The sequence below is a fragment of the Euphorbia lathyris genome, chromosome 1, assembly GCF_963576675.1.
Source record: "Euphorbia lathyris chromosome 1, ddEupLath1.1, whole genome shotgun sequence".
In the NCBI taxonomy this organism is placed as follows: domain Eukaryota; kingdom Viridiplantae; phylum Streptophyta; class Magnoliopsida; order Malpighiales; family Euphorbiaceae; genus Euphorbia; species Euphorbia lathyris.
Genome location: NC_088910.1, coordinates 134,671,791 through 134,743,879, shown reverse-complemented (window position 1 = coordinate 134,743,879; position 72,089 = coordinate 134,671,791). Strand labels below are relative to the sequence as shown.

Genomic DNA, 72,089 nt, shown 5'->3' with positions numbered 1-72,089 from the left:
TTACAATGAAACTTTGTTGAACACTTAGGCAAATTCATTTTTAAGGATGATATGATCGTTAAGTCGGCTTATCGGAAATAAGTATTAATTTGGTTAAGGTAGCAATCTAACCCGACCGTAGGAGGATTGTCTGCGGTTCAAAGCCTTTTAATTGAAGGAGTTTGCGTTATTACACTTTTATAATTTATACAAAGTTTGTTTTCTTTGCTTAATGCAAACGAATACAATTAATCTCTTATTTTAAACACTAAACGTTTCTGCTTTGTAATTAATATTCAAAACAGAATTGATTTCTAACATTCTACATATATTCTAACCTAATTCTTATTTAATCAATCTCAAAACCAATTTCAAATAACGATTATCTATTTTATAAACCTTAAGTCGTATTTAAACTACATTTAAATAAGTTTTTGTGAAAAAAACGTTACCTGTGGGATCGATATCTTTTTATTACTACAAGTGAAACCGTGCACTTGCGGAAATCGCTCAACATATCACTTATTGAAATACTTCAACAGTAAATTTTATCAAATGATATGATAATATTTTGGATACCACAAAAGCCAAATGAGTGTAATTTTTAAATTCACCCTCAATCTATATAAAAAAAATCAATTTGATCTTTTTTTTAATTTAAAATATTAATTATTGGGACCATTTAGAACCTAAATAATAATATATTAAAAAATTGTTTTTATTTATTTGATATAATTTAGATATAATTATAAATAAATTTTGGTAAATTCTATGGTTACTATGTTGAAAAAAAAGTAATAATACTTTGTTTTAGTATCCGATAGTAATTAGACATGTGTCAATGAAAATAAAGTTAATTAAAATTAATAAAAAAGGTAACCTGCTATAGCAGGTAATATTTAATTATGGAATTTTAAAAATTATTAATTACATGGTAAATAATATATGAGTCCCTATATTTTAATCTAATCACTATTTAGTCATTATATGTTAATAATACACTATTCAGTCCTTAATTTTAGCTCAATTCAAGAGTTTATTCCTTTTTAGAGGGATTGATCTGTTGAATAATTTAACAATTTAAGTGACAAAACAGTTGATCAAAATAAAAAATAAGAAGTAAACAACATATTATTAAAATATGAGAACTAAACAATATGTTAGATATTTAACATATAGACTGATAAAATAAAAAATTTACGTAAAACTCTATTTTCACAAGGTTTGTGAATTTGTTTCTCCTAAAATAAAAAGGTTACCTAAATTTAGCAAAACTATACGTAAATTAAATCTAAAAATAAAATATTTACGCAAAGGTTTTATATAAAACTCTAATTTTCACAAGGTTTGTGGATTTTTTTTTCTCCTAAAATAAAAAGGTTACCTAAATTTAACAAAACTATACGTAAATTAAATCTAAAAATAAAATATTTACGCAAAGGTTTTATATAAAACTCTAATTTTCACAAGGTTTATGGATTTTTTTCTCCTAAAATAACAAGGTTACGTAAATTTAGTCAAACCTTACGTATATTATGTCTAAAAATAAAAGATTTACGTAAAATTCTATTTTCACAAGGTTTGTGAATTTCTTTCTCCTAAAATAAAAAGGTTATGTAAATTTAGTCAAACTATACGTAAATTATATCTAAAAATAAAATATTTACGTAAGTTCAAAGGTTTTACGTAAAATTCTATTTTTCATAAGGTTTGTGGATTTTTCTCCTAAAGTAAAAGAGTTACGTAAATTTAGTTAAATCTTACGTAAATTATGTCTAAAAATAAGAGATTTACGTAAAATTCATAGGTTTTACGTAAAACTCTATTTTTACAAGCTTTGTGAATTTTTTTCTCCTAAAATAAAAAGATTACCTAAATTTAGTCAAACTATACGTAAATTATGTCTAAAAATGAAATATTTACGTAAAATTCAAAGGTTTTACGTAAAACTCTAATTTTCACAAGGTTTTTGGATTTTTTCTCCTAAAATGACAATGACGTAAATTTAGTCAAACCTTACGTAAATTATGTCTAAAAATAAAAGATTTACGTAAAATTATCTCTAAAAATATAAGATTTACGTAAAGTTCAAAGGTTTTACTTAAAACTCTATTTTTCACTAAGTTTGTGGATTGTTTCTTATAAAAGAATAAAGTTACGTCAATTTAGTCAAATTTTACGTAAATAAGGTCTAAAAATAAAAGTTTTACGTAAAGTTTAAAGGTTTTACGTAAAACTCTATTTTTTACAAGCTTTGTAGATTTTTTCCCCTAAAATAACACGGTTACGTAAATATAGTCTAACTTTATGTAAATTATGTCTAAAAATAAAATAGTTATGTAAAGTTCAAATGTTTTACATAAAACTCTAATTTTCACAAGGTTTGTGGATTTTTTTCTCCTAAAATAACAAGGTTACGTAAATTTAGTCAAACCTTACGTAAATTATGTCTAAAAATAAAAGATTTACGTAAAATTCATAGGTTTTACGTAAAACTCTATTTTCACAAGGTTTGTGAATTTTTTTCTCCTAAAATAAAAAGGTTACGTAAAATAAAAAGGTTACGTAAATTTAATCAAACTATACGTAAATTTACCTAAAAATAAGATTTACGTAAAGTTCAAAGGTTTTGCTTAAAACTCTATTTTTCACTAAGTTTGTGGATTGTTTCTTATAAAAGAATAAAGTTACGTCAATTTAGTCAAATTTTACGTAAATAAGGTCTAAAAATAAAAGTTTTACGTAAAGTTTAAAGGTTTTACGTAAAACTCTATTTTTTACAAGCTTTGTAGATTTTTTCCCCTAAAATAACACGGTTACGTAAATATAGTCTAACTTTATGTAAATTATGTCTAAAAATAAAATAGTTATGTAAAGTTCAAATGTTTTACATAAAACTCTAATTTTCACAAGGTTTGTGGATTTTTTTCTCCTAAAATAACAAGGCTACGTAAATTTAGTCAAATCTTACATAATTATGTCTAAAAATAAAAGATTTACGTAAAATTCATAGGTTTTACGTAAAATTCTATTTTCACAAGGTTTGTGAATTTCTTTCTCCTAAAATAAAAAGGTTATGTAAATTTAGTCAAACTATACGTAAATTATATCTAAAAATAAAATATTTACGTAAAGTTCAAAGGTTTTACGTAAAATTTTATTTTTCATAAGGTTTGTGGATTTTTCACCTAAAGTAAAAGAGTTACGTAAATTTAGTCAAATCTTACGTAAATTATGTCTAAAAATAAGAGATTTACGTAAAATTCATAGGTTTTACGTAAAACTCAATTTTTATAAGCTTTGTGAATTTTTTTCTCCTAAAATAAAAAGATTACCTAAATTTAGTCAAACTATACGTAAATTATGTCTAAAAATAAAATATTTACGTAAAATTCAAAGGTTTTACGTAAAACTCTAATTTTCACAAGGTTTTTGGATTTTTTCTCCTAAAATGACAAGGACGTAAATTTAGTCAAACCTTACGTAAATTATGTCTAAAAATAAAGATTTACGTAAAATTATCTCTAAAAATAAAAGATTTACGTAAAGTTCAAAGGTTTTACTTAAAACTCTATTTTTCACTAAGTTTGTGGATTGTTTCTTATAAAAGAATAAAGTTACGTCAATTTAGTCAAATTTTACGTAAATTAGGTCTAAAAATAAAAGTTTTACGTAAAGTTTAAAGGTTTTACGTAAAACTCTATTTTTTACAAGCTTTGTAGATTTTTTGTTCTAAAATAACACGGTTACGTAAATATAGTCTAACTTTATGTAAATTATATCTAAAAATAAAATATTTATGTAAAGTTCAAATGTTTTACGTAAAACTCTAATTTTCACAAGGTTTGTGGATTTTTTCTCCTAAAATAACAAGGTTACGTAAATTTAGTCAAATCTTACGTAAATTATGTCTAAAAATAAAAGATTTACGTAAAATTCATAGGTTTTACGTAAAATTCTATTTTCACAAGGTTTGTGAATTTTTTTCTCCTAAAATAAAAAGGTTACGTAAATTTAGTCAAACTATACGTAAATTATATCTAAAAATAAAATATTTACGTAAAGTTTCAAGGTTTTACGTAAAACTCTAATTTTCACAATGTTTGTGATTTTTCTCCTAAAGTAAAAGGGTTACGTAAATTTAGTCAAATCTTACGTAAATTATATTTAAAAATAAGAGATTTACATAAAATTCATAGGTTTTACGTAAAACTCTATTTTTACAAGCTTTGTGAATTTTTTTCTCCTAAAATAAAAAGATTACCTAAATTTACTCAAACTATACGTAAATTATGTCTAAAAATAAAATATTTACGTAAAATTCAAAGGTTTTACGTAAAACTCTAATTTTCACAAGGTTTTTGGATTTTTTTCTCCTAAAATGACAAGGTTACGTAAATTTAGTCAAACCTTACGTAAATTATGTTTAAAGTTAAGAGATTTACATAAAATTCATAGGTTTTACGTAAAACTCTATTTTTACAAGCTTTGTGAATTTTTTTCTCCTAAAATAAAAAGATTACCTAAATTTAGTCAAACTATACGTAAATTATGTCTAAAAATAAAATATTTACGTAAAATTCAAAGGTTTTACGTAAAACTCTAATTTTCACAAGGTTTTTGGATTTTTTTCTCCTAAAATGACAAGGTTACGTAAATTTAGTCAAACCTTACGTAAATTATGTCTAAAATTAAAAGATTTACGTAAAATTATGTCTAAATATAAAAGATTTACATAAAGTTCAAAGGTTTTACGTAAAACTCTATTTTTCACTAAGTTTGTGGATTGTTTCTTATAAAAGAATAAGGTTACGTCAATTTAGTCAAATTTTACGTAAATTATGTCTAAAAATAAAAGTTTTACGTAAAGTTTAAAGGTTTTACGTAAAACTCTATTTTTTTCAAGCTTTGTAGATTTTTTCTCCTAAAATAACACGGTTACGTAAATATAGTCTAACTTTATGTAAATTATGTCTAAAAATTAAAGATTTGCGTAAAGTTTAAAGGTTTTACGTAAAACTCTATTTTTCACTAAGTTTGTGGATTTTTTCTTATAAAAAAATGATGTTACGTAAATTTAGTCAAATTTTACGTATATTATTTTTAAAAATAAAACTTTTACGTAAAGTTTAAAGGTTTTACATAAAACTCTATTTTTCACAAGCTTTTTAGATTTTTTCTTCTAAAAGAATAAGGTTACGTAAATTTAGCCAAATTTTATGTAAATTATGTCTAAAAATAAAAGTTTTATGTAAAGTTTAAAGGTTTTACATAAAACCCTATTTTTCACAAGCTTTGTGGATTTTTTCTTCTAAAATAACAGGGTTACGTAAATATATTCTAACTTTACGTAAATTATGTCTAAAAATAAAAGATTTACATAAAGTTCAAAGGGTTTACGTAAATTTTTCACTAAGTTTGTGGATTTTTTTCTTATAAAAGAATAAGGTTACGTAAATTTAGTCAAATTTTACGACGTAAAGTTTAAAGGTTTTACGTAAAACTCTATTTTATACAAGCTTTGTAGATTTTTCTTAAAATAACACGGTTACGTAAATGTAGTCTAATTTTACATAAATTATGTTTAAAACAAAAAGATTTACGTAAAGTTCAAACATTTTACGTAAAACTCTATTTTTCACTAAGTTTGTGGATTTTTTCTTATAAAAGAATAGAGTTACTTCAATTTAGTCAAATTTTACGTAAATTATGTCTAAAAATAAAAGTTTTATGTAAAGTTTAAAGGTTTTATGTAAAACTCTATTTTTTACAAGCTTTGTAGAATTTTCCTAAAATAACACGGTTACGTAAATGTAGTCTAATTTTACGCAAATTATGTTTAAAAATAAAAGATTTACGTAAAGTTTAAAGGTTTTACGTAAAAATCTATTTTTCACTAAGTTTGTTGATTTTGGCCCTGTTTGGGAATTAGCTGTTAGCTGATTACATTAGTTGTTAGCTGTTAGCTGATTAAATTAGCTGATTTGACTAGCTGATTTGACTAGACCTGTTTGGTAAAAATTAGCTGATTGATAATAGCGGTTTGTGCAAAAAGACGAATAAGGGCATTTCTTTTTTTAATACATAAAAATATACATAAAATAATTAGGGTTAAAGAAGTCCATTAATTTTAATATTGCAAAAGTCTAATTGAAAAAACTCATAAAAGGAGCTTTTTCTAAATTAGCGTTTTCATCCCAAAACTCTCTCCCAAACCTCTCTCCACCAAACACTCCAATCAACGTTTTCAGTGGTCAAACCGCTAAAGTTGGTCAAAACCGCTCTTTTTTATCCCAAAACGCTCTTTACCAAGGGCCTTTTTCTTATAAAAGAATAAAGTTACTTCAATTTAGTCAAATTTTACGTAAATTATGTCTAAAAGTAAAAGTTTTATGTAAAGTTTAAAGGTTTTACGTAAAACTCTATTTTTTTACAAGCTTTGTAGATTTTTTCTCCTAAAATAACACGGTTACGTAAATATAGTCTAACTTTATGTAAATTATGTCTAAAAATAAAAGATTTACGTAAAGTTCAAAGGTTTTACGTAAAACTTTATTTTTCACTAAGTTTGTGGATTTTTTCTTATAAAAAAATGATGTTACGTAAATTTAGTCAAATTTTACGTATATTATTTTTAAAAATAAAACTTTTACGTAAAGTTTAAAGGTTTTACATAAAACTCTATTTTTCACAAGCTTTTTAGATTTTTTCTTCTAAAAGAATAAGGTTACGTAAATTTAGTCAAATTTTATGTAAATTATGTCTAAAAATAAAAGTTTTACGTAAAGTTTAAAGGTTTTACATAAAACCCTATTTTTCACAAGCTTTGTGGATTTTTTCTTCTAAAATAACAGGGTTACGTAAATATAGTCTAACTTTACGTAAATTATGTCTAAAAATAAAAGATTTACATAAAGTTCAAAGGGTTTACGTAAAACTCTATGTCACGGGGTCGGAGTTTTCACGTAGAGGCAACTCCCGTGCGGCACCTCAAGTCGGCCAGGACTCCTTGAGGTCAGCCTTGTCATCTCCGTGCTCACTGGTTTTTGCCCTCCCATGGGCTCATCAGGGGAGCGGGATCAGCTCCCGAACCAGTTTAGTGCCTAGATGCACACCCTTCCGTCGGCAACTCAGGAGAGGATGCCATCTAAATAGCACGTACTCAACCTTATCGCTAATCCCGCATCCCACATTTCAAGATCAACCAGCAAGCACCCGCATCGTCTACGCGTCACGAATTCGGGTCGTGACCACTAAGTTTGTGGATTTTTTTCTTATAAAAGAATAAGGTTACATAAATTTAGTCAAATTTTACGACGTAAAGTTTAAAGGTTTTACGTAAAACTCTATTTTATACAAGCTTTGTAGATTTTTCTTAAAATAACACGGTTACGTAAATGTAGTCTAATTTTACGTAAATTATGTTTAAAACTAAAAGATTTATGTAAAGTTCAAACATTTTACGTAAAATTCTATTTTTCACTAAGTTTGTGGATTTTTTCTTATAAAAGAATAGAGTTACTTCAATTTAGTCAAATTTTAATTAAATTATGTCTAAAAATAAAAGTTTTATGTAAAGTTTAAAGGTTTCACGTAAAACTCTATTTTTTTACAAGCTTTTTAGAATTTTCCTAAAATAACACGGTTACGTAAATGTAGTCTAATTTTACGTAAATTATGTTTAAAAATAAAAGATTTACGTAAAGTTTAAAGGTTTTACGTAAAAATCTATTTTTCACTAAGTTTGTTGATTTTGGTCCTGTTTGGGAATTAGCTGTTAGCTGATTACATTAGCTGTTAGCTGATTACATTAGCTGATTTGACTAGCTGTTTGTGTGGACCTATTTGGTAAAAATTAGCTGATTGATAATAGTGGTTTGTGCAAAAAGACGAATAAGGGCATTTTTTTTAATATTGGAGGAGGAGTCTATCTATTAGGGTTAAAGAAGTACATTAATTTTAATATTGCAAAACGCTAATTGAAAAAGCTCCTAAAATGAGCTTTTTCTAAATTAGCGTTTTCATCCCAAAACTCTCTCCCAAACCTCTCTCCACCTAACACTCCAATTAGCGGTTTCAGTGGTCAAACCGCTAAAGTTGGTCAAAACCGCTCTTTTTATCCCAAAACGCTCTTTACCAAACAGGGCCAATATCAATTTAGGCTTAACGTTTATAATATAGCATCAATTTAGGCCTCACGTACAAAATAGCACCAATATAGGTTTAACGTTTACAAAATTAAGTCAAAATTTACGTAAATTACGCCTAAAAATAGAAGATTTAAGTAACTTTCAAAGATTTTACGCAAAACTAAATTCTTCACAAAGTTAATATTTTTTATAAAAATACAGCTTTACGTAAATTAAGTCTAAATTTACATAGAATTAAGTCTAACTTTACGTAAATTATATCTAAGAATAGAAAATTTACGTAAAGTTCAAAGGTTTTACGTAAAACTCAATTTTTTGGGAAGTTACTGATTTTTTTTTTCTAAAATTACAACTTTACATAAATTATGTATAAAAATAGAAGATCTACGTAAAATTCAAAAGTTTTATGTAAAACTAGATTTTTCGCAAAATTAAAATAAAACTTTACTTAAATTAAGTCAAATTTTACGTAAATTATGTCTAAAAATAGAAGATTTGCGTAAAGATCAAAAGTTTTATGTAAAACTCAATTTTTCGCAATGTTAGTAATTAAAAAAATACAATTTTAAATAAATTAAGTTATACTTTACGTTAATTTTGTCTAAAAATAAAAATTTTATGTAAAGTTTAAAGGTTTTACGTAAATTAGAATTTTCGCAAAATTACTAATTTGTATTTAAAAAATAGAACTTTATGTAAATTAAATTTAATTTTATATAAAAAAGTTATCAAGATTGAGAAACAAGAAATTCTGGGAGATTAGAAGAAAAAAAAAAGGTTATAAATGGTGATTAGAAAAATATAATAATGAAGGAGAGTAAGGTTGAAAGAATTCCCAGAAAAAATAAAAAGTATAGGAGGTGTTAATTAGAAATCAATTTCTAACAAGGAGTTTAAGTAGCCGGTAAAATGGATTTAATAATTCAATGATGAGATTCTAATATTTTTTAGATCAAACGGTGTAAAACACAAAGTAACTTTACTTTGTTTTGTGACCAAGTAACAGTAGCCCACACCAGAGTAAATTTCTGTTTAAATTCCTTAATTTTAATATTTGTACGCTAAGCTAATAAAACTGAGAGATATATAAAAAATTTGCTCTTGTTATGAAATAAACACATAAGCTTTGTATGGGAATAGTAAGCTTTACCACCAGGACATTTTAATGACTATGATAAGAATTGTTTTTAGGCTTTTATATACAAACACATCTAATAAAAAATTTGGATCTCTCCGCAGCCTTCGGCTCTAGGCCTGGACACTCCTGGCCTAGACTCAGAGCCGGCCCTGATGATATATTAACTTAATAAAATGGTACGATGATTAGATGATATATTATATTGACTAGATTAACGGTTAAAATGTGTTAGTTTATTTTTGTATATAGTTAGAAAAAAAATTGACTATGTAAAACACTTCCATTTTTTTGCCAAAAGAAAAAAAATAAATAAAAAGAAAAAATTATGTTCTCTAATGAAACCAACAAATTTTTACTTTTGGGTTGCGATTTCTGATTTGGCCGTTAACGAAGAATTAAAATTGTTTAATATCGTATTTACTATAAAACTATATTTTATATTTTTTTAAATCATCATTTTTTAACTTTCTTTTTAATCATCAAATAATATTTAAATGATTTCAAATCTAAAAGGTTTGAAGAATTGAAGTTATTTAAAATATAATCAAATTCTTATAAAAATTTCATTTTGATATCATTAACGGCTAAATTAACAACATCAATATAAAAACCATTGATTTTACAAATTTTGATAAATATAATCCTCATTTTGCAAAAAACATCACAATCTTTTCATATGCAAATCTATGTAACCATGTGTTTTTTTTTTTTTTTAATTAAGCCAATTTTTATAATTTCCATTTACCAAATTCATTGGATACCGTCACAGAGATCATGAGCTTTATATACAGCTTGGCATAAGAATAATAAATATTATTAGAGCATCTCCAAGAGATCTCTTACTGCACTCTTTAAAAATAATATAAATAATTGGCTCTTAATGATTTAAGAGTTACTAAGATATATCATCTCCAACAATACTCTTTATATTCACTCCTTATTTATTATTTTGTTATTAAGATTATTATTTATTGTTACATTTACCAATAGTGTAAGGAGAGAGACTCATCAATAATAAATTATCAATAAAAAATGAAGTTAAGAGTCACTAAGAGGTGGAGAGAGGCTCTCTATTAATAGAGAGGATGAAGATGCTCTTAGTAATTTGAGGAGCTATTAAGAAGCTGTTGGAGTGGATTTTTTACTCTCCCTTTTCAAATTTTAACTTAAGAGCCAATATCATTAACGGCTAAATAACTTCAATCCTTCAAACCTTGTAGATTTGGAATCATTTAAATATTATTTGATGATTAAAAAAAAAAAAGGCAAAAACCGCAAAAAGGATTGTGAATTTTGGCTTCTATATACAGCTTGGCATGGGTAAATTACAGCTATAACCTTTTAATTTTGATGTTATTTTTTTATGATCCATGAACTTAAAAAACTGACATAACAATCCATAAACTTTACTTTTTACTAATATAATTCATTATAAAATTAAACGGTTTCAAAACGATAGTTGATAACCATGAAATGAAAACTTTTAAAAATTAAAGTTACTATGTCATGTTTTCTATTTTTCAAATCACCATTTATAAAAAAAAAAAATATCTCTCTAAGCAATCGTTTTTACTATCCTAATAAAAAATTTAAAATTTAAAACAAAAAAGTTTAAAAATTAAAATTGTTTAAAATATCATTATTATCAACTCATGGTACAAAAATTAAATAACTTTTATGTTTGTAAAGAGAAAAGCTAGGGAATTTTTATATCCGATTTTAAAGGGATACGTGACAAATTTAATCCGAATATTTTAAGCGAAGTGCAGATTTAGTCCTAACGTATAAAATGGTGCAAATTTAAAGCAAGATCAATTTTAGCCTTGTGCTATCGAAAATTTGAAAATAATGGTTTGACTGTTATTTAACTGTCCTATCGGATCTTAAAAACAAGTTTGTCGATAAATTGAAGTAATTTCGTACATTTTTTGTTGGTTTTTTGTAACTACATAAATAACACAATAAATATTTTAGATAGTTTTAAAAAATTATGATTAACTTTTATATATATATATATATATATATATATATATATATAACAGATTTAGTTTTTATCATTTTAACAAAATTTTTATAATTTTAAACCAGTCAAATCAGTTTTTTCTAATTTTTCTATAGTGCATCACTAATATCGATATTGTTTGGAAATATATAAAGTTAAAAATGTTAAGACTGAATCTATGCTCTTCTTAAAATGTTAGGGATCCTGATTTTAAAATTTAAGACCATAAATGTAGTAAATCCAAAGTAAAAGATCATGGATGTAATTTGGCCACTTGCCATGTTATAGTCGGCAACTCTTTGTTGGTATATTATGTTTATGGGCAACAACCCAATATACTTTCTTTGATTTAATCATAAAGGCATTGACAGTGACGAAAATTAGGGAAATTAGGGACAGTTTGTTTTTCTGTTATTGTTGGAAAAAACAGTTTTTTTTTTTAAAACAGAGATTTATTGCTTTTATAAAATGCTATTTTTCAGGTATAAAATGTAAATAGAAAGTCACTAACCAAACACTTAAAACTCTCCATTTTGAAATGAAAGGCAAACATGAGCATAAAAAGTTCGGTGAAAGTGTTTTAAAGTTGCTCGGATTAATTTATTTATTTGGTAAACTCATTGAAATCGTGTGATTTTGGATGGGATTGTTTGCATATGGATGAATTTATGTGAAATAAAGTGTGCGAAAGTGTGAAATATTGTGAAATAGATAGAAATTATGTTAAAGTCGATGAAATTGTGTTAAGACTGTTTAAACTGTGATAAGTGGCTTAACGCTTTTATGATTTAAAGTAAATAAAATTACGTGTAATTGATCTTTTTAAAATTGATTAAATTGTTTGATATTGAATTAGATCGAAATTATGTGTATTTTGGATGGAATTATGTGAAATCGTTTTGAAAATTGTATTATTTTGTAGGGTGTCTGATACGGGGTTAAATTATTTAATAGTGGAATAAATTGTGTAGAAATTACGTTAAGTTGTATGAAATTGTGTTATTTTTGTTGAATTTGCGTGAAATTGTGTCGCTTTGTTTTCTATTGAAATGTATTTTTTAATTTATTTTTAATTTGTTTTTGGTAGATTTGGTATGCATAGTCAATATTGTATTTCTAGTGTAGAGATTGATAGTGAGACACGTGTGTTTGACATAATAATTTTAGATTAAGGGAGTGTTTGGTTGCTCATTTTCATGTTTCTATTTATCTTTTCACTTTAAAATGGAGAGTTTAAGTGTTTGATTAGTGACCTCATAGGTAAGTAGACCAAACATGCCCTAAGTGATTGTCAATTGGGGATGTTTCATAGGCATGTTTTGGTAATTTTCTGAAAGGCTTAATACATCATTTGCCTCCTGAACTTGTCCAAAATGGTTGATTGGCCTCCTGAACTTTCAAAGGGTCTGGATAGTCCCTGAACTTGCATAAAATGTTCAATTAGCCCCCTGAACTTGCGTAAAATATAATCAATTAACCACTCGGTTGTAAAAAGGTAAGTTAAATGCGGAAGATATGTTGCACACATCTTAAAAAAGTAAAACGACCAAGATCGGGGTATACGATTATAAAATTAGAGAAGAAAATGTTTTATAGTTGAATAAGTAAGAAATTCATTTTTAACATGTTTTAATCTATTTTGTGAAGTATGTAATAACATTCTAAGGCACGTGTAACATATCTTCCGCATTTGACTTACTTTTTTACAACCGAATGATTAATTGATTACATTTTACGCAAGTTTAGGGGCCTAACTGGACATTTTATGCAAGTTCAGGGGGCTATCGAGACACTTTGAAAGTTCAGGAGGCCAATCAACCATTTTGGACAAGTTCAGAGGGCAAATGATGTATTAAACCTTTCTGAAATTAGCTGATTTTAAGTTATCAGAATCAATTGGTACACTGTTTTACTATGGAACTGGTTCATCAAGTGGACATGTCATGCATTTATATTGATCTAGGTGGTGTGTGGTTGAAGTTTGACATTGAAGAGTTTTTTTATTATCAGTGTACGAGCTATTATGAAAATATGGCCTTTGTAACACCCTGGTCCAATACCATGTAGATATTGTCCGCTCTGGCCCAATTCCAATATATTGGGCCTCACGGCTTTAAAACGTGTCTGCATGTATTGGATTCACATCTTACTAATAAGCCCCAATCACTCTCTTTCCATTTCCGATGTGGGATTCAGTTCATTCCTGCCCCCATCGCCATCCCTTAGGGCCGCTCCTTGCTCAGGCCTTCTTACCCTGACGCCACCCACTCCGGACCGGGTCGTTACAGCCTTTCTGGTGGGAATGGAAGAAGATTGATTAACAAGTATTTTCGTTAGAAGATGGTGGCGAGGGTTGATGATTTAGTTGGTGCTTATTGTGACTGTGACGATAAGATTAAGTACATGTGTTAAGGTATTCGTGGTCTGTTTTTTTGAATGTTTTTCTATTAAGGAAAAAAGTTCCTAAGTCTGCACTTGTGCACCATTTTTATTATCAGTGTACGGGCTATTATGAAAATATGGCCTTTCTGGTGGGAATGGAAGAAGATTGATTAACAAGTATTTTCGTTAGAAGATGGGGGCTAAAGATTTTTTATTTGACGACAACCTAATGTACTTCCACTTTAGGAATGAGAATAATGATAGTGTCATTTAGATTCACAGGATATTCATTTCTCTCCAACTAACCAACACAAGCTTGGAAAATCTCCATGCCTATAATATGCCAAAAATGTTGAAAGAAACCGAGTTCAAACCGTCTGGACTTATTCGGGTGAATCTGAAAAATAGCAACTTTAAATTCATGCCATCCATAACCATACAACTCAAAACATCAATAGTATTACGAGATGTAACTTGGTTGGAAGGAACAATTTATTAAAATAAGTCTTAATACATCACCAACACTCTAAACTTGTCCATATTAGTAGATTGACTCCCTGAATTTGTAAGTGTCTCACCAGCTCCCTAAACTTGCTTATTCTGTAACAACTAAATACAAAAACCATAATACTAACTCGGATTAAGATGCAAAAATACCTTTAACGTATAAAATGATGCAATTTTACCCCTAACCTCGGAAGTCAAGAGCAATTTTACCCCTAACATTGATAAATTGAGTTAATTTGAGAAATAATTCATCAAACTGTCTTCTCGGTCATGAATTTTGTCATCTACACTTCACACGTGCGCCATTTTATCAGTAACAAATCATAAACATTTGTTGGGATGTGAAAAAAAAATATACTGATTTTTGTACGAATTGGACAAAGAAATTAAAAAAATTCACCAAATTTATAAATTTGCTCTTGGCTACTATGTTATGGGTAAAATTGCACCATTTTAGACGTTAGGGGTAAAAATACTCCTGACTCAAAACGTTAAGGGTATTTTTGCACCTTAATCCGAGTTACTATTATAATTTTTGTATTTAGTTGTTACGAAATAAGCAAGTTTAGGGAGCTGGTGAGACACTTGCAAAGTTCAGGGAGCTAATCAATTTTTATGGATAGGTTTAGGGAGCTGGTGATACGAAATAAGTAAGTTCAGGGAGCTGATCAGACACTTGCAAAGTTGAGAGAGTCAATCTACTATTATGGACAAGTTTAGGGAGCTGGTGATGTATTAGACCTTAAAATAATTTCTAGCAACCATTCCCATACCACTACATTCATCACAGAACATACATCATCATCATCAATAAGGTGCTCAATATTATTTTTTCTTTTCCTAGAGTTAACACATGCATGAAAAAATTTAGAATTTATGTCACCCTTTTTCAACCAAAAATTCTTGGCTCTTTAGCGCCAATAAGTATACTCCTTCTCCAACAAATGATTAAGTTGAGACTGGGCAATAATAAAACTCTTTACAGATTCATTATCGTCAGTGGCGAATACAGAACTGCTCGGCTGGGGGGCCAATTTAACACCAAGCCGAGCCGCCCAATTTTACACCAAGCAAAAACGTAAAAAAAAAGTAACGATATAAAAAGTAGTAGCTATACCAATAATTCCAATAAAAGGTAGTTAAAAAATACACCGCTTAAGAATTTTTTGGCCTGTGAAGGACCAAAACGACGTCGTTTTGGTCCTTAACAGGCCAAATACGGATGACTTGAGGCAGCCCAAAGCTGGACGCCTCAAGTCCGGGGGTGCTAATTCAGCACCCCCAACCTTAAACAATGGAGACAGGGGAGCCGGAAACCACCCCTACTCAGGGTGGTTCTGGCGGCCGGAGGGGCCCGGGCACCCCAGGCACCCCTGACTACGCCCCTGATTATCCTCATTTTTTTTAAAGAATGAAATTGTATTAAAGATAGGCAATTAAGACATTACAAGCAAATTGAGGAGGGACATTCACCCATTCCCCACATCCATGCATAGAAGCCACCATTCTTGCAAAAACGTGAGTTGAATGGTTCATTGACCGCTTTGTAAAACTAAGGTTTAATACATCATTTGCTCCTTGAACTTGTCCAAAAAGGTTGATTGGCCCCCTGAACTTTCAAAGTCTCCCGATAGCCCCCTGAACTTACATAAAATGTTCAGTTAGCTCTTTGAATTTGCGTAAAATGTAATCAATTGATCATTCGGTCGTAAAAACGTAAGTTAAATGCGAAAAATGTATTCCACGCAAGTTCAGGGAGCTAACTGAACATTTTATGCAAGTTCAGGGAGCTATTGAGACACTTTGAAAGTTCAGGGGTCAATCAATCTTTTTGGACAAATCAGAGAGCAAAGGATGTATTAAACCTAAAACTAATGGAACAACTTCCAATATCCTTGATCAATGATTGACAGTCACCAATGACTAACTCAAGACTTGATGAACTATTAGACTCCCATAGTAGAGTGCACACGAGCAACTGGAAATATGATTCCAAGAGAATATTATTCTATCCATTAGACTTTATCCGGAGCAGCGCTTCTCGTCATGACACCATCTCGGCCAAGAACAGACCAGACATGCAACCAAGGCAACTGTTCCCCGCAACCACAAACCCTTCATTCCTACTTATCTTTTAACCGATCTAAGACAAACTTACAACGTAAATTCTATTGGTGAACCTCGATTTGAACCCACGGCCCCATCTTTCCATCAATGAACTACACTGTGCCAATTCGTCCACATTTTCATTATCTTCTTTTTACTTCACTACTAAAGAAAATCAAATACGCAAAAGATATAATTAAATCCCTGAACTTTACATGTTTTAAAGATCAAGCCTCTGATCATTTATTTTTTCACATTGAACCCTCGATTATTGATTTTGTTATGGATTCGACCCTTATTTAATTTTTCATCGAGTTTGGAAAATGAGAAGATCGATTTGGCTATTCTAATTAGGGTTGGGCACAGTTCGGTCCAAGTCGGGGATTCATGAATCTCCAGTATTGGATTGAAATTCGGAGATTAATAAAAGGAAATCTCCAGGATTGGATTGAAAGAATAAATCTCCAAAATTGAATTGCCCCAAAATTTCAGTCCAGTCCAGTTCGGGGATTCGGAGATTCGGTTCCGGTCCAATTCAATATAATTTTTCGGTGATTCGAATAAATATCCAATAGTTTAGGTCCTAAAAAATAAATTAAAAATTTAATTTACAAGATAATAAAATATAAAATTTTATTATCTTACATAACTTGAAATAAATGATATTTTTTTAGGAAGTGAACAACATTCATTAAAAGTTACAGTCACTACAAAAAATTGTGTTTTTTGTGAGAAAATATTTCGCCACTAAATACTATTTTTTCGCCACAAAAGTCCTTAGTGGCGAAACCAAAGTTCGTCCTCAGTTCGCCATCATATAGGCGCCACAATAGGTGTTTATGGCGAAATTCTGTTTCGCCACAATTGTGTATTATATTGTGGCGAAATATATATCCCCATTCATTGGCATTTATGTTATGGAAAATATTTATTTCGCCATTGATGAGTGACATTTTGTGACGAAATATTCGTCATAACTGATATATATGTTATGGAGAATATTTATTTCGCCACTGATGAGTGACATTATGTGACGAGAAATTCCCCTCAATTGGTATTTATGTTATGGGGAATATACATTTCGCCATTGATGAACAACATTGTGTGACGAAACGTTCATCACAATTGATATATATGTTATGGGGAATATTTATTTCGCCACTGATGAGTTAAATTGTGTGACAAAAAATTCGCCACAAATGATTTATATTTTATAGAGAATATTTTGTATCACCATTGCTTATAGGAATTTTATAACCAAAAAATCTTCAAAAATGTGTAACTGGGTGAAAAAAATCTCCACAAAATATAGATTTTTTTGTGGAAATATAATTTCCATAAAAAATATATATATATATATTAATGTTCCTTGTTCTTTATCAGCTGGCTTGTCAAATAGTAAAATTGTCTGAGCTTTGTCTTTAGTGGTTTGTGCTTTACTCAAGTCTTTTTTGTGTGGAAATTTTTGACAAGATTCTCTCAAATGCTTCCATAATGATGAAGTGTCTTTCTCGGATTTTCCTTGATAATTCCTATGACACCAAATACATGTAACTCTCCCCGTCTCAACTCCTTTTGAATCAAGAATTTTCTCAAAGTGATCCCAAACATAAGATCTATACTTCTTATCATTATACAAAGTAGAATCAGCATATGTTGAGTTTGGAGGCATAGAAGAGCCAACAAGGTCATTTTGGAGAATCGGATCATTTCTCATGCTATCACCTTCAATACGTTATTGTGGTCGCGGAGGCCGCATAGAGCTGTATGTAATATCATCTGTTGATGAACTATCACAGATTGATTTTCTCTTGCTACCCGAAGAAGACATTTTCCCTTCATTACAAGAAAAATATATAGTTAATATAGAACTATTCAATAGCTATGATAAAATAGAGGCATAAGATGACAAGATTCACTTAAAGAATCATATACAGAATAAACACAAAATTAATTCGGCAAACATATGATTTGAGACCATAATATGCAAAATTTTTCCAAGAGAATAAACAGGCGTTCCAAATTAAGACAGTTCATACCATAACAATGACCAAAACAAGGATTGCAGAATACTGAAATGGAATTGCCATTGTTGCAGAATACCTAAACTAAATCCAAAAACTCATAATAATCAATAAAAAAGTTTTTACTTGCATTAATATGTGTTTATTGGCGGCTTTAATTAGAAGACCACAATTGAAATGCTTGAATCATAGGAAAGCAACTTGTTGTAGAATATGCCATTGAAAACTAAAACATAATATACTAAAACATGTCATTGAAAAAGGAATTTGCTCATACATTTCCAGAAGAAATAAGATGGTCGATCATAGTTGTCTTCAACATTTCGATATGTATCAGGAACTGAAATTAGTAAAGAAATGTTCAATATGGTCGGTCCATAATATATTGCAATTAAGGCCAGGTGATGTGTGTATGCAAAGCTTCTTAAGCCCACTTAAAAAAATCAAGTAAGCAAGCTATATACATAAAGTCAATTCACTTTCATAGTAATTCACTTCTGGCCATTCCACTGTTTCATTCACATATAGCTCGTTGCTATGGCGTCTCTGAAGATCAAATATTTAAGAATACTAGAATACAAAATAAACTAGGTTCAATCATCTTTTAAAAACAACGATCACAAAATAAGTAGCTAGCCAAGTCAAAAATATAAACAACATCATAAATTATAATAGTAACAACTTAAATAACTAGCCAAGTCAAAAACTACATCAATACGTAATCAATTCACAAACTCAATTGTTTTTCACACATTAAAGGTTCAATCATCTTTTAAAAAAAACGATCACAAAATAAGTAGCTAGCCAAGTCAAAAATATAAACAACATCATAAATTATACTCGAAGAACAAGATGTCATTGACAATTATGAATTCTTAGAAATTGAAATATAAAAGTTCTAGAAAACATACAAGAGTTTAGATCGGTAAAAGGTGGAGGTGGCGCTGTGCAAGGTGGAGGTGGCGGCGTGCGAGGTGGTAGCAGCGGTGTGCGAGATGGTAGCGGCGATGGAGTGCAGTGGAGGAGATAGAACTTTAGAAAAAAAAAGATTGAAGCAGAGATAATGGGTAAAAGAAGCACGCGAATCTATTTTATAAAATGTTTAAAAATTTTAATATTTAAAACTTCTAATATTTGTTACTTAATTAAATGGTTAACAAGAAGTAGAATTGGTTCAGATGATTAAGGCGATTAATAATGTTCCATTTGATTAGGTGTTTGATTCTCCATGTCCACGTTTTAGGTAAATATTTTTTATTTCATTTTATAAACGGGAATTAATCGAGATAATTTTTATGACTATATAATAATGTTACACCTTATTAATAAATTATAAACTTATATTATTGTAATTAGTTTACCAAACCTTACAAAATATATAACTATATATTATATAATATTTCTCTTTATATAAAGTTAATGTATGAAATATAAATTTATTATTGCTAAACTTTCGGTTATTTCAGTTCGGTCCAATCCAATCCAATCCGGTTATCAGTCCGGTCCTGGATAAATTACGGTCCAGTTCGGTCCAGTTCTTTGACGAAAAGTCAACGGTCCAATCCAGTTCAGTTCTCCAAAAAAAGTCAACGGTCCGATCCAATTCCGGAGTTTTTTCCTCGGATATTCGGTCTGGTCCAGTATCTCCAGGATCCGCGCCCAGCCCTAATTCTAACACTGAAAATCGCAAGATGGGAGAGGAGAAAATCGAGATTGGAAGAACCTACTGCAAATTGATTTCTGTAATTTCTTTTTACTTTTTAATCTTTATCTATCATAGTCAATAAACTCTTATTTTTATTAGTCCGCGTCAATAGGCGGAATTTCCCTAATAATGCGTGTCACCCAAATTCGACGGAAAAGCTCAATAAGAACCGAATCTATAACATAATCATTGATCAATGATTTGATCTTTAAAACATGTAAAGTTTAGGGGATGGATTATGTTTTTTTACCAGTCAAATATAAAGAGAAAAAGAAGAATATTGACTTTTAAGAAAAGTTTACAGGATAATGAGTAATTCATTTAAACCTTGGTCAAATTTTTATGATGTAATCACTTTCCATATAAAGAAAAAAACGTTAGGTATTGAAAAAAAATATATATCCATGACTTATAAATTATAATACTATTAATAGTTTGAACTCTGATCAGGCAAGAAAGCAAACACACAGCTCATTCCCTTTTCTTCGTCTCGCCCCCAAATCGGAGGTCAAACTGCGATACTTCTGAAGAAAGCGATAAGTCGCCTGCAATCAATGTCGATCCCGCCGTATTCATCCTCTGCAGCCACATTTTCGCAATCATTTGCGAATACTGGATTACTTGGTTGGGAGGCTGATTTTATACGTATATTCATAAATTTTTTTGTTGTTAAATCGAAATTGTTCATTTTTTTTATCCGTGTTATAATTTGAGTAGTCAAGAACCAATTTTTAGTATTAATGTACAATTTTTTAAAATTTAAGTTGTAAAAAAATTAAAAAAATTTGATTTGAAAGGGCTTACCAGATCAAAAAATTTAATAATTTGGATTTAAGGAAGACCCAGAGGCAAAAAAAAATGAGAAGTTTAGATTTAAGAAAGTCTAACAGTCCAAAAAAATTAGAAATTTGGATTTAGAAAGAGCTAATAAACCCAAAAAAGTTAGAAATTTAGATTTAGAGAGACCTAATAGACAAAAAAAAAATAGAAATTTAGATTTAGAGAGGTCTAAGAGGTAAAAAAAATTAGAAATTTGGATTTAGAGAGACCTAAAAGGTAAAAAGAAAATAAGAAATATGGATTTAGAGAGGCCTAACGGACAAAAAAAAAATGGAAAAATTACACAGAAATTGATCTTTTAACTACTATTTACAAATTAGAATTTATAAATTAGGAGCTTAGAATATATTTTCTAGGGTTTATTATTTATGAATTGGAGTCTAGAATTTTTAAACTATGGTATAAAATCATAATATATAAAGAATAATGACATGTTAAGAATTAAGTTAGGTAATACGACTTAATTGTAATTTTGTACTTAATGTATGTAATTTTATACTTAATGTATTTAACCCTTAAAATTTTGAATTTAGAAAGGTCTAACAGTAAAAAAAAAAAAAAAAAAAAAAAATTGAAGTTAAAGACTACCTAATAGGTCTAAAATATTAAATATTTTAACAAACTAAACACTTAATGGAGCTAATTAACATTCTAGATATTTTTTTCTTTTTGAGACAGGAAACCAAAACTACTTCGCAATCCACATACACGAATGCAACGGCAACGCCAAACAATTCATATTTCCCGATGCCCTTTCATCTCTGGCAACCGGTCCAACCCTATGTGGCTGCGCCCGCGGTCCTGCCTGTCTTTGCACCCGTTTATACATCTTTGCAATTTCAGCAGGCACAACAATTATTTCAGAGAGATGCTCAAACAATTACTCAAGAAGCACTTGAAGGTGTGAAAGCAGCCCTTGCTAGCAGTGAGATTGAGCAGAAACAAAAAGAGAAAGGTGTTCCTCGAAAAGCTGCAGGCCAGGCTTGGGAGGATCCAACACTTTCAGAGTGGCCGGAAAACGATCATCGCCTATTTTGTGGCGATCTTGGAAATGGAGTGAATGATGAGATTCTTTCAAGAGCATTTGCGAGGTTTCCTTCATTTAACATGGCCAGAGTTGTGAGAGATAAGCGGACTGGAAAAACAAAGGGCTATAGATTTGTTAGCTTTTCAAATCCATCTGATCTTGCAGCTGCAGTTAAAGAGATGAATGGAAAATATGTGGGAAATCGGCCGATTAAATTGAGGAAGAGCAATTGGAGGAAAAGAACAGATTATGATGCAGTTGAAAGACAGAAGAAACACAAGAAGACTGTATTGCACAGCTGAAGTGAAGTGAACAAACAAATAAATTAATAATCTTTTTAAAATAATAATTTCTTCGAGTCCCGACTTGGATTAGTTCAAAAAATGACCAATTTTAATAAATTAATAAGATTATGATTTTTTTGGAACAATCTTTTATAAATACCTTGTAGTCGGTTGCTAAATACTTTTTTGTCATTCTTATAATTTTGATCAAAAACTGAAAATTCTCTCAACAAACTCATAAACCTGAACAATAATAATTAAATTTTTTAAAATAATTGATGTGTGACAACCCAAACCCCGGAAATAGATGATTACGAGTTGGAAACATTTAAATTTACGTTTTTTTTTTATCAAACAACTCATGAAAATAATACATATTTTTTATGATAATTTTGCGTTTTTCGTCAAAAAAATTGGAGAATTTTGTATTTTTCGTCATTAAAAATTTTACGATTTTGCACCGGCCAAAATTTGGCCTAGGAGGATACCGGATCCGCTTGGCTCATGGCGGGGCAAATGCGGCATCCGCCTAGGTCAAATTTTGGCCAATTCTCTAAAAAAAAAAATCATTTTTGAATTTTTTTTATGAAAAAGGTAAAATTGTCCAAATGAGGGTAGTGATAAGTAATGGGGGAGGTAAATAGCAACACCCTTTATAATCTCTATAAAATTAATAATTTCTCAAATACATATACCAAGTATATATATAGATATATATTTAGGATAATTTAGAAAAATATGACTCTATAGTACTTTGTTTTTTATTAAAATTGAAATCTAGTTGAATTTCATCTCTAACTATTTTCAGTGCATACAAAAAGTTCTAATATACATTTGTCAAATTGTAACAAAAAATTGTAAAAAGTGGTTGAGACTATAATTGCTTTCTTTCTTGTGACTAGTTCCAAAGGTACCAAACCATTTTCAGCTTCATCACTCTATAAATTAATAATTATTAATTTATTGATTAATTAATATCTTTATAAATTAATAAAATTTGATGATTCTAATATTACTAATTTGTAGAGGTTTTCGCATCTTGAGATCATTACTGTAAGATTAACTTCATATCGCATATCATTGATGTAGAATCATTTGACTCATTATAAAAAATTGCAAAGCCCAAAGTTTGCTCTTGTTCATAAAAAAAAAGGTTTGACCACTCAACTTTGATTTTCGCATAATCTGATTAAGGCAATCTAGAGGATCCAACAAGATTTCGAACAGATTGAGTTCTTTTATATGTTTCGTGAGTAGAACCGAATTGTTGATCATTTGGCTTCAGATGGACATATTGCGGCTCTAGGTGGATCGGCTCTCTCAAGACTTCGGGAGTCGATGTTAAACTTGCTTCTAGAAGATATCGTGTGAACCTGTTTTCCCAGGCTGTTGTCTGGCTAGTTTTTTTTTTCTTTTTGTTTGTTGCTTTCTCATGTTACCAAAAAAAAAATATTGGCCTAAACTATACATTGAAAATCAATTAATTCTTTAAACTACTAAAATCGTTAATCAAATATAAACCCTTGAGCTATTTATAAATCAACAATTTTCACCATTTTATCTAATAATGTTAAGAAATAATAGTAATTAATATTAATTCAACAATTCAATACATAAGTAATATTGTAGAAAATATGAGAAATATTCATCTCAAGTCCCAAAAATGATCCAAGATAAAAATAAAAAAAAGTTTGAAAAAGGAAACGAGGTTAAGTTTTTTATTAAGAAATGACAGATCTCTTTTGCCAATGGACAACGTTTTGGTCAGTTACCATTAGATCTACAAGGTATGAATCTAAACCTTACGATACTTTTAATCTCTACCACATGATTTTAATAAGCTTGGATCTAATGGTTACTGATCAAATTTACTTGGTCAGTCACTGACTAGGTGAAAACCACCGTATGAAGTAAAACTCAAAATAAAGAAAAAATGTAAAAATCCTAAAAAAAGAGCCTTTATTGTTGGATTAGGATTAAATTACTATTGATTCTTAAGATTATTAGAAAATTGGGTGTAAATTGTTAATTTCTAAATAAGTTAAAGATTTTATTGATGATTTTAATAGTTTAAGGACTTAATTGATTTTTAAGGTATAGTTTAAGGCCAATATGAGCTTTATGCCTAGAATTTTTTACATAAAAATCTTTTTTTTTATATTACTATAATATTAAATAATAAAAAATATTTAAATTTAATGAATAATGATTTAGATAAATTTGATTATATCAATTTTTTTTTGGTTATTTCAAATACTTATTTTATTCTTACATAATTACATTTTTATACATTTCTTTTGTTTTTTATTGTCTTTATCGGTGTTCAAGAAAAACACCTCATGACTCACTCATATTGCTCAAGACATCTCTTTTCAACTGAGGAATAAAACAAGATCATTTCGTTCCATTTTTACTAAAATAGTGAAGGTTATTCCATTAATAATGAAAACATGGATAGAGGGGATCCATATATCTTGCTCAAGTCGATTAGAAGGCGCAGAAATAGCTAAAACTGAATACGGAAAGTATGGAAAAACATCTTGTAATGTATTTAATTAGGTGTCAATGTGTGGATTTCATATAGTAAAAAAGAGAGGACATGCTATATCTGAAACGTACTAAATATAGTAAATATCATAAAGGCAGATGTAATAGGGGTTGTAAACTCGACAGTACACAACTTGGATTGGGAAGATATGGCACTAAAAGTTGTAAAGTTGGTCACCCTTTATATCGAGCCACTGAAGCAGCACGTCGGGCTATAATAGGACAATTCCATCATGCTTTGAGCGGACAATTCCGAAGAAATTGTAAGATATGGATAAGAGTTCTCACGAATCTCCCTATTACCGGGAAACCTACAGAAGTCAGATTGGGAAGAGGGAAAGAAAATCCTACGGGTTGGATTGCTCGTGTGTCCACAGGACAAATCTCATTTGAAATGGATGGTGTGAGTTTGTCAAATGCTCGACAAGCTGCTACATTAGTGGCGCATACACCATGTATATTTTTACTAGCTACAGCTCTCATTTGGACTTTCTTGTCATTCTCATAATAAATTAATAAGATTATATTTTTTTTTGGAACAATCCTTTATAAATACCTTGTTGTCGGTTGTTAAATACGGTCCCTTTTTACTAGCTACAGCTCTCATTTGGACTTTCTTGTCATTCTCATAATTTTGATCAAAAACTGAAAATTCTCTCCCCAAAATCATAGACCCGAACAACAATAATTAAAATTAGGGTAAATTTCAAATAGAACTCATGTGGTTTCACTAATTTTCAGATAAAAGACTGTGGTTTACTTTTTGTCAAAACGATGATTGAGCTTTCGCACTTGGATTAATGCTATTAAAACCATCTTTAACGATCTGAAAATGAAAATTTTCAAGAATTAAAGTTGTTCAATGTCATATTTTCTATGGAACTACATTTTCGATTTTCAAAAATCATCTTTTTTGGAACTTTCTCTCTCTAAACATTAACTTTCTCTCTCTTTACCAAACTTCATCTAAATAATCTCAAAATAAAAAAGTTGAAGAATTAAAGTTGCTTAAAATATTAGTAGTTCTTAAAATATGTCATTTTTAAAGTCGTCAAGGGTGATTTTAATAGTATCAATCGAAAAAGTTCTTATTTTGCTAAAAATGAAAACCTCAATCCTCGTTTTGACAAAAAGTAAACCATAGTCCTTTATCTGAAAATTAGTGAAACCACATGTGTTTTATTTAAAATTTACCCTTAAAATTATTAAATAATTGATGTGTAACAACCTGAACCCCGGAAATCGATGATTACGAGTCGGAAACATTAAAATTTACGTTTTTTTAATCAAACAACTCATTAAAATAATACATATTTTTTTATGACGATTTTACATTTTCTTCACAAAAAATTGGAGAATTTTTTTCATCATAAAAAATTGAACGATTTAGTATTTTTCGTCACTAAAAATTTTACGATTTTGCACCGGCCAAAATTTGGCCTAGGAGGATACCGGATCCGCTTGGCCCATGGCGGAGGTAAATGCGGCATCCACCTAGGCCAAATTTTGGCCGATTCTCTAAAAAAAATCAATTTTTTTAAAAAAATTATGAAAAGGGCAAAATTGTCCAAATGGGGCAGTGATATAATTTGGGGAGGTAAATAGCAATACCCTTTATTATCTCTATAAATTAATAATTTCTCAAATATATATGACAAGTATATATAGTACTTTGTTTTTTCTTAAAATTGAAATCTGATTGAATTTTATCTCTAACTATTTTCGGTGCATATAAAAAGTTCTAATATACATTTGTCAAATTGTAACAAAAAAAATTGTAAAAAGTGGTTGAGGCTACAATTGCTTCTTTTCTTGTGACTAGTTCTAGTGATATCAAATCATTTTCAGCTCCATCACTCTATAAATTAATAATTATTAATTTATTTATTAATTAATATCCTTATAAATTAATAAAATTTTATAGTCCCGATAATATTAATTTTTAGAGGTTTTACTGTAGCTCCGTATCTTGAGATCATTGTATTGTTAGATTAACTTCATATCTCATATCATTCAGATGTAGAATCATTCGGCTCATTATAAAAAATTGCAAAGCCGAAAGTTTGCTCTTGTTCATTAAAAAAACAGTTTGACCTCAAAATTTGATTTTTGGCGGCATTAAACTATACATTCAAAATCAATTAATTCTTTAAACTACTAAAATTATCAATTAAGCTCTTAATCTATTTAAAAATCAACAATTCCCACCCTCATAATTTGATATTAATTCCAAATCAACAATTAATAGTAATTAATTCCAAATCAACAATTCAATAATAATAATAAAAAATCTTCTTCAAAAAAAATATTAAATAATAATAATAATAAATATTTAAATTTGATGAATAATGATTTAGATAAATTTGATTATACCACTGATTCTCTATTTTTTGTTATTTCAATTGCTCAAGATATATCTTTTCAATTCAGGAATAAAACAAGATCATTTTGTTCCTTTTACTAAAATAGTGAATTTTTTATTTTTCACAATCATAATTTTTGGAATTTTTTCTTTAGACATTAACTTTTTCTTTACTCACCAAACAATATTTAAATAACCTCAAAATTCAAAATCTGAAAATTTAAAGTTAGTTTAAAATATTATCAACTTCTAAAAAAAATTATTTTAAAGTCGTTAACGGTCAAATTAATAATGTCAATTCAAAAGTTCTTGATTTTGCAAATGTTGATAGGCACAATCCTTGATAAAAAAATCGTAATCCTTCATTTACAAATTAATGTCATCACATGGATTTTTTTTTTAAATTAACCCTAATTATAATATATTTTTATAATTTTATTCGAATACCGACCTCTCAATTTTCAAGCCAATGTTAGAAAAAAAGTTATATGCGTTTACCAAATTCATTAGATACCCATCACAAAGATCACGAGCTTCAGCTTTTATATATATACATTTTGCTCCTGTGTATAGATTAGGAGTGCGGCCAAACAGACCCAAGACCAAAAGAGTTCAAAACTTTTATTTTTACTATATATATATATATAGGGTTAATACACATATTTGCCCTTGTGTTTTCTCGAAAAAACAGATTTGTCTTTAAATCAAATAAACCCACAAAACTATCCCTGAATTTTCCATAAACCTGCAATTATACCCTAATCTGACGGAGCTGCTAAACGGCGATGACATCAAACCTTCTTATCTCCAGAAAAACTTCAGAAAAGAACAACCAATCACAAACAGAAAAAAATATGCACATTCAATTTCGATTAAAAGCAAGTTAGAAGAACAGATTGGTCAAAATTCATTTTCATAAAAGCTCAATCAACCTAATAAAATGGCGTCTAAACCTCTTAATTAATCCAAAAGCAATAGCAATAGAAAACAATAAGAAACCAAATGAATTTTGATTGTCGTCATCCAATTTTTTTGGAGACAAGAAGGTTTGATGTCATCGCCGTTTAGCAGTTCCGTCAGATTAGGGTATAATTGTAGGTTTATGAAAAATTCAGGGATAGTTTTGTGGGTTTATTTGATTTAAGGGTAAATCTGTTTTTCCACGAAAACACATGGCAAATATGTGTATTAACCCATATATATATATATATATATATATATATATATATATATATATATATATATATAATATTTTTTGTTTTGTTATAAATGTATTTATAATACAAATTTAGGTATAAAAAAAGTAAATAATATAATATTTTAAATCTAAAATGATTTTATATTTCTATTTTAAATTTTTAAATATAAATTTTTTATTAAAAAACTCTTACCTTTTATTTCGTCTAGGGCCATAAAATGTAAGAACCGGTTCTGAGCTTGGCATAAGTAATAAATATTATTAAAAGAAAAGACAACAAAAAATCGAAAAAGGATCATGAGCTTGAGCTTCTATATACATACAACTTGGTATGGGTAAATTACAACTATGACATTTTAATTTGGGAAAAAAACATTATTTGGTCCTTAATCTTTTATTTTTTGATTCATTAAATCATTGATCTTTTATTTGGATACATTAAATTCCTAATTATTTATTTTTGGTCTTATTAAACACTTGATGATCAAAAAAATTAATTTTGAACATAAAATTTGGTTAACAGCCTGTTGTTCATTGCTCATATATTCAAATTTTATATTTTTTCGTTGTTTGAAAGTAGTTTTGGATGTGTAACATGACTGTAGGAAAACTGTAAAAATATTTTTTAATAATTTCAAATACAAATGAAGTTAATAACATATTTTTAACAGAATTAGATGTTCATAACTTATTAATTTGATTGTAAAGGGCTTAATGAGACCAGAAATAAATAATTAGGTGCTTAATGTATCTAAATAAAAAATCAAGAACTTAATGAACTAAAAAACAAAAGATCAGGGGTCTAATGATGCTTTTTGCCTTTTTAATTTTGATGTTATTTTGTATGGTCATCGACTTAGAAAATTGACATAACAATCTATAAATTTTGTTTTTTCTAATATAAAAATGCATTGTAAACTTAAACCGCCACCAAATGGACAAATTATTAGAAGCACCCAGTTGTCTATGTCAAATGGAGGACTTTCCATACATATTTTGATATGTGTAATATGGACTCACATATATCATAAGAGGCCTCACTATTTTAATTATTACGTGAGGTCATAATACATGCATGTGTTCAAATGTGAATTAGGGGTCCTCCGAGTGAAATGGAAGGCTCAGTGCTTAATATAAGAACGCCACCAAATGATGCGTTAACGACAAAAAAAAAAAAAAAAAATTTAAAATTAAAATTATTTAGAATCATATTTCCTATAGACTATCATTTTTAGAGTCTTTTCTATCTACACAACATCTTTTATTGTCCAAACAAAACAACATTTAAAAAACTCAAAAGTTCAAAACTAAAGTTGTTTAAAATATTACTTTTATCAATAAGTCAGAACCGGACCGAACATCAAACTAGATATATTGTTGGATCATATGTCACTTGGTTCAATCAAATGATTCGAATTGGTCGGACCGAATATCATAATAAATAAATAAATAAATAATATGTCTAGTTAATTTAAAATTATAAACTAATTATACATCACTTGCAAATTGAAATTGTGTTTTTCCAATTTGAACCTAATAAAATCTATTGATTCATTACTACAATGTTTCTTTCTTTTATTATTTAAGTAAAAAGAAAAAAGTCAATAAAAAAAAAGAAACTTAAAATCTAAAGTTTTTCAAAATATAATGGTTTTTACTTTTATCTAGTTATTTATTAATTTTAAAAAATAAAATAAAAATCGGGGTCAACTTGGGTCTCGGATCAACTCTGATTATTTCCGGGTTGTTGAAGATTAACAAACTTAATATGAACCAAACCAAAAACCTAGTCAGTTCCTGATCCAACCAATCAAATCGACCAATTCGATCTGGTTCTAGTAACATTGATTTTTATCAACTCTACAACTGAAGTTTACGGGTTAAATAATGATTTTATATTTTGTAAATAGAAAAGTTTGGAATTTGTATATCCGGTTTAAAAATTCGAAAGAGGAAAACATAAAGTAAGCCAAAATATAAGAGCATGGATGTAATTTAGCCGCAACAACCCAATGTACTTCTTGCTTTAATTATAAAGCATTGATAGTTTGTAAAAAAAAAAAAAAAATACTTCTAATATTAATATTTATATTTAGGAACAATTTTATCCTCAATATCTAAAATAGTGTAATTTTACTTTTAACGTTAGCAGTGAAGATCAATTTTACCCCTAACATTGACAAGTTGGATCAATTAGAGAAATTATTCACAATTTGTTTTCTCAGTCATGAATCTTATCCTTTATATTTTACATTTGCTTCATTTTACTTAGGGAAAATTACAGAGAAATTCATATTTTAAAAACTATTTACAATTATGTCAAATCATAATTTTGGATTATGTCAAACTAGTAAAATAGTACTTTTAATATATTTTAAGGATTAAAATTTATAAATTAGAAGTCTAGAATATATTTTATAGGGTTTATGATGTATGAATTGGAGTCTAATTTTTTTAAATTATAGTGTAAAATCATAATATATAGAGAATAATGACATATTAAGAATTAAGTTTGATAATATGACTTAGTTGTAATTTTGTACTTAATTATGATATTCATGTATTTGACCCTTTTACTTAACATATAACATATGGTTAAACGTGATTTTTTTTTTAAAAATAAAAAAAATCTAAATTTATTAATTTGACACTATATTATAGCTTTTAGAAAAAACAAAACTAGGGTAACTTACACTAATGGCTACTGAACTTTATAATTTTTGTATGGTATGATCACTCAACTTCAAAATATAATGTAAAAAAAATCATTAAATTTCACATTACACCCGTGTTCACTAAGCTTTAACTAACTCCTCAAAATGACTCTTAATGACATTAAAATGAAAATATTCAAGAATTAAAGTTGTTCATTTACTATGAAATCAAATTTTTTATTTTTCAAAATCACCATTTTTAGAGTTTTCTCTTTCTAAAAATCAAAATTTATCTCTCCTAATCAAACAATACATAAATGATCCATGGCCACTGAACTATATCCATTTTCACATTAGGAGGTCGCATATGAAGAGAGAGAAAGATAAATAGCGAAGGACACTGAGAAAGAGAGATGAAGAGAGAGGAATATAGAGAGAGAAGGGACAAAGAGAAAGAGGGAAGAAGAGAGAGAGAGAAAGGATTAAGGATAAAATGGGCATATAAAATTTTAGAAAGAGAGGAGGAGAGAGAACCAGTCAAAAAGAAGAGTCAAAGGTAAAGAGTATTGGTCAACGGTGATAATGGCTACCCGTGTAACAAAGTGTAAAGTTGAATGGCCATACCGGGAAGAATTGAAGTTCAGTGGCCACAATGTGAAAATGGGTATAGTTCAGTGGTCATGGGTGTAATTTACCCATGACTTTAAGACAGAAATTTTCAAAAATTAAAGTTGATTAGCATATCATGAATTCTTGAATGTTTTTATTTTGAGACCGTCAACGGTCATTTTGAGGATTGAATTAGTGGCCACGGATGTAGCAAAGTGTAAAGTTCAGTAATTTTTATCTTACATTTTAATGTTCAGTGGTCACACGTGAAAATTTGTAAACTTCGGTGACCGTGAATGTAATTTACCCAAAAACTATCTGTTTTTTTAATTCTTGGCTAAATACACTCATGACCACTTAACTTTATTCATTTTAACTTTAGGCCATTGAATTTCAATTTTTAACGGTAAAACCACTGAACTTTACACTTTTTAACATCGGTAGCCACTTAATTTTAACTAACTCCTCAAAATGACCGTTAACGACATCAAAATGAAAATATTCAAGAATTAAAGTTGTTCAGAACGACATTTACCATGAAACCGCATTTTTTATTTTCCAAAATCACATTTTTTGGAGCGCTCTCTCTAAAAATTTACTTTCTCTCTTCTAACCAAACAACACCTAAATGACCTCAAAACGAAAATTTTCAAGAATTAAAGTTCCTTAAAATATCATTAACTCTTCGAATTTTTTATTTTGAGGCTGTCACCGGTCGTTTTGAGGTGTTAAGTGACCACCGGTGTTAAAAAGTGTAAAGTTCGGTGGTCATACTGTTAAGAATTAAAGTTCGGTGGTGGTAAAAATCAGTGGGCCAGGGGTGTAATTTACCCTTTAATTCTATTCAAACACTTTACTCTTAAGTGAAAAAACAAAAAAGAAGGAACTATAGAATGGAAAACCAAACATATATTTAATTAATCAACTACATCACTACTAAAGAGCTTAAACTTCTTGGCATCAAGAACTAATTTCCTAACAGAAGAAAAAGCCCCCATAAATCCAGCTCCAGTGAAGACAATTACAATGGAGATATTGATCAAATAGGTGATGGAAGATTTTTTAGGCTTGTAGGTCATGTTGTAGAGAAGCATTGGAAGGATAAAATCTAGAGGAATGAATCCTACAGCTCCTACGACACCGTTTATATCCCCAAAAAATGGAAGCATAGATGCCATAAATCCACAGAATATTACATAAAGAGAACGCAGAATTAGTCTAGGAATTACATTCCTTTTGGAGAACATTCCTTGTTTCACATCTGCTGAGTTCTTTTCCATTATTTCATATGCCACTTGAGAATACACCTGCCATATTTCCATATTAGATATATATATTACATTTACCACCAAAAATAAAGAAATTAAAAGTGGTAACATGTATCTAAGTTATTTATTGTATTGTAGTAATTTAATCCGATTAATCAATTCGGGTAAAATATATTCACGGTCTTTGCACTATAGTGCTACTAACATTATAGGTTCATCAGGGTTTTACATGATCAACCAGTATTTATAACATTAGTTAACAGTCAGTTGAACTTTTAAATTAGTATATGTTAAAGTTTGAAATTTTTATGTCCGGTTAAAAGTTAAGGGGTTTTCATACTAATACCATTAAGGTTAAGAGGCTTAGAATGTATTTTACCAATTACATTATGGCACATTTTAAACTAAATTACTCAAATTTGCAAATGAAATAAAAGGTAAATTGCAGCGAAATTTAGATTTTGTTTTATAAAAATTAGTGTAGTTGTTTATTCTATAGGAAAAGGCACAAATAAAATCTCATGGTTTCATCAATTTATAAATAAAAAAATATGATTTTATTTAGCAAACAAGAGCATGTGTGTCACCGAGTTACTAAAAAGAATGAATCTCTAATTATATGTTAGTCTTTGATAATATATTGACTTTGATGATGTGATATTGACCGAATGACTTTGTTGATGAGACACAATAAAATGTTAAATTTTGTCATGTAAAATGTTGATTTGATGAAGTGATATATTGACTAAATGATGCGACATATGAACAAGATGATGTCAAATAATATTAGTCAAATTCTTTATCTCGTTATAAAAGACATATCCTTTCTGTAAAAAAATAAAAATACATTTCTCTATTTGCAAATCCATAACGCACAAATAAACCTTGTACTTTTTTTCCTTTTTTTATACATAAAATCAGTTAATTTTATATTTGATTTTAATAAAGTCATTTTAATAAACTTATGTATGAAAATCACTGAAACATTAACGTAAAACAGAAGATAAATGACTATATGTTAACAAACACCGCGTCAAATAATAATATTTTCTTAAAGAAAAAGATTGTGGGTATGCCACATGACCGGTAAATTACATCCATGGTCACTGAATTTTATTCATTTTAACATTGTGGTCTAACGGTATGGTCACGGAACTTATACTTTTTAACATTGGTGGTCACTTAATGCCTCAAAACGACCGTTGATGACCTCAAAATAAAATATTCGAAGAGTTAATACTATTCTAAGGAAATTTAATTCTTGAAAATTTTCGTTTGATGTCTTAGATGTTGTTCGGTTAGGATAAAGAATGAATTTTTAGAGAGAGAAAACTCTAATAAAGATGATTTTGAAAAATAAAAAATGTGGTTTCGTGGTAAATGTCGTTCTGAACAACTTTAAATTCTTGAATATTTTCATTTTGAGGTCGTTAACCGTCATTTTGAGGAGTTAGTTAAAACTGAGTGGCCACCGATATTAAAAAGTTCAGTTGTCACAATGTTAAAATGAGTAAAGTTGAGGTGTAATTTACCTGCCACATGACACACATGGCTATCACACCAGGCATAAAAGCCAGATATGTCCAACATCAAAGCTTAATTGATATAGATGATTAACAATTTTATGTGTAATGTGATTTTTTTGGAGTTTCAATGATATTTATAAATAAATCAAAATTTCAATGGCTCAATTATGATGAAATAAACCAAAAAACTTTGAAGTTTTCCCTAAATAAATTGAAGAGTGAATGAATAGCAACTAACCAGGCCAATAGCAAAGAGTTGAAGTAGGACAAAAATAACACCAAGGCCAAGAACCCAAGTTGGAGCCAGGGCTGGACCTTCATCTGGCATCAGGCTTTTGAGAATGTTTGAATTGGATTTGTTTCCAAACACCCAGTATCCAGATACAGCTGCTGAGTAGAAGGTAACCACTATAACACTATAACACATCAATAGCCCTTTGAACATCTTCCCTGTTGCAGGAGGAGCCAGAGTCGCCTGAATTCATGGCACATCAGAAGATAAAACCCAAGTTCATTCAGGAAAAAAGGAAGCTTGTGCAGGTTAATTTTATTTAATTGAAACATATGTCACACTGAAATTTTGATTTTAAAAAGTTTTACGTTTTCGTATCTGTTTTGGAAATTGAAATTTGATTAATTTTACGTATCCATTTCCAATTTTATTTCCATGTGATAGTTTAAAACATAATGTGAATAAGTTACCTGTATTTCAGGCAGAATTCCATTTCCAAAAATTGCAGCAATTATGGAGATGGAAGTGAAGGCACTGAAAACCCTTGCAGACTCGGAAGATTCAAGTGAATAATCCCTTGGTGGGGCATTTCTTGAGAGACCTGCACATCATTATACTGATAGATGATAAGCAAAGGAACCACAATTATTATTATTTTTTTTTTTTTGAATGAACCACAATTATTGTTATTTTTACAATTTACCCTTATCTCTTCAATCTATAATAAAAATAAGGGCATTACACCCATTTTACTCTCTAAATTAAGGCTTCAAAGTCAATTAAGATCAAAATGAAATTTAAGAAGAGGATTTGAAACTGTTCAATCAAATAATTTTTTATAAGGAATCAATTGATGACTTTTGTTTAGAATGTGACCCCATTGATAATATTGATGATTTTGTTAGTTCATAGATTATTTTGATAATTTACGGTTTAAATTGATTTTGAGAGCCAAATGGTTATTATACCTACAAATAAGTGGGTTTTTTTTTATAATTAAAATAATCAGCAGTTAAATGCTCATGCTTATATACGTACTCCGGTCATTCTTGTCATTTCTGAGAAAAATCCAAATTTGATTTCATCTTTTGTTTTTAGATTCCAATAATAATATTCTTTTTCCAATTTAGATTCCAAATTTGATGATCGTGAGAATTGAACCTATACAGTTAGACATGTATGGATCAAGCTCGATCATACTTGGGCCGGGCTTAATGAATTTATACCTAACAATATCAATTCATTATTAATTTAAATGGGCTTACACTCACACTTGAAACCTCCACACGTTCACCTTGAAAAAACATTTTTCTAATAAATATAACGGTTTTGATATATGAACTCTTAACGCATATTCAGTGTTTCAATGTATATAATAGATTAAAAAATATTTGATATAATTCTTCTTTGGTACACGCAATAACATACCTAAAATATAAATATTATTATTATTATGTTTCGTGTTTCAGTGTATATTAAATAGGAAATAAAATAGACAGGTATATGCAGTACTTTGGACTGCATGTATCCAAATCGTAAATATGGATTAAAATTTTGACTTTAACTATATGGGTCCGATCCGTCCATTTTACATTTATAAATTCTAAACTAGACTAAAAAATATAAACGAGCTGAGCTGTTAATGAGCGGCTCGAAATTCGACTTGATAAAAGCTAGATTGTCTGATCTGAGCTTAAGCAAGATCAAACTTAGTTCGAAAGCTCGAGAGCAGGCTCGGTTAATGAACAAGCCCATAGATAAGCTGCTACGATATTTATAGACACGTTCCTAAGAAAACTTGGTTCAATTATTTTTTAAAAAATAGTGGGACCCCTCCCCAGACCCTCGCTCAGCGGGGACGCGTAGTGCGACCGGGCCGTTTTTTTTTTCTTTTAGTATTTATATAAGGGGGAAAAAACCTAATATTTTTATACAAATTTTAGTTTTGCAAATTTCAAATGTTTACAAACAAGGTTTTATGACAAGAATTAACATATTGTTAGCGAGTAGTTCACGAATAGATATTGAAATCAAGCTCAAACTCGTCAATTTTTCTGACGATTGGTCAAAGCTCTGGGTGTGATTACTGCCCTAGACTTAAGCGGGCTGGGTCTAAATCAAGCTTAATGTCATTTTCTTTTATTCAATTGGACCATTAAACACGAACTTGGGCAGTCTGGGCAAGCGGATATCCAAAACTGTGAACACATCTATACAATCCACGCTTTGTTTTGAAGTGGTAATTCCAACAACATATATTACTTGTGGGTAGACGGGTTAAATATACCACATGTCACTGAACTTATATGGTTGTCTTAAAATGGTCATTCAACTTCACTTTATCTTAATAAAATCACTCAACTTTGAGTTTTGTTTCAATTAGATCAATATGTCGATTCCAGTGGTTAAAACGCATCAGAATGATCCCATAGCTAGCCCAACAGTATGAGTCAACTCAAATCTCTGATCGAAACGACACGTGGCATCTACATGTCGGTTGTTTATATGGAAAAAAAATTCGTAAAAATAATTGACACGTGGAAGCCAGGTGACGCATACATAAATACCATGTGTAATTTCGGTCAGATATTTGAGTTGACTTATGCTAACATGTCACTCATGCTAGGATAGTATTCTATTGAGACAAATTGAAATTGAGTAAAAAAAGAAAGGGCTGGCTGGTGCATTACGCGTCCCCGCTTAAGCGATGGTTCGGGGAGGGATCCCACCAATTTAAAATAGGGTAAATAATTTATTAGTCCCTTAGTTTTTACCTAACACACTGTTTAGTCCCCCTATTTTGAAAAACACATTTAGCTATCTTTTACCAATATTATCCTTTTATCTATTTTTTTATATTTTTAACCGAACATATCTTAGCTTTTAGGACAACCACAATACAATACAAGTTGACCATGTTACTCTGTTATTTTATATATATCTATTTATGCTAAAATATAACGGTTACAAGTCTAAAAAAACCAGACAAAAGGACGAAAGGGTTAATATTGGCAAAAGATAGAGACCTTAAAATGTGTTTTTCAAAATACGAGGACTAAACAGTATGTTAGGTAAAAACCAGAGGACTAATAAATTATTTATCCTTTAAAATAACCATATAAATTCAGTAACCAATGAAGCATTTATCCGGGTAGACCCATTATTCATTTAGTCATTCTACATTTAGTAATTCTACAAGATCTTTTGCTTCAGTTGAAAGAACCAATCTCCACATGTTTATACTTTTTATAACTAGTTTATAGGATCCATAGATTTTTTTTTTTTTTTTTCAAATAGCCTAGTTCGGATTAAACCCTTATTTGGGGTCATTTTTTTAAAATATTACTTTATTGTATCTGGTTAGAAAATATTTTTTTTCAAGGGACTGTTTTCTAACTATAGTTAAAAACTGTATTTTTTTTTTAACTTTTCCTACTCATTACGGCGCCAGTGGCCCGTAATGAGCTAGTGGACATGAACCAATTCATGTCCACTAGTGGGGCAGTGGCGTAGCCACTGCCCCCAATAAATATAAAAAATATATATTAATTATTATTTTATAAAAATCAAAATAAAATTTATAAAATAAATTAATTTATTATTTTATAAAAATAAAATTATATATACAATGATGTTATAAAAATTTTGTTTTATAGGATTAAATTTGTACAATTTCATGTGTTGGGACTAAATCTGTACTTCACTTGAAACGTGAGGATTAAATATTTAGTGTAAAAACAAAAATATATTAGTGCATAGACAATTTAAAAAAATTATGATTAATTGTTATGTAGTAGGTTTAGTTTTTCTGAAACTATCCAAAATACTTTACTGTGTTATTAATATAATTACAAAAAAATATATGAAACTGATTCAATTTATCGATAAACTGGTAAATAACAGTCAAACAAATATTTTCAAATTTTCGATAGCGTGTGGTTAAAATTGATCTTCCTTGAAAATGTTAGTGTTAAATTTGCACAATTTCATACGTGATGGTTAAATCTGCATTTCGCTTGAAACGTTAAGGTTAAATATTTAGCGCATTACTAATAAAAAAATATTTAGTGCATTAATAACATAGTAAAATATTTTATACAATTTAAAAATATTATGATTAATTTTTGTACAGTAGGTTTTGTTTTTCTTTGAAACTGTCTAAAATATTTTATTGTGTTATTAATATAATTACAAAAAAATATACGAAACTGATTCAATTTATCGACAAACTGACTTAGAAGGTCCGATATAGCTAAATAACAGTTAAACAAGTCTTCTTAAATTTTCGATAGCGTGTGATTAAAATTGATTAATATTTTAAGCGAAGTGCAGATTTAGTCCTAACGTATGAAATTGTGCAAATTTAACCTCAACGTTTTCAAGCAAAATCAATTTTAAACAAGCTCTACCGAAAATTTGAAAAGATTTATTTTACTGTTATTTAGCCCCTTCAGACCTTTCAACCCAGTTTGTTGATAAATTGAAGCAGTTTTATACATTTTTTTATAACTATATTAATAATACAATAAAATATTTTAGACAGTTTCAAAAAAAACCTGTTACATATAAATTAATCACAATTTTTTTTTGAAACTGTCTAAAATATTTTACCGTGTTATTGATATATGTAGCAAAAAAAATTTATAAAACTGCTTCAATTTATCGACAAACTGTTTAGAACGTTCGATATAGCTAAATAACAGTCAAACAAGTTTTTTCAAATTTTCGGTAGCGCGTAGTCAAAATTGATTTGGCTTAAAAACGTTATGGTTAAATTTGCACAATTTCATACGTTAGAGCTAAATCTGCACTTCGCTTAAAATGTTAGGGTTAAATTTTGCACAATTTCATACGTTAAAAATACACTAAATATCTAACCTTAACGTTTCAAACGAAATGCAAATTTAATATTAATGTATAAAATTATACCAATTTAACCTTAAATTTTTTAAATAAAATAAAATTGTAATTTTAATTAAAAACATTCTATAAAACAAAAACTCAATAACGTAATTTATTATATTGTTTCAAAAAAAATAATGTAATTTATTTTTATAATATAATAATTTTTTTTAAAATTATTAATATAAAATTTTGGGCAGTGGGGTAGCCACTGCCCAAATACTTGACAGGAATCCCTATGGTGGGATTCCTGCCAACAATGGCCATTACGGCGCCAATGGCGCCGTATTGGCTAATTCAATATAAAAAACCCAACCCTGGTTGGGAAATAGCCCCTATATTTCCCAACCAGATCCAATACAATATATTTTTTTTAAAATTGCCCTAAGGAGAGGATTAATCCGCCTAGTTCAATAAAAGGATTCATATGTAAAATCGAATGGAGTTAAATGGAAGTGGTACCTGCATGAATACAAGCACCAACCACAAGGAAAGTGTAGCCCAAACTGAGAAATAATGAAGCCATGTTCAGGTGTCTCAGGGAGTGAAAGGTCGGAAGCTGAGACAGAACTATCATCACCACTGTCACCATCGCTATGAACTCGTACAGTTTCAGGGTTCCGTTCGGAGAAATGTTCGAGTATAATATCTAATCAAAAATCACAAACACCATTGTTAGTTTCCACAGAGGAATGAAACATTATTAACTATCACATTTTGTTTCGAATTAAATTCTATAAAAAGCAATATTTTTGTTTTCAAAGTTTTCTATTTTCATGCTAAAACCTACTTATTATATTTATTAAATATAGTTCATATTTCAAGAACTTGAGTCAATATTAAGTCTCCGTTTATTTGTCATAAAATATTATATTTTGAAAATATTAGGTAAGAGAAAATATTATGTTACAAAATAAATATTTTTTGGTATTTGATTAGAACATCGGGAAAAAATGGTGTATGTTTATTTTCAACCATTTCATAAATTTTTCTATTGATAAACTAAAATTTTCCATTTATTTTCCTAATCAAACAAACATCGAAAAATTAAAAAAATATTTTTATGGACAATATTTTCCGACAAATAAACGGACCTAATTCTTCCAGTTTTCTACAAGCTATGAGACTAATAATACTAATATTACTACATGGCTGTTTTGTGGAATTACTTAAGCCACATCTTTTCTGAATGCCTTTAGATACGATTGGTGTTATGTGTCCTTTTAATTAGTAATGGTGGAATATTTGAAGAAATTACTTCCTCCGTTATTTATTTTACTAATTTTTAAATTTATTAATTAATTTATTTTATATTATTATATAAATTGAAATAATCATGTAATTAAGTCATAATAACTATAATAACTAAATGTCTGTTTATTTTTATTTTTCGAAACTGTTTGTTTTTCTTATAATTCTAAATAGGAAACAAAAAATGTTTGATAAAAAATTCAAAACAACTATTTTTTAATAGAAAATCAACTAATATTTTATCACATGTTAGTATCACATAAGCAACTGCTAACTGCTAACTATAATAGCAGAGAACAAATAAAAACTAGTGAACCAAATGGACTGCAAGAGAATGGACTCTAAGAGATTTTTGTATGAAATATACATTTTTAGAATGAAAACAATTAAAAGTAAATAATCATTTTAATAATACAAAAAATAATCCATCGATAAAGGAATGAAAAGGGTATGAATTAAAAATTGACCTTTATTTCACTATTTAGGAAAGTGAAATTTATTCACTTAAACGAAGTATTTTCAACCATCATCTTCTGAGGATATGTTCAAGTTATCAAGCACACGCACTAGGTCCTATCATCAACAATAAATTCTTAATTGAGTGCACATAATGATGTGCCTTCCAATTATGTTTGCGTGGAAGAATGATCACCATATCAAGACAAAAGAAATTACATAGCTATGACGCCTTCAAGGCGCATGCTCGATAATTAAAAAGACCAAATTAATGGAATTGCATATCAAGTTTTTATATATATATCAATGTCTTTATCCATTCACATATACAAGGATAAAGGTCCATTTTCCCCTTATATTTATTGGAAAAAAAAAAGTTGCCTTCATATAAAACAAAATAATTTTGGCCCCAGAAAATATTAGCTTAATTTTATCCTATCATTCAAGTATTGGTTCAATTTTACTATTTTCTAAATTATTTCGTTGCTAATTTCCATGTGCATCATAAAAAAAAAAAAAAATTAAAGATAAAATTTAACTATATTTTTAATCATGGGATAAATTTGAGGTAAGTTTCTAGCTTAGAGACAAAAACATAATTTTTTTTATATAAGGCTGGTAAATTACATTTGTGGGTCTCTAAACTTCATTTCTTGACTTAAAACTCTTTCAACATTATATTGTTCCAAATCAATAAATATAACAAAATGATGACTTGGACATAAGTATTTAATGATGATTTTACGGTGATGTGGAAAAAAAAAAGCAATGATATAATCAAACTTATTAAAATCATCGTATAGTTTATTTTTAAATAGTTTATTTTTAAATGGATTTTTTTTGTTGATTTGAACTTTAATACTATTGTAATATAAAGTTAAATAATTTTTAACTCCATCCATAAAATTTAGAGACCATAAGTTTTAGGCTCAATACGTTCAGAGTTTCTTGAAATTGGCTTAAAAAAATTAATTGGCTTTCTGAAATTATAAAATGTTTTGTTATCTTTTAAACTTGCATAAAATGACTATTCGCCAACTGAATTTTTTTAAAGTAGTTTGTTAATTCCTTAAACTTATTTAGAGTGGTCAGTTGCTTTTTAAACAAATGATGTCATTTTAAATAAGTTTATTGAACTAACCAAACAGTTTATAGGTTTATAACGTCAAGTCAATTCCAATTAAGCCCAAAAATTTAAAAGTCCTTGGTGTATTTTATCTGGATAAAGGCCCATCCAAATTCCAAAAAAAGAAAAGGAATGAAAAAGGGTTTTGTCCTTTATGTGAGGGGACAAAACTTGTTATTAACCATACGAAAGTGCATAACTTTATTAGAAGATTACGTAAGGTGACGACGATTATATACCTGAAGGCACTCTCCTGAAAGCAAGATTGCTCCTATGCTAACTCCTGTGTTGATGGTTGTTTGAATAAATATGACAAAATAGAACATCCATCCAGACCCTGTAATTAAGAAATAGAATTATTATTATTATTATTATTATTTTGAAGTAAGAAATAATATTCACCACTGCAGCTCAATATTAATTAGGTAAAAAAATAATAATACCCCTGATTTTTTTTTCTCTAAGACATAAGATAAAAATTCAATTTTTTTAATAAAATTTGTTGGATGCAGAAAATATGAGACACTCTTATTATGTGTAAAAATATTCATCACGTGTTAAAAAAATATTAAATAATTAGAAACTTTTGAAAATTTAAGGGACATTTAAAGTTTTGTATTATTAGATGCAAATTAACAATAATATGAGATATGAGGTTATTAAATATAATTGATAAAAATATAGGGTCATTTGTTAAATTATAATTAATTAAGAACTCAATATATAGTTATTTTTAACATACTGAAGCTTAATGTGTAATTATAATTAATTAAGAACTCAATATATATTAAATTAAAAAATATAAAACTTAATCAACAAAAAAAAAATCGGCCTAATATATCTCTAGCTCTTCTAAATTGTCCAAAAACTGCAATTGACCCTCTAAACTTCCAAACATTACAACTAACCCCCTTAACTTATTTATTTAGAACAAACAATCCCTCAAATATATTAATATCTAAAAAAATTTTGCAGTATCAACAGATTAATTAGAAGTACCAACATATATTTTGTCATTTTTTATTTCTGTTGTAATGTTATATTGAACGTTTTTTTTTTTTTGTTTAAGAGATTATTTATTGCAAATAGGCAACTTCAATTTATTTGTTCCAAGTAAGTAAGTTGCGTTTTAAAGTTTAAGCAATCAGTTGCTGTCTTTTGATAACTCGGACGTATTAGGTAAAAAAAAAAAAAAAAAAAACTGAGAGGGCTCAAAATGTTTTCTTAGGTATTCACATGTGCAAACTATACTAAAACTTGCACAAACTGCTGTAGATAAAATAATTAGCAGAGAGGATTAATAAGCAAGTGGATGTTATAATAATTACGGCTGCAAAGTGAAAAGAAAGCATTCCCACATTGAGAATGACATATTAAGATAATCAATCAAATAATGATATTCGATAGAGAATATTGCACAGCCGAAAAGAAATAATTCAAAAATAAAAGAGTATTCCCACAGCTGAAATTAGACTATAGAATAAGGGCAAATTCATATTAGTTCTGATCAGTACACCCACCGACAGGAAATTGCTAAACAATTTTGCATATGTGTAATTGACTTGTGTTGAAAAATAAATTTCATAAAAAACTGTACTTTTAATTAATTTTAGGTATAAAGATTTATTTAGTGATCTGTTATTCAAAATTTTATCAATTATCTATTATAGTATTCACATATGTGATATTTAATCCATTTTAAATAAATAATTTATTTAGTTTAATTGTTGTTTGTTATTTTTTGTTACTGTTTTAAAAAGACTGTTTTTCCAAAACACAGAGATTTCATCTTTTTATAAAAAAATATTTTTCAGCTACAAAAAGAAATAAAAGGTGTCTAACCAAACACATCAAAGTCTCATTTTCAAAGCGAAAAGGTAAATAAAAGATCAAAAAGCAACAAAAACACCTCTAAAATTTTGTCTGATTTGTTAATTTGTCTTATATGACACAATCTATGCATATGTACAAATGACTACTGTTTTAATTATCTTATGTAGTTATATGTGGATAAATAAAATAAATAAATAAGTAATCTATATGGATTTTTATACCCATTTCTTTTAACAAATCAAATAATTTTTTATTCAAAATGGGTTAAATATTACTTGTAAAAATAACTCGGGGAGAAATATACTATAATGAGTAAATAAAAAATTTGTATACCGCCAAATAGGACTTTAGTGCTTAATTTTATTGTCTCTATTTGCTCTCTGTTATTCGAGACCATTACAACTAGGGATGCAACTGGGGCGGGGATTCCCCGCCCCGTTTTTTAGCGGGGACGGGGACGGGGACTAATATAGTCCCCGTAGGCGGGTACGGGGCGGGTACGGGAAATGGTACTCCCGCCCCGCGGGGATCCCCGTAAAGCCCCGACGGGGAATCCCCGTTTAATCCCCGTTTATAAATGAAATCAAAAATATTTACTTCAAATGTAGATAATTACCACATCATTCACTAATAAAGCTATGGATATTAGTCTGTGTTTGTTCACTTGTGGTAAACCAACAGAAAGCTACTTCACAACTCACCGTAAGTTATCTTATTTGCATTGTTCGCTGGTATTTTTGTTGTGAATGTCTGGCTTGTACATGCAACTTGTAGGGTAAAATTTGTTCCTTATTTGACACTTGTTCTCTCACACATATTATAGATTTTTTTTTGCTATGGTCTGTACTTCTAGCATATTTGTTTGATTGCTTAGGTTAGGATGCTGATGCTTGCTGCTTCTTTGTCTATCTCTGTATTTTTAGTTCTAATTTTCAAGGGTTGGAAAAGAATTTTCCATTCTGAAAAAAACAAGAAGTTCTTTTCCACTCTTTTAGAAAAAATTCTTGCATCCATATCACATGAATGCTTTCACAAAAATTGTTGTTTCATGCTTAACTTTGTTCAATAGCAACATTTTTTTTTCATGTAAACGGGGATTCCCCGTACCCGCGGGGATCCCCGTGGGGCGGGGACGGGGACAATTTTTGTCCCCATTTAGTTGACGGGGACGGGGACGGGGACGGGGAATCCCCGTTTAGGCGGGGACGGGGATGGGAAACCAAATCCCCGCCCCGCCCCGTTTACATCCCTAATTACAACAATTTTGGTAAAATAAAATTGACCCCTTATTTTTTTAAGGAGGGAAGACACAAGATCGACCCACATAATATTTAGGGAAAATGCATTATAGAAGCCCCTAAATTTTTTTCATTAAGTTTTTAATTTTTTTTAATATTGGCAAATGGAGCTTTTAATAAATTATAATTGTATATATTTTCTGCTTCGAATTATCATGCTTTTAAACAATAATACTTTTTTATGTAGCTAAAGAAATCCTACAGGTCTTATTTCGAATTCTTAAAAACAAAAATATAAGAAATAAATAATTAAATTGATAAAGAAAAATTGAAAAATTTGAAAAAATAAGGGTTTAACATGACAAAAAACAATTAGGTGTTCAATCTAATCAAAATAATTAGGGACCTCTCGATATTTTTCCATAATTAATTTAAAGCTTAATTTATCAAACTATAGTAAAAGCAAGTCAAATTATTCGCTTATCTCGAAAAAAAGGTCAAATTATTCGTGGTTTAAAGATTATTCTCTATTACACTACACTAATCTTTTGGATAAATTATATTCATGGAGCCTCTAAACTTTGCTTATTTTCACTATTTCAACTCAACTTCAAAACATAATTTAAAATTTCATTCAATTTTATAGGTTGTATCATTATAGTTACTAAACTTTAATTAATACTTTAAAATGGTCATTAATGACTTTAAAATATAAAAATTTTAAAAATTGATAATACTTTAAACAGCTTTAATTCTTCAATTATTTTTTCTTTGAGATCGTTTAATTATTATTTGGTTAGATGCAAAAAATCCCTAGAAATAGTGATTTAGAAAATAAAAAACGTAGTTCCATTATAAATGTTGTTCTTAATAATTTTAATTTTTCAAACTTTCTATTTTACGTGTCAAAAGCTCACACCAAATCGAGAAAATATTATAAACTTAAAATTCATTGGTCTATTGAAATTTTGAGGTTATTCTATAATTGAAGGGTAAATTACACTCATGGGCACTCAACTTCATCTATTTTAACATTATGGCTACTGAACTTCAATTCTTAATGGTATGGTCACTGAACTTTACACATTTTAACACTGATGGTCACTCAATTTTAACTAACTCCTCAAAGTGACCGTTAACGATCTCAAAATGAAAATATTTAAGAATTAAAATTGTTCAAAACGACATTTACCGTGGAACCACATTTTTTATTTTCCAAAATCACATTTTTTTGGAGCTTTTTCTCTCTAAAAATTTGCACTCTCCTAACAAAACAACACCTAAATGACCGCAAAACGAAATTTTTTCTAGAATTAAAGTTCCTTAGAATATTATTACGCTTTGGATTTTATATTTTTAGACCATCAACGGTCGTTCTGAGGCGTTGAGTGGCCACCCGTATTAAAAAATGTAAAGTTAAGTAGTCATACTGTTAAGAATTAAAATTCAGTGACCATATGTTAAATGGATAAAGTTCAATGATCATGGATATAATTTACCTTATAATTAGATAAGTATATGAAATTATAAGACTGCAATTTAACAAAAATATTTAATTATTAAATGCAACTCGAAAAAAAGAACAGTTACTCAGTTAGAATTTTTGAAAATTCAAGTTTTTGGCCACTTTTTAAGTACCATGAAAGTTTAGAATAAACATTTATTGCGTTATTGTACTTTAATTATGACCTGAAATTTCATTTTCATTATCTTGGTTCAACCCTGCCACGCGCATCGAAAGTCAAAACCACGATTAAACCATGACATAGCCCAAATCCCGAAAAACCCCTCCCGAAAAGATATCCTAGATTTCCACTGGAAGTTGCCCCCGGAATATAAGCAAGCAGATTTTTCAACAGTCACAATTAAAAAAAGAAACGAAAAAAACAGCTAGTTTTTAGTTTACTTACCTAAAACGTCGGCGGCCAACTCGCGGAACCGTATATGCCGGCGACCGGCTTTCTCACAATGATCCAGAACCATCGACATGAGATAATAAGCGTAGAAAGTAACAATTCCCATTACTGTCAAGCACAGAAATCCCAACCCCCAACCCAACCCTCTGAACGCGTAAGGCAACGTCAATATCGTCGGCCCTACTATCGCCGTCGTCAAGTGGAATCCGGCGTGCCACCACTTCCCTAATTTAACCGATTCAAAAATCAACAAACAAACAAACAGCCATTATTTATTACTCATCTCAATTTATCAGTACCGCGGAAGCGCTAACTTGCGCCACATCTAAAAAAACCGCAATACAAGATGAAATGCAAAATTGAAGTCTAAAGATACCTTTCGATTCGAGGACGAAAGCAGCGCCGGCATCGGAATCGCGATTTGACTCCGGGAAAACTTCGGATTGAGGAGGATAGGCCATTTCGATGAATTTTTTTTGGATGAAAACAATTAAGCTTAGAACTAAGGATTTATTTGTGATTTATGAAGGAATGGAATAAGAGAGTGTGGTTGGAAAGTGATCGGAGGCGTCGAGAGGAAGCTAGCTGGAGAGTTGCAGAAGAAGGCATATTTGCCGTCCTTACTCCGGTGACGAAAATGATATCGAATGAAAGCTATTTATGGATTTTTATTTATGCGTATGAATGCGAAGTCATTTGTATTGAATGAAACGGCAGAATTTGAGAAAACGACAATCTGAAAAAGGTGTTTAAATTCACCTACATAGATTCAAGGGGATTTAGTTTTAGTCCTTTTTTATGATATTACTTCCACTTTTGTGAATGTGTGTATATATGGCAAAGTAAAGAAAAAATGAATACTAGTGTGGTTTTCATGAATTTAAAGTTTTTCCCATTTGAAAAAACACATTTTTTTAACTAAAATAGTCTAAATTTAATTACATGATAAATATTCAAAATATAATTTCATGGTTTTGTCATATTCATGAAATATATTTTTTTTTAAAGAAATATATTGTGTACTTTATGTTCTCCTTTTTCTTTTGCTTATTTGTGTGGTTTACTTCAAATAGATTCTAAGGTGGTAATCGAGTCAAGCCGAATTGAATTTTGACATGCGTTGAAACACCTTTCCACATGATTTTGATTTGACAAAATTATTTAACAAGAATTAAATCTCCATGTTAAAAATATTCTAACACATTAAATTTAAAATGTCTTGATTTATTCATACTAATGTGTTTGTTCAATGTTGAGTTATTTAATTTATAAGACATTAAGTTGAATGGCCTAGGGGTGAGCAAAATAACCGGTAACCGATTACCAAACCGATAACCGAACCGAAATCTTAGTTTGGTTCGGTTATTTTAACATTCTGGTTCGGTTCGGTTTTAATTTTAGCCTAATTTGGTAATCGGTTATCGGTTCGGTTATTGAAAAAAAATATCGGTGTAACCGATAACCGAACCGAACTTCATATATACATATAAAAAATATAATTTTATCTTTATATATATATAAATAAAAAGTCCAACCCTAAAAAATACACTTTTATCTTTGTATATATATATTTTGGTTTAGTAGTCTTTAATTTATTCAATTGTAACTTTTGTACAAGGATATTATTTGAAAACTAATTAAATAAAAATGTGCAAAAAATTAAATATTTTGAGTTTTCGGTTATTCGGTCGGTAACCGAACCGAACCGAAAATTTTCGGTTAAATCAAATTCGGTTACCAAACTTATTCGTTCGGTTCGGTTATGAAAATAGAGCAACTTTCGGTTCGGTTAACCGACAGTTCGGTTCGGTTAGTAACCGAACCGAACCGAAAATTTTCGGTTAAATCAAATTCGGTTACCAAACTTATTCGTTCGGTTCGGTTATGAAAATAGAGCAACTTTCGGTTCGGTTAACCGACAGTTCGGTTCGGTTAGTAACCGAACCGAACCGATGCTCACCCCTGGAATGGCCCAAAGGCCCACAAGAGAAAGTCAAGTCAACGAATCAAAGCCTCACGGCCCAAGCAGATCAAAACACAGTTCGTACTGAGTAAAACGCAAGCCCAGCAATGAGAAGGATCTAGAAGCCTTCGACCAAAAAGCTTCAAGACGAAGCTGCTGAGTTGAGCGACAAGAAAGTCAGGTCAGCGGCTGACCTGAATAAACTTGAAGACAAAGTATTTCTACTTTGGGTAAAGTTCAGAAAACGCAGAAAGCTGTCTGGAAGACTTTACCATAAATGTGGAGACATTCTGCGTTGTCTGACGAAAAGCTGCCGAGCACTGCCGAAGACAGAAGATACAAGAATTTGATTGGCCGAGGACGCTGAGCACGTACTGAGTGAAAGCGATAGGAAGCCGTTTCCCTCCAACGGTTATTTCGAAATTCGAAATCACTGGTGCATCAAGTGTCACTATAAATAGGCCACTCAAACGCTTCATTCGATGCAGATCTTCAATCAAGTCGAAACGCTGACCAAATTGTTATTCGAAGTTCCGTGAGAAAAGCAAAGCAAATCTTACACCAATTCCAATTCTGTGTAAAAGTCTAGAGTGATCTAAATCATCTAAAGTGTCTTAGCAATTGTTGTTTAGGACAAACAAACACTTATCATTTCTAGAAGTATAGAAAGGAGAGGCTGAGTACTCGGTCATAGTACTCAGCGGTAGAAATAGGAGTGAGTAGAGGAATAGAGGAAGGTACTCTTGTATACTCAGCTTTCTATTGTAAAAGGTTTGTGCTCTACCTTTAAAGAGCTCAGTAGAGGATTCTAAAAAGCTCGGAAGGAATTCCAGGGACTGGACGTAGGCGGAGAGGCCGAACCAGGATACGTCTGCTGAGTAATATCTTTCTAACCCTTATCTCCTTAAAATTATTGCTTGCTATAATATTGCCTAGTTAAACGCTAAAAAGAACATAAGCCGAGTTGAGTGAACTGAGAAGCTGAGTTCAGGAATAGACTCAAGTGCTATCTCCTGACTCAAGGATATATTCAGACTTAGTCACCTGTTGACTAAGCTTGTATCTAAAACTTACTCAGTTTCACTGTGCTAAAAGACTTCGAGAAAGTCTAAGTTAAAAATTACCAGTCAGCCATACGTGAAAAATTTTAAATAGTTCCTAACCCCCCCTTGGAACTAATATTGTCACGTTACACGGGACCAACAAGTGGTATCAGAGCTTAACAGCTCACTGAACAAGATATAACTATCTTGAGCTGATCCCCACAATGGCTGAGAACAGCACTTGTTTCCTCCTAGGAAATCAGACAACTCAGATTCTCCCTGAGGGACTATCCATTACTAGGCCTCCTCTGTTCTTCGGGTCTAACTATACCTTTTGGAAGAACAGAATGAAAAACTTCATTCAGGCAACAAACATGAGTGCATGGCTTTCCATAGTCCAAGGCCCGTTTGTTCCTGTTGAAACTGTTGACGAACAAACGTCTGTCAAAGCTGTGGCTAAGTGGTCAGAGGATGACCTCAAGAAACTGCAAAATCATGTCGCTGCTATAAACATGCTTCACTGTGCGTTAGATGCTGCAGAGTACAATAAAATCTCAGGTTGCGAGTCAGCACAAGAGATATGGAAGAAGCTGGAGGTCACCTATCAAGGAACCAGTAAGGTCAAGGAATCCAAAGTGAACCAACACATGAGGCTGTACGAGTTGTTCGAGATGAATGATAGTGAAGGAATTTCTGACATGAATTCAAGGTTCACCAACATTATTAACGAACTCAATAGGCTTGGCAAGAACTTCACTGAGGAAGAGCAAGTGAAGAAGATACTGAGGAGTCTTCCCCAAAGCTGGCAAGCGAAGAAGACAGCCGTTGAGGAAGCCCAAGACCTAACCACCTACAAGTATGATGAGCTCATCGGATCTCTGCTGACCTATGAGATATCGATGAAAAACTTTGAAGTGAAAGAAAAAGCTGAGGACAAGAAGCAAAAGTCTCTTGTCATGAAAGCTGACTCTACTGATGGTGACTCATCTGATGATGAAGAAATGGCCATGTTCATAAGAAAGATGAAGAAGTTGTTCCGCAAGAATGACAAGTACAACAGAAAGCCATTCAAGAAATATGATAAATACAAAGCTGAGTAAAGCGACAGCAAATACAAGAAGAAAAGCTCTAAGCCTATCACATGCTTTGAATGTCATCAAACTAGCCATATCAAGTCAAGCTGTCCTACTCTGAAGAAGGACAAGAAAAGTGGGAGAAAAGCAATAGTGGCCACTTGGAGCGATAGCGATGAATCATCTTCATCAGGAGCTGAAGCCACTGAGTCAGCAAACATCTGCTTCATGGCAGATGAGGCTGCTGACCTCTGTCTTTCTGAGCAAGCTGACTCATTATGCGCATCTGACAATAAGGAACAACCAACTGAGGTAACAACTCTACCTTTGCTCAGAAAGGAAATGATTAATGCCCTGAGTGATCTCTACACACTCGTCAAAAAGTGTAACAAGAAAGTGCGAGCACTCAGCAGGCGATGTGATGAGATTGAGGAGGTCAAACTCAGTGACCTTCGTCATCTTCTCCAGGACAATACTAGGCAAGATGAAAATCTTAAAATCATTCATAGTTATGTCACTGAGGTCAAATCAGACTCTAAGATGCTGAGGAAAGACATCACATCTATTCAGAACCAGCTAAAAGTTCCGAATAAGAAAAATGTCCATCATTACGCTGAGTACTCAGGTATTAGTCAGCGGAAATGGACTCCCCAACGAAATGTCCAATGTGACTTTTGTGGGAAGAAAGGCCATACTACCAAGGTGTGTTGGCATGCTCAGCACAATGGTGCTGACCCGCCAATAAGGCGTCCACAAAGGAAGATCCATTGTGACTTCTGTGGTAAGACTGGCCACACTACCAACGTGTGCCGTCATAAAATGAAATATGATGTATCACCTGCTGTGCCTAACAAATGAGGATCCAAAAAGACTTGGGTACCTAAAGATAACTAGTTATATTGCAGGTCGGGCTGAGATGTGCGGAGAAGTCAAAGTTGTGGTACATTGACACCACATGCTCGAGGCATATGACGGGTGATGAAACTCAGTTCATCACACTTGAGCTTAAACGAGGAGGAAGCGTAAGTTTTGGAGACAACAAAAAGGGTGAGATAGTAGGGTCAGGAACCATTGGCGGCAATCCTACTATTGAGTCAGTCTCCCTAGTCAGGGGACTTGAATATAACCTACTCAGCGTAGCTCAGCTGTGCGATAGCGGTAGAAAGGTTATATTCGATGCCACTGGATGTAAAATACTCGAGGGGAAAACGAATGAATTGATTTTAACCATCCCTCGTGTTGACAATGTTTTTATACTGAGTTTAGAAAAGAAATTTTCAAAAAATATATGCTTAGTGTCAAAGGAAGAAAATTCCTGGCTATGGCACAGGAGACTTGGTCATGTAAGCATGGACCTCCTGGCCAAATTAGCAACAAAGCAATTAGTTGAGGGACTGCCCGAACTTAAGTTCGGAAAGGATCAATTATGCAATGCTTGTCAGGAAGGAAAACAAACCAAAAAATCTTTTCACAGTAAAAACATCGTCTCAACCAAGGGTCCACTAGAGTTACTACACTTGGATCTCTTCGGACCAGTCCAACCGCTGAGCTTGGGTGGTAGGAGATTTTCCTTGGTCATTGTAGATGACTTTTCTCGGTACACTTGGATCATCTTGCTGAGTAGCAAGGATGAAACCTTTGAGACATTTTCAACACTAGTTAGAAAGCTTGAAAATGATAAAGACCTAAAACTAGCTCACATCCGAAGTGATAATGGTGGAGAATTCAAAAACCAACAGTTTATTGAGTTATGTAAAGCCAGCGACATTGACCATAACTTCTCTGCTCCTAGAACTCCTCAACAGAATGAGGTAGTTGAAAGGAAGAACAGAACCTTGGTTGAAATAGCCAGGACAATGATGAGAGAGAATAGGCTTCCAAAGTACTTTTGGGGTGAAGCTGTCAACACAGCCTGTTATATACTCAATAGGGCTCTAGTCAGACCCATATTGAAGAATGTTGGTCCCTTATAACGTTACAGGTATAGTTCCAAGGGGGGGGGGGTTAGGAACTATTTAAAAAGTTTAAGCTAGGGCAGACTTCTTTTTCGTGAGAAAAAGGTTTGGACAGCGTTGCTGAGTGAATAACAAGATACTGGCTTAGTCAACTAGTGACTAGGTCAGTTTCTTTACTTGAGTCAGGAGATAGCACTTAGAGTCTATTCCTGAGCTCAACTATTCAATGCGCACAACTCAGCTTGACCTCTTTTCTTGGTCAGTTTTTGTTTAAGCAAGCAATAAATATATAAAGGAGTTAAAGGTTAGAAGTATGTTACTCAGCAGATTTATCCAGGTTCGGCCTCCAAGCCTACGTCCTGTCCCCGGAACACGTTCCGAGATTTCGAATTCTCTACTGAGCTCTTTAACGGTAGAGCATCAAACCTTTTACAATCTTAGCAACTGAGTATAACAAGAGTACCTTCCTCTATACCTCTACTCAATCCTAATCTCTCGCTGAGTACTATAACCTAGTACTCAGCCTCTCCTTTCTAATCTCTAGAAATGATAAGTGTTTGTCCTAAACAATGATTGCTAAGACACCTTAGATGATTGAATAATCACTCTAGACTTTTACACAAAAGATATGAAATTTAGTGTAAGATTGCTTTGCTTTTTCTTGCAGAACTTTGCGTAGAAATTTGGTCAGCGTAATGGCTTGATCAAGTTCTGTATTAAATGAAGCAGCTGAAGGGCTCTATTTATAGAGACGTCTGAGGTGTCGGTCATTTCGAATTTCGAAATAACCGTTGGAGGGAAACGGCTTCCTGTCGTTGTCATCCTGTCTTGCTCAGAGCTCTCGGCCAATCAGATTTGAGTATCTTCTGTCCTCGGTCAGCTTTTGGTCAGCTCGGCAGAATGTCTCTCCATTTATGGTAATGTCAACTAGACAGCATTCTGTGTCTTCTGAACTTTACCCAAAGTGGAAACACTTTGTCTGGAAGTTGTTCTTAGCCAGCTGCTGTCTTGTACTCTTTGTCGAATCAACTCAGCAGCTTCGTTCCGAAGTTGTTCCAGGAAGGTCTTCTAGATCCTTCTTCCGCTGAGTTGCGTTTTGTACATAACGACAATGTTTTGACATACGCGGGCCGAGTTGCCTTAGACTGTTTGACTTGGGCTTTGCCTTCCGTATTGGGCTTTGGGCCTTTTAATCTTTATGTCTTATAAACAATTTAACTCAACATTGAACAAACACATTAGTAGAATAAATCAAAGCATTTAAACTTAGTGTGTTTAGAATATGTTTTTAATTACACTTAAACAATTTTGTCAAATCAAAATTATGTGGAAAGGTGTTTCAACAAACTCCCCCATTTTGATGTTGGCAAAACTATTCAGCGAAGAACTCAATATTGAGCTCCCCCATGATAGTTGACCTATTATAGCTTAGCAAACTCCCCCGTCAGGGTTGACCTACTGACTTAGTTTTACTCTAAACATTTAAAAGTTTAATCGAGTAAGTCTGAGGTCAGTTTTCAGATATAAGTCAGCTCATGAAACATATTCTATTTTACTCAGTGTTTAAGCGGAAGTTATAGCATTCAGAGGGCGCTGAGTAATTTGTTGTTCAATGAGTTTTATAAGACAATGTTATATAAACATACAAGTCAATGTCAAACATGTTATCAGCATTGGATGTGATTGAAGATACATAATAACTTAATACTCAGCATCATAGATAATAACTCATAACTCAGTTTTTGAATAAAAAGATGCAAGTATTGATATTACTAGAAGTAGTCAGCGTATACAACAAAAGATAAACATACATAGAGACTACAAACTTAGCATAACTGAGCTAGCCTAATTTCTATTTCTTTTTCTTTTGTTTGGACTGACTATGCTCATGTTGTGTTCTAGCTTGTTCTTTCTCCCCCATTTTGTCAGCATCGGGAGGTGGAATCCTAAAGGCGTCGGTTAAGACGGCTCTGGTTAGTTCCGTGGACAGCGTCTTAAGTTTATCGGCGCTTTCATTGACACCATCAAAAATAGCAACTCCATCATCTGATACATCGACGAGTATGTTGAGTTCAACAGCGCTGATCATGCTTACTATGAAAGCTTGAGATTTACCTATCCAGGTAAGTGCATCGGTCAGACCAGCAACGACTTGATGAAAAGTCTTCAGTAAGGATGTGTCGTAGTATTGACGCTGAATGTTGATGTGACGTATATGGTTGAAGGTTTGTCTGGTGACAGACAGTATTTCATTTTGCTTCATGGCGTCAGTGTCCATCTTTTGCTTGTTCAAGTTTAACAGTCGAACAGCCTCACCAATTTGCTCCATTGAGCATTGAGAATAGGAGACCATTTGCTCGTTGGTCTTGATTTGCTCGGTGTGAAGCTGAGCAAAAAACATTTTGACTTCATCAGAAGTTGCATAGCGCGTGTTCGCAGCTGACAAAGTCTGAACTTGTTCTTGAAGAGCGTTGAGATGTTGAACTATTGTCAGCTGGATCTCAGCCAGCTTTGCGATGGAAGCGTGTGCTTGAAAGGTAACGATGACACTCAGCAAGTCCTTGAATCCCTTAACTTCGTTGAGAAGCTGAGTTACATGGGAGAGCTGAGTTGTCTCAGCAGTAGAAGACCCAACAGCAGGTTGAGTGGTTTGATGAAGGCCTTTGATTAGTGTTTGCACCGAGTTGATGATTCTTTTTCCAGACTCGATGGCATGCAAGTAGCTAAGAGAGCCTTCATGAGCTTGCCTGGTTTCCTCAGTTTGACCGGTTGGAAGAGGAGTCAGTGGAATCATATGGTCAGTGACTGGAAGTGTGTTTCCAATCTGCACTTGAGTCTCAGGTAAAGCTGATTGATCGGCAGTGGTGTTGATTGGAGAAGAAGTGATCCGAATGCTGTCTGTGCTGACTGGAGCAGGAATATCCTGAGTCAGCACAATGCTTGTTGTAACAGCATTGACGGGAATTGGCTCTACTTGGCTTATAGAGTTAGCAGAAGCATTCAAGTCGGCGTGTTCCTTTGGTGAAGAAACAGAGGCTTGCTTTTCAAGGGAAGCCGATGGAGTAGAAGATGGTTGTTTTCTGAAAAATTTCAGCTTGAGTTTAGAAGGGTCTTGGGTCAGCTTCTGGATAACAAAGTCAGGGATAGTTGGAGGAGGAGTGTCAATGACAGACTTCTGACTTGCCTTGATTAATCTTCTTCTTGGAGAAGGAGTGTCAGCTTGTATAGATTCTCCTGAGTGTGAGGGAGAAGTTTCCTCTTGATTAGCATTAAGCTGGTCAGCTTGTTCTTGTTCTTGATTAACATTGGATTGGTCAGGTTCTTGTTCATTTCCGGCAGCCAACACAATATTGGTTGGCTCAGCTCCAATCTCACTATCTGTCTCCTTAGAGTCCTCAGCGTCATCCTGGCCGCCTTCTACTTCTTGTTCTTCATCTTCTTCACTATCACCATCTAACTCTTCCTCAACTTGTGCAATGAACTGATCGTCCAGAAGCACTTCATCTTCTTGATGCTCAGCTACAGTTCCTAGACACTGTGTGTAGTGAGAATCACTAGGAACAACGACGTCAGTAGGAATAGCATCAATAGGAGTCAGTGTAGAAGACTTCTGCTTCTTTTGAGGTCGCTCATCAGCATTTGTTCTTTCCTCAATTTCAGGCTCATCTTGCCTGCTCCTTTTCTCAGCTGACTTAGGTCTCTCCTGACTTGGTTCAGCAACTGACTTTGACTTCTTGGCCTGAGGCTCAGCTTTCTTTAAAGGAGTCACAACAGCTTTCCTCTTGCGGGCGGCTGGAGCCTTTGTCCTTTGGCTTTGCTTTGGAGCTGTTTCCTCAGCTTGTTGTTCAGCAGCAGCTTTTCCTTTCTTTAGTGGCTGATTGAACTTCAAAGCCCTCAGTGAAGCCGCGGTTATCTCAGATCCTCTAGCCTTAGTTTCCTCAGATAGATCAATTTGATGATCTAAGAGGATTCTGGTGATGAGTGATCCCAGCCTGAGCGTTCCAGTGCTCCTTATGAACCCAGCAATCAAGAATACTGGTATGTTGATCGGCTTGTATGTCAGCATATGCCATATGAAGCATTGCTCAAAATTCGTTGCTGAGGTGGTGCAGTTGATCTTGGGATAAATGAAGTAGGTCAGCAGATAGTGAGCCATCTTTTGGTGCTGACCCATTGAGGTGCTTGAGACTTCTCCTGAGTGGCCAGCGGGCTTACAGAAGGTGGTATCGTACCCAGTACCTTCATGATCTCCAGATCGCCTCAGTTTTGTTCCCTCATTCTTTAACTTCAGCAAGTTAGCGAGATAAGTAGGGTTTATGAAAATGGTCTTTTCCTTTACCACAGTTACCAGATAGTCCTGGTTATCATCAGCAACTCGGAGATTGTGGTAGAACTCCCTTACTAGATCAAGATAGGTGTGATCCCTAATGGAGAACAGCTCGGTCCATCCATTTTGCGATATCCATTCGCAGATAGGTTGCTCGGATGTCACAAAGGTCTCAGAAACCCATCGTGAAAAGTCTACTTTCCATTCGCTAATGTCTTCAAATACCTTGGTATAGGTTCTGGCCTTAGTCGACTTACCCTTAGTTGAGGTAGCTTGGCCAGCTTTGCCTTTGACCGGCACCGGAGATGTTGATGGAAACTCTGGTCATTGTTTCAGAAAAGGATAGGGAAGCTTTGAGAGTCTTAGAGAGAGAGAATGCTTTGCCAGAGAATTTGATAAGTGTAAAGAAAGTAAAAAATGGGGATTTACCCATTATTTATAGCGGTGAAGAGTGGATCTTATCGAATTCATGTGTCAGTTTTGCCTTGGGATTGTCAACCGATAAAGATCCTGGCTTTTATGACACATTCGGCGCATACGTCATCCTAGGTGGCTATTCGCGTGCTTTTGCATTTAATGCAACGGATCTAACACTCAGCGTTTAGAATACTAAACGTTTTGTATTCTGAGTGGTCAGTAGTATATGAAAGGATGATTTCTCAGTTTGAGATTACTACTCGGTGTGCATACTTACTCAGTATTGATATGTATTTTGCGTTAAGTACTCAGCATAACAATCACTCAGCATGCATTTGCATAAATCATTCAGCATAGTAATTCACTCAGCATAAATTTACATTTTAGAACAGGAATTTACTGAAGAGGAGTAAACATACCAATGGCTTCTCTCAGTATGCTGAACTGTTCACGAGCCAGTGGCTTTGTGAAGATATCCGCAAGCTGCTCATCCGTTGGGACGTAGGTCAGCTTTATCTCACCCTTGAGTACATGGTCTCTAATGAAGCGATGCCTTATGCTGACATGCTTCATTCTGCTGTGTTGAATTGGGTTCTTTGATAGATCAATTGCACTTTTGTTGTCACATTTGACCTCAATTGTCTTTGTTTGAACACCATAGTCTTCCAGCTGTTGCTTAATCCATAGGACTTGAGCAACACAGTGACTAGCAGTAATGTACTCAGCTTCAGTGGTAGACAAGGCTACTGACGCCTACTTCTTGCTGAACCAGGATACAAGACAGCTTCCTAAGAAATGACATCCTCCAGAGGTGCTTTTTCGTTCTAGCTTGTCTCGACCATAGTCAGCGTCAGTGTATCCAACGAGTGTAAAACCATGAGTGTTGGGATACCATAAACCTGCGTTCACTGAGCTTTGCAAATATCTAAGGATTCTTTTTACAGCTATGTAATGAGATTCCTTAGGGTTAGATTGATATCTAGCATAGTAGCATACTGAGAACTGAATGTCCGGTCTACTTGCTGTTAAGTAAAGTAGAGAGCCTATCATACCTCGATACAATTTGCTGTCTACCGACTTACCATTCTCGTCAGCGCAGAGGACAGTGTCAGTGCCCATAGGAGTGGATATTGGCTTGCAATTTTCAAGATCATATTTCTTCAATATCTCCTTGGCATATTTAGCTTGACTGATGAAGATGACATTCTTTCCTTGTTTGATTTGAAGTCCAAGGAAGAAGTTGAGTTCTCCCATCATAGACATTTCAAACTTAGTCTGCATTTGCTTGCTAAATTCCTTGCACATTGACTCATTAGTAGCACTGAAAATAATATCATCAACATATATTTGAGCCAACAGGGTATCTTTACCCTTTCTCTTAATGAATAAGGTTGTATCAGCTTTGCCCCTGACATAGTTTCTAGTCAGCAGGAAACTGGTCAGCCTCTCATACCAAGCACGTGGTGCTTGCTTGAGGCCGTACAGAGCCTTTTTGAGTTTATAAACGTGGTTTGGGAATTTAGGATCCTCAAACCCTGGAGGTTGATTAACATAAACTTCCTCGTTTATAACTCCATTAAGGAATGCACTCTTAACATCCATTTGAAACAGTTTAAAGTTCATGTAAGATGCATATGCACATAAAATCCTAATAGCCTCTAGCCTTGCCACTAGGGCAAAGGTCTCACCGTAGTCAATACCTTCTTGCTGACTGTAGCCCTGAGCTACAAGCCTTGCTTTGTTCCTGACTACGTTTCCTTGCTCATCCAGCTTGTTGCGGAAGACCCATCTTGTTCCAATGGTCTTCTGACTCCTTGGATGTGGCACTAGCTCCCATACATCGTTTCTTCTGAATTGGTCAAGTTCTTCTTGCATTGCGCTCATCCAGAATTCATCTTCCTCAGCATCAGCGAAGTTCTTAGGTTCCTGAATTGAGACGAAGGCTACATTGCTGAGGTACCTCCTGAGTTGGTTTCTTGTCATCAGGGTATTCTCAGCAGCATCAAGGATTGCACTCTCTGAGTGCCCTCTTGGAATCCTTATCTCTTTGGGTAGATTGATGTCTTGTACTGTCTGTGTTTCAACAATCTCTGCAGGTGAAGACTGGTCAGTGAAAACAATATTTGGTTCACTTTTACCTTTGGTCAGCCCTTGAGGGAATGACTCAGTGGCTGTATCTTGATCAGCGGGTGCTGAGTGTGGATCATCCTCGGTCAGCGGCAGATATCTTCCTGCAGGGTTAGTTTCATCGAACTCAACATGTACTGACTCTTCTAAAACTTGAGTTCGTTTATTGAAAACTCTGTATGCTTTGCTGTTTGTTGAGTAGCCTAAAAAGATAGCTTCATCAACTTTTGAGTCAAATTTAGCTAGGCTATCTTTAGTGTTTAAAATAAAACATTTACAGCCAAAGGCACGAAAGTATCCAATGTTGGGCTTTCATCCTTTCCAAAGCTCGTAGGGGGTTTTCTTTAGTATAGGTCTAATAAGAGCCCTATTAAGAATATAGCACGCTGTGTTAACAGCTTCTCCCCAAAAATACTTTGGAAGCTTATGCTCACTCAGCATTGTCCTGGCTATTTCAACCAGTGTTCTGTTCTTCCTTTCAACAACCCCATTTTGTTGAGGCGTTCTAGGAGCAGAAAAGTTATGGTCAATGCCGCTGGCTTCATAGAATTCAACAAACTGTTGGTTTTTGAATTCTCCACCATTATCACTTCAGATGTGAGCCAGTTTTAGGTCTTTATCATTTTCAAGTTTTCTAACCAAATTTGAAAATGTCTCAAAGGTCTCATCCTTGCTACTCAGCAAGATGACCCAAGTGTACCGAGAGAAATCATCTACAATGACCAAGGAAAATCTTCTTCCACCAGACTCAGCGGCTGGACTGGACCGAAGAGATCCAAGTGTAGTAATTCTAACGGACGCTTAGTTGAGACAATGTTTTTGCTATGAAAAGATTGTTTGGTTTGTTTTCCAGCTTGGCAAGCGTGGCATAATTGATCTTTTTCAAATCTAAGTTCAGGAAGTCCCTCAACCAATTGCTTTCTTGCTAATTTGGCCAGGAGGTCCATGCTTACATGACCAAGTCTCCTGTGCCATAGCCAGGAATTTTCTTCCTTTGAAACTAAGCATACAGTTTTTGAAAACTTTTTCTCTAAGTCTAGCATAAAGACATTATCAATCCGAGGGGCAGTTAAAATTAACTCATTTGTTTTTCCCTCGTATATTTTACATCCAGTAGCTAAGTTCGGAAAGGATCAATTATGCAATGCTTGTCAGGAAGGAAAACAAACCAAAAAATCTTTTCACAGTAAAAACATCGTCTCAACCAATGGTCCACTAGAGTTACTACACTTGGATCTCTTTGGACCAGTCCAGCCGCTGAGCTTGGGTGGTAGGAGATTTTCCTTGGTCATTGTAGATGACTTTTCTCAGTACACTTGGATCATCTTGCTGAGTAGCAAGGATGAAACCTTTGAGACATTTTCAACACTAGTTAGAAAGCTTGAAAATGATAAAGACCTAAAACTAGCTCACATCCGAAGTGATAATGGTGGAGAATTCAAAAACCAACAGTTTGTTGAGTTATGTGAAGCCAGCGACATTGACCATAACTTCTCTGCTCCTAGAACTCCTCAACAGAATGAGGTAGTTGAAAGGAAGAACAGAACCTTGGTTGAAATAGCCAGGACAATGCTGAGTGAGAATAGGCTTCCAAAGTACTTTTGGGGTGAAGCTGTCAACACAGCCTGTTATATACTCAATAGGGCTCTAGTCAGACCCATATTGAAGAATGTTGGTCCCTTATAACGTTACAGGTATAGTTCCAAGGGGGGGGTTAGGAACTATTTAAAAAGTTTAAGCTAGGGCAGACTTCTTTTTCGTGAGAAAAAGGTTTGGACAGCGGCGCTGAGTGAATAACAAGATACTGGCTTAGTCAACTAGTGACTAGGTCAGTTTCTTTACTTGAGTCAGGAGATAGCACTTAGAGTCTATTCCTGAGCTCAACTATTCAATGCGCACAACTCAGCTTGACCTCTTTTCCTGGTCAGTTTTTGTTTAAGCAAGCAATAAATATATAAAGGAGTTAAATGTTAGAAGTATGTTACTCAGCAGATTTATCCAGGTTCGACCTCCAAGCCTACGTCCTGTCCCCGGAACACGTTCCGAGATTTCGAATTCTCTACTGAGCTCTTTAACGGTAGAGCATCAAACCTTTTACGTCTGAGGTGTCGGTCATTTCGAATTTCGAAATAACCGTTGGAGGGAAACGGCTTCCTGTCGTTGTCATCTTGTCTTGCTCAGAGCTCTCGGCCAATCAGATTTGAGTATCTTCTGTCCTCGGTCAGCTTTTGGTCAGCTCGGCAGAATGTCTCTCCATTTATGGTAATGTCAACTAGACAGCATTCTGTGTCTTCTGAACTTTACCCAAAGTGGAAACACTTTGTCTGGAAGTTGTTCTTAGCCAGCTGCTGTCTTGTACTCTTTGTCGAATCAACTCAGCAGCTTCGTTCCGAAGTTGTTCCAGGAAGGTCTTCTAGATCCTTCTTCCGCTGAGTTGAGTTTTGTACATAACGACAACGTTTTGACATACGCGGGCCGAGTTGCCTTAGACTGTTTGACTTGGGCTTTGACTTCCGTATTGGGCTTTGGGCCTTTTAATTTTTATGTCTTATAAACAATTTAACTCAACATTGAACAAACACATTAGTAGAATAAATCAAAGCATTTAAACTTAGTGTGTTTAGAATATATTTTTAATTACACTTAAATAATTTTGTCAAATCAAAATTATGTGGAAAGGTGTTTCAACAAAGAAGACCCCCTACGAACTTTGGAAAGGACGAAAACCCAACATTGGATATTTTCGTGCCTTTGGTTTTAAATGTTTTATTTTAAATACTAAAGACAACCTTGTTGAAACACCTTTCCACATGATTTTGATTTGACAAAATTATTTAAGTTAATCCCATGATTAAGATAATTAAATTTAAGTGCTTTGATTTAATTGTACTAATGATGAGTATAATTATAAATGAGAACAGAAATAAAAAGTAAGACAGGATGAAGTCAGCATGAGACACAGCACAAGCTGAGTAGAAGTGTAACTCAGCATTATAGAAGAAAAGTCTTCCTCAGAATAAATGCTTGAAGACGAAGCTGCCCGAAGACACTGAGTGGAATGGTACTCAGTCTCCGATATAAATAAAGAACAAAGGCAACATCAATAAAGTCAAGCTGAGTGTTCGTCAGGACAGCGCGAATGATCCGTTTACTAAAAGACAAGATCCGACATAAGTCTGCGCCAATACAGAAGCCTTGGAATTACGCCTAGAGACATTTCCGAGATGCATGACGCCTGCTAAATTCAGACGACGGGATTGGCCTGCAAAACTGTATGCTGACCAGTGAATGACGCAAGAAGACCGTTTGAATTCAACGGATAGATCCGAATTCAAATGATTGAAGCATCAAATTTCACTATAAAAGGACAAGTTTATCACTTGGATCCTTTGCCGAAATACAAAAGAGAAAAGCATACATACAAGCACATACAAACAAGAAAAAGCAAATTCTTACACCCAAATCTTATTTCTGTGTGAAAGTCTAGATTGAATTTGTATTCATCTAAAGTGTTCTTCATCCAGAAAGAACAAGTATGTATCAATTGTAAAAATTGAGAGAGTGGTGCTGAGTACTCGGTTTTAGTACTCAGTGGTAGAGAAAATCTGAGTGTTCGGTTATAACGCTCAGTAGGGTTGAGTAGACGAATAGAGGACGGTACTCTTGCATACTCAATTGCTTGTAAACGGTTTGTGCTCTACCTTTAAAGAGCTCAGTAGTGGATTGAAAAAGCCCGAAAGGATTCTAGGGACTGGACGTAGGCAGTGAGGCCGAACCAGGATAAGTCTGCTGAGTAATTTCTAACTCTTCCTCTCAATATATATATATATATATATATATATGTATGTATGTGTTGCTTGTTTAAATTACTCATGATATAAATTGTATAAGCTGACACTGAGTAATCAGGAGTGCTGAGTTGGAAGCTGACCTTAAGTGTTAATTCCCAACTCACTAGTAAAACGGTTCTAGTCAGCCTTTGACTAAAGCTGTCTTACATCTCGCTCGGCCTTGCTGACCAAAACTAAGTAAAGTAGTTTAAAGAATTAAATTAAGTCAGCATAATTAAGCGAAAAAGTTTCATTAGTTCCTAACCCCCCCCTTTGGAACTAATTACACGGGACCAACAAGTGGTATCAGAGCTCAGTAGCTCACTACTCAAAGATAAAACTATCTTGAGCTGATCCCTGTAAATGGCTGAGAACAGCACTCGTTTCCTTCCTGGAAATCAAACAACACAGATACTCCCTGAGGGATTATCTATTAGTCGGTCTCCCTTGTTCTTCGGATCAAATTATACATTTTGGAAGAACATGATGAAATTTTTTATTCAGGCTACAAACATGAGTGTGTGGCTTGAAATAGTCCAAGGCCCGTTTGTGCCTTACAAAATGGTAAACAACGAGAAAGTTGTTAAGAGTGAAACTAAGTGGTCAGAGGATGACCTTAGAAAACTGCAAAATAATGCTTCAGCTATTAATATGCTTCACTGTGCGTTAGATGCTGCAGAGTACAGCAAAATTTCAGGTTGTGAGTCAGCACATGAGACTATACGAGCTGTTCAAGATGAATGACAATGAAGACATCTCTGAAATGAACGCTAGATTCACCAACATCATAAATGAGCTGAAAAGACTCGGCAAGAACTTCACAGAAGAAGAGTAGGTGAAGAAAATCTTGAGAAGTCTACCCAAGAGCTGGCAAGCTAAAAAGACAGATGTGGAAGAAGCTCAGGACCTGACCACATACAAGTATGATGAGCTCGTAGGATCTCTGCTGACCCACGATATCTCTATGAAAAACTTTGAAGCTAAAGAAAAGTCAGAAGATAAGAAGCAAAAATCACTTGTCATGAAAGCTGACTCAATAGAAGCTGACTCATCAGATGATGAGGAGATGGCCATGTTCACAAGAAAGATGAAGAAGCTGTTCAGAAAGAACGACAAGAACAACAAAAGGCCCTTCAAAAGAAGCGACAAATACAAAGCTGAGCCCAACGACGGTAGATACAAAAAGGACTGCTCGAAGCCTGTCACATGCTTTGAATGTTATAAAACTGGGCATATTAAATCAAGTTGTCCCACTTTGAAGAAAGAAAAGAAAGGTAGCAGAAAAGCAATGGTGGCAACATGGAGTGACATTGATGAGTCAACCTCATCAGAAGCTGATGCCACGGAGTCAGCAAACATATGTTTCATGGCTGACGAATCTGCTGACCAATGCCATTCTGAGCAAGCTGCCCTCTCAGATGAATCTGACCAAGAGGAGCACTCCAATGAGGTAACATCTCTTCTCTTGCTTAGAAATGAAATGGTTAACGCCCTGAGTGATCTATATACATTGACCAAAAAGTGTAACAAGAAAATTAGAGCACTCAGCAGGCGATGTGATGAGATCGAGGAAGTCAAACTGAGTGACATCCGACATCTCCTTCAGGACAACACTAGGCAAGATGAAAATTTAAAAATAATGCATAGATTTGTCTCTGAAGTCCAATCAAACTCTAAGAAGCTGAGAAAGGACATCACAACTATACAGAACCAGCTAAGTACATCGGCTAAGAAAAGGTTCTATTCCAATGCTGAGTATCAAGGTACTGGTCAGCATCGACAGTACACTCAGCAAAACAGTCAGTGTGACTGTTGTGGAAAAAGAGGACATACTATAAAAGTGTGTTGGTATGCTTAGCACCATCGTACTGACCAAAAGAGGAAATACCCTCAAAGGGTAATCTTTTGTGACTATTGTGGTAAAGATGGCCACACCATAAATGTATGTCGTCACAAAATAAAATATGATGCGTCACCTGTTTATGCTAACCAACGAGGACCCAAAAATAATTGGGTACCTAAAGATGAATAGTTTAAAATGCAGGTGAGCCTGATGTGCGCGGAGAAGTCAAAGCTTTGGTATATTGACAACGCATGCTCGAGGCATATGACTAGTGATGAAACTCAATTCATCACACTTGAGCATAAACGAGGTGGAAGTGTAAGCTTCGGAGACAACAAAAAGGGTAAGATAGTAGGTTCAGGTACTATCGGAGGAAACCCTACTATTGAGTCAGTCTCCTTGGTCAAGGGTCTCAAATATAACCTATTGAGTGTAGCTCAGCTGTGTGACAGCGGTAGAAAGGTTGTATTTGATGCCACTGAGTGTCGGATACTCAAGGGAAAAACAAACGATTTGATTTTAACTGCCCTTCGTGTTGACAATGTTTACATATTGAGTTTAGAAAAGAATTTTTCGAAAAACATATGCTTAGTGTCAAAGGAAGATAATTCCTGGCTATGGCATAGGAAACTTGGTCATGTAAGCATGGACCTCCTTGCCAAATTAGCAAGAAAGTAATTAGTTGAGGGTTTGCCCAAACTTAGATTTGAGAAAGATCAATTATGCAATGCTTGTCAGCAAGGTAAACAAACCAAAAAGTCTTTTCAAAGTAAAAATATTGTCTCAACCAAGCGTCCATTGGAATTACTACACTTGGATCTTTTCGGACCTGTCTAACCACTCAGCTTGGGCGGTAAGAAATTTTCCTTAGTTATTGTAGACGATTTCTCTCGGTACACTTGGGTCATCTTGCTGAGTAGCAAGGATGAAGCTTTTGAGATGTTCTCAACACTGATCAGAAAACTTGAAAAAGACAAAGATTTAAAATTAGCTCACATCCGTAGTGATAATGGCGGAGAATTCAAAAACCAACAGTTTGATGAATTCTGTGAAGTCAGCGGCATTGACCATAATTTTTCTGCTCCTAGAACTCCTCAACAAAATGGGGTAGTTGAGAGGAAGAACAGAACATTAGTTGAAATAGCTAGGACTTTAGTTATATACTCAATAGGGCTTTAGTTATACATATTCTTAAGAAAACCCCCTATGAACTTTGGAAAGGACGAAAGCCCAACATTGGATACTTTCGTGCTTTTGGTTGTAAATGCTTCATACTCAATACGAAAGACAACCTTGCCAAATTCGATTCTAAAGCTGACGAAGCGATCTTTCTAGGGCACTCAACTAACAGTAAAGCATATAGGGTGTTCAATAAACGAACTCAAGTCGTAGAAGAGTCTGTCCATATCGAGTTCGATGAAACTGACCCTACAGAAAAGTCAAGTCAGTCTGCCGAAGATGACCCAGGCTCAGCTTCCGTTGACCAAAATGGAGCCGCTGAGTCATTACCACACGGGCTGACCAAAGGTAAAAACGAACCTGAAATTACCTTTGCTGACCAATCTAAAACTGCAGAGATTATTGAAACACCTGCTCCTGACAACTCAACATTATCCAAAGAAATCAAAATTCCAAGAGGACACTCGGAGAAGTCCATTCTTGATGCTGCTGAGAACAACCTGATGACAAGAAATCAACTCAGGAGATATCTTAGCAATGTTGCGTTCGTCTCAGTCCATGAACCAAAGAATTTCACCGAAGCTGAGCACGACGAATTCTGGATCAATGTTATGCAAGAAGAGCTTGATCAATTCAAGAGAAATGAGGTATGGGATTTAGTACCAAAACCTAGAAATCAAAAGACCATAGGAACTAAGTGGGTCTTTAGAAATAAGCTAGACGAGCATGGCAATGTAGTCAGGAACAAAGCTCGACTTGTAGCTCAAGGCTATAGTCAGCAAGAAGGCATTGAATACGGTGAGACCTTTGCTCCCGTTGCTAGGTTAGAGGCTATACGAATATTATGTGCATATGCTAGTTTCATGAACTTCAAACTATATCAAATGGATGTCAAGAGTGCATTTCTTAATGGATTTATAAACGAAGAGGTATATGTTAGTCAGCCTCCAGGGTTTGAAGATCCAAAATTTCCAAACCACGTTTATAAACTCAAAAAGGCTCTGTATGGCCTGAAACAAGCACCACGTGCTTGGTACGAAAGGTTGACTAGTTTCCTGCTGACCAGGAACTATGTCAGAGGTAAAGCTGACACAACCTTATTCATTAAGAAAAAGGGTAAAGATACCCTGCTGGCACAAATTTACGTAGATGATATTATCTTTGGTGCTACTAATGAAACTATGTGCAAGGAATTTAGTAAACAGATGCAAACTGAGTTCGAAATGTCAATGATGGGCGAACTCAACTTCTTCCTTGGACTTCAAATTAAGCAAGGGAAGAACGACATCTTCATTAGTCAGTCTAAGTATGCCAAAGAAATATTGAAGAAATTCGATATGGAAGAATGTAAGCCCATATCTACCCCAATGGGTACTGACACTGTCCTTTGCACTGACGAGAAAGGTAAGTCAGTAGACAGCAAGTTATATCGAGGTATGATTGGCTCTCTACTTTATCTAACTGCTAGTAGGCCTGACATTCAGTACTCAGTATGTTATTGCGCAAGATATCAAGCTGACCCCAGAGAATCTCACTATATTGATGTGAAAAGAATTTTTAGATATTTGCAGAGCTCAGTTAATGCAGGTTTATGGTATCCAAATGCAAATGACTTCACACTCATTGGATACACTGACACTGATTATGGACGAGATAAGCTAGAGCGTAAGAGTACTTCAGGAGGATGTCACTTCCTTGGAAGCTGTCTAGTATCTTGGTTCAACAAGAAGCAATCTTCAGTGGCCCTGTCAACAACTGAAGCTGAGTACATTGCTGCTGGAAGCTGTGTGGCCCATGTCCTATGGATTAAGCAACAGCTGGAGGATTATAGAGTACAAACTGAAACTATTGAAGTAAAATGCGACAACAAGAGTGTCATCGACTTATCCAAAAATCCAATCCAACACAGCAGGATGAAGCATGTCAGCATTCGGCATCACTTCATTAGAGACCATGTACTCAAGGGTGAGATCAAGCTGACCTACGTACCAACCGATGAACAGCTTGCGGATATCTTTACGAAGCCTCTGGCTCGTGAGCAATTTAACATACTAAGGGAAGCTATCGGTATGTCTAATCCTTTTCAATAAAATTCTATGTCTAATTGAACGTTGAATGATTATCATGTTGAGTGATTTGTGCTTAATTAGTAACTTTTGTATGCTGTGCTAATACGAATTGCATAAAATCACCTTATGCTGAGTAGACATACATACTGAGTTATTATCATAAGCTGAGTTACTAAGCATACGAATACTCCTTCTACGTAAAACGGAGCACTCAGAAAGTCGAAAACGTTTAGTATTCTAGATACTGAGTAAAACCAATTGCACAATAAATGCTAGCACGCGCATTAAGTAGCCACCTAGGATGACGTAAGCTCAATAATTAGAAAACACATGCGCTGAATGTGTCATAAATGCCAGAGATAACTGTCGATTGATCATCTCGAGATTAAACCGCCATTCCGACCTATCAGATCAACTCGAAACTTCTATAAATAGTGGACGAATTCCCACTAACTCCTCTTTACGTCTGAAATCTTAAGCATTCGATTCTGTCTCTCTAATCCCTAATCCTCAAATCTCTCAAAAATCCTCAAGAAAATTATGTCTGACGATTCCCAGAACCGTTCCGATGAGCAATATGATGATAATCGCTCGAATATAAATCCCCCATCTCCTGCTGAGCAGGACTATGAGGAGACTTCAACTGAGTCTCAAGGGGATGGTCAGCATGACCAATCTAAGGTCAATACTCCGAGCAAAAACCCTAAAGCTGACCAAGCAACACCTTCGAGAAAGAAGAAGGACAAGAGAAACAAGTAACCAAAGGAGAAAGCATTCCTCCCTGTTTACAAAAACGCTCAAAAGTGTGAAGTTGCCCGTTGCCGTTGGTTCTCTAAAGGGTTCATGGAGGCTGAGAAACCCTTTTGCGAATGGATATCGAAGAATGGCTGGACCGAGCTATTCTCTCTCCCCGGTACCATTTACCCACAGTTGGTAAGAGAATTTTACAAAAATCTCAGGGTTAACGAGGATAATATTGACCACTTAATCACCAAAGTCAAAGGCAAGGACATCACTATCACTCCGTCCTATCTCACAACTCTGCTAAAACTGAAGGCCAAAGGTTCAGAACTCAGGACCATGAACGACTACTCGAAAATTGACTACCCTGTTGAGTTCTGTAAACCAAAGAACCATAAAGGCGAAATTGCCAGTACTTGCATGGGTCAGCCTCAGAAAATGGCTCATTACACCCTGACCAATTTCTTATTCCCCAAGATCAACGCCTCCTCCTCAGCTTCCAATTTCGAGCAGTGCTTCATCTGGCACATACTGAACTATATCCCACTCAACATGCCTATCTTTCTTATTGGCGCATTCCAACGAAGTACTGGGAAACTCAGGATGGGCTCCCTTATCACAAAAATTCTTCAGGACCACCAGGTGAGCACCGTCGAAGAAATTGAAATCTGGGGTACGGAAATCACTGCGGCACTGCTGTTCGGCTTAGCCTATAACCAACCCATTAAGGCCAAGAAAGGAAAAGGGGCAGAAGAAAATGAGGAAGGGGATAATATGGTTGAAGAGGCACAGGATGTGCCAACCAAGAAAGGGAAGAAGGTAATGGTTGAAAAGGAACCCGCTGACCGAACTAGACAGGACAAAAAGCGGAAAGCTGACCAATCCACAAAAGATGTCAACACAGCTCCGAGGAAGCTGAGAATAATCTCTAGTGCAAAGAAAGCTGCTTCTGAGCAAGCTCAAGGGGAATCTAAGTCAGCGGAGAAACAGAAAAGGCAAGTTGAGCCTAAGGAAGAAAGTGAGGAAACCCCTGAAATGCCTCTGAAGAGGAAGAAAACCTCTGGGTTGACGCCGATTGAAGCTAACCCACTTGACTTCTTGGTCACTCCTGAATCACACTTTGTGCGGAGTCAAGAAATTGACCTTGAGAAGACTCCTACTGATCAGGAGGAAGAACTAGGTGATATTGGAGGTCAGTCTCAAGCTGATAAGACAGGATCTGCTGAGCCAAGTGTGTATGTTGCTGCTGAGCAAACTGAGAACCAAGCTGAGTAACCAATGAAAGACAAGGTTGTGGAAGGCTTTGATGTCGACCTTGGTCCTAACTCCGCCTCTGAGTCCCTTGACTCCATTGCTGCTGATCCCTCGCCTCAAACAAATAAGGACAGCTCAGGCAAGCGGCTCAAACGTAAGGCTCTAAAACCAAGATTCATCGACCTACTCGATGAGTCTCCACTAAGGGATCCAATCACCGACCTCACCAAACTTCAGTTTCAATTCTTCTCAACTGTCACTGAGCCAACTCCGTACCAAATAAAGGAAAAACAAGCCTCTGTTTCTTAAGCTGAGGAACAAGCTGACCCCAAAGCTCCTCATGGTCCTATTTCTATCGAGCAAGTGCTCGAAGTTCCTGCTGCTCAAGACAATGAGTTAGCAAAGGAAACTCCTGCTCAAGTCAGTTCTGAACTGCCACAACCTTCAAAATCTACTCAACTTCAGACTGATAATGAGCAGGTCAATATCTCTGCTGATCCACCTCTTGCTACTCCAACAAAGTAGAATGAAAACCAGTCAGCTCCTGCTGCTGACCTGGCTAAAAGTGCACCTGCTGATCAAGCTGGCACCTCTACTTCTCAGCACCAAACACCTCCTTCATCCGATGCTGACAAGATTCCAACCTCTGAACCACAAACTGATGAATCCTATGCTTACTTAAATGCTTCTGAGTCTGGCAGGAAGATTATCGACTCAGCTCAAGCACTACTTCAGGACATTCATCAAACTCATGCCGATACTGCTGGGTCTGTTCATGTTGAGCCAACACAAATCTCGTCTGTCACTCAGCTTCTCACTGAAATCAAAGGTCTCAAAGACTTGATAAGTGTCATGACCTCTTTTTCTTCTCAACAGCCCAAGCAAGAGTCAATAATAAAGCTGGCCGAACTCCAGCTGATGATGGTGAATCATATGAATGCCATCCAAGGTCAACTCAATGCCTTATCAGCTGTGAACTCAACATATGCAACCTCTGCTGAGGTTA

General features: G+C 33.0%; 2 protein-coding genes across 2 annotated transcripts; one reads left to right on the top strand and one right to left on the bottom strand.

Annotated features, from left to right (window-relative positions):
* Nucleotides 1-20,547: 20,547 nt before the first annotated feature.
* LOC136219517 (uncharacterized) lies at nucleotides 20,548-22,162 on the top strand. Its single transcript, XM_066006947.1, has 2 exons — nucleotides 20,548-20,591; nucleotides 21,538-22,162. Exons 1-2 carry the CDS (start codon nucleotides 20,548-20,550, stop codon nucleotides 22,160-22,162), a joined length of 669 nt encoding a protein of 222 aa, XP_065863019.1.
* Nucleotides 22,163-32,405: 10,243 nt separating this feature from the next.
* Nucleotides 32,406-47,914, bottom strand: LOC136211054 (probable GABA transporter 2). The gene is made up of 7 exons (XM_066002576.1): nucleotides 47,639-47,914; nucleotides 47,257-47,487; nucleotides 42,515-42,612; nucleotides 39,905-40,091; nucleotides 35,011-35,141; nucleotides 34,547-34,783; nucleotides 32,406-32,821 (listed from the first exon to the last, which is right to left on the bottom strand). Exons 1-7 carry the CDS (start codon nucleotides 47,721-47,723, stop codon nucleotides 32,432-32,434), a joined length of 1,359 nt encoding a protein of 452 aa, XP_065858648.1. The 5' UTR covers nucleotides 47,724-47,914; the 3' UTR covers nucleotides 32,406-32,431.
* Nucleotides 47,915-72,089: the final 24,175 nt, after the last annotated feature.

Excerpts from the sequence above, each read along its gene's own strand:
- LOC136219517 (XM_066006947.1), top strand. The coding sequence starts at position 20,548 with ATGTCGATCCCGCCGTATTCATCCTCTGCAGCCACATTTTCGCA. Across the intron at positions 20,592-21,537 it reads TCTGCAGCCACATTTTCGCA|ATACACGAATGCAACGGCAA; the intron begins ATCATTTGCGAA and ends TTCGCAATCCAC.
- LOC136211054 (XM_066002576.1), bottom strand. The coding sequence starts at position 47,723 with ATGGCCTATCCTCCTCAATCCGAAGTTTTCCCGGAGTCAAATCGCGAT. Across the intron at positions 47,488-47,638 it reads TTTCGTCCTCGAATCGAAAG|GGAAGTGGTGGCACGCCGGA; the intron begins GTATCTTTAGAC and ends CGGTTAAATTAG. Across the intron at positions 34,784-35,010 it reads GAATTCTGCCTGAAATACAG|GCGACTCTGGCTCCTCCTGC; the intron begins GTAACTTATTCA and ends CCATGAATTCAG.